Here is a 51,375-nt window from a genome sequence, read left to right on the forward strand (position 1 = left end):
GCTGCCTGGAGGATCCGAGGGCGAGCAGACGGGCATACGGGCTTCAGCAGGGTGTGTGGCCCCCAAGGCCCGCTGGGTGTTGGCTGAGGCCGGGGGTGATGGGGATGTCCCTGTGGCCGGCGTGGCCGCTCCTCGACCTTGGTCTCCTAGACACCCCCACCCCCGCTGCCTTCCACTCCCACCCCTGCAGCAAGGCTGTTCCCGAAGGGCCCAGTGGGAGCTGGAGCACGGCCAGAGCAGATCACTCAGGTGTACTGTGTTCCCAACGATCTCATGACCTGGAGAAGGAACTTACTGTCCCACACAGTCGCCGGGCGAGTGCCTGCTCCTGTGGCCCCGAGACCCTCATGGGTCACCCCGCAGCCATTTCCTCTCTCCTCGGGCCCTTCAAAAGTCCTCAGAGAGTGGGATCTGCCGGGTGGGGTCTGCCGGGTGGGGTCTGCCGGGCGGGCGTTCGGCTGCATGGGCATGGACAGAGGGGAGCTGGCAGGAAATGGTCTATCTGCCCACTCCCGGGACCACGTGCCCAGGAAATAGCTGGAGGTCCGAGGGAGGCCACCCACCACCCACGACATCCACGACAGCCAGCCACGCGGCATTCCTGTGGCCCTGGCTGGTCGGCTGCTCACGCCCCCGGAGCCTCGGGAGGCGGGACACGTGCACCTGGCGGCGACGGTGGGTCAGGCTGTGCGGCTCAGCCTCGGTGATGCCCCACCCATCTGTGTCCCCAGCCTGGGCCTGGCAGATGCGGGGACGTGGAGAAAGAGGGAGACACAGAGACAGAGACGGAGATACGGAGAGAGAGGGGGGGGCTGACCCTTGCAGCGGAGTCTGGGGGCTCCGGGTTCCCATGCTGGTGTGTGTGAGGGAAGGGGCGTCAAAACGTGAGCCTACACTGGACGGAGGAAGAGAGGAGACGTCCCGCCCCAACCGACCCGGGGAAGCCCCCGACGGCAAACAGAAAAGGCAGCGGGTTTTCCCTGCCCACAGTTCCTCATTCCAGGAGTTCCGCCGGGGCTAAAAGCCACCCCCAGCCCTTCGGCCCCTCGACCTTGGCCAAGCTCCCTGCCCCTTTGGCATCTGTCCCGGCAGCCATGGGGTGGTGATGTGACAGGACAGTGGGTGAGAGGCGCTGTGAGCACCCGCCAGGCTCCGCTGACATGGGGCGAAGCCCTCTGTGGTGTCTCCCAGGCCGGGGTGCCCACGAGCGCACGCCGACTGGCTGAGAACAACGTTGTTCTCTCTCGGCTCCGGCAGAGTCCAGGTGTCCTGGGGCCGCACTCCCTCCTGAGGCTCTGGGGCAGTGTCCTCCCTGCCTGTCCCAGCCCCTGGGGCTCCAGGCGTCCCTCCACCTCTGCTCCGTCCTCAAAGGGCCTGTCCCCTTCTCTGGAAGGACAGACCATCAGACGCAGCGCCGCGGACCCCAGGATGGTCTCATCCTGAGGTCCTTCACTTAAGTACGCCTGCAAAGACCTTTTTTCCAAACTGGGTCACATTGACCCCAGATGGGTGTCTTTTGGGGACCCCCACTACCCTCATTTCCCAGTGCTTCCTTACAACAGCTGCTGCATGACTCAGGTCACGTGGTTTTGTGGCCTTCTTGCCACGTACCATTAGCTCATGAGCTCTACCCAGGCCTCACAAAGACGTCTGCGCAGACGTGACTGGGGGCAGGGCTGTGTGACATTTGTCCGTGGGTACGCCGCGGCTCCTTGACCAGGCCCTCGCTACCCCTTTCCCCCTTGTCCCGGGGGAGCGGAGCACCTGGGGTCCTGGGGATGGGAGCGGCTCCTGGAGCAGAGTCGTCACGCAAGAGAAAACCTCTGTCCGTGGGGACCCTGCCTGTCTAGAATGCAGGGACAGTGTGCACCTTGGGACACCACAGGCCCGTGCTGATGTCGCCCCCCAGAGCCGGGGACGAGCTGGGAAGCAGGCCCAGCACAGCGTAGCAACTCACAAGCTTGGGCCCCAGCCTTCCCCTGGGTCTCTCTCCTCTTCCAAACACAAGCCTGGAGAGTGACAGGCTGCTGTGGAGCCCTTGGCATAGGCCTAGAACACATCACACGCTCTGCAAGGGACAGCTGTCACCAGGAGACTTGCTCCCAAGCTGATGTCCCACCTCCCTGGCCTGACCCCTCCTGCCTGGCCTGGAGGTCTGGGCAGAGGCGGGGCCCTTCTCAGGCAGCAAGACGGGGTGGGGGGTGCCCGGGGGGAGGGCTGGGCGTGTCTGGGGCCACCAGAGGCTGAGGGACTGGGTCAGCCTGCTAGCAAGGGGCCTGGAGCCCTGGCTGGAATGAGAGGAATCCCCAGGGCCCTGCGCCCCGCAGGAGGGGCCTCCACCCTCAGTACCCACCTCCCCTCCCCTTCCTCACTCCCCCAGGCTTGGCCCTTGAGTGCTGGGTGCTCACAACACCTGGGAGCTGCGTGTCACATCAGGAGGCTTGGTCCCGTGGGACCCCCTCACTCCCGTGGGGCCCCCCACACGTGCACCTGCATCTGTAGGAGCCAGACTCCAAGGCCCCATCTACCGTCAGGTGTCACAGAAAAAGAACCCCAGTTCCTGCCCTGTCTCTGCCCTCACATGCGGTCACCCCCACCCAGGCCTCGGGTGGCCAGGCAGGCTAGAGGGACATGTTCCAAGGCATGGGGCGGGGAGGGAGGATGGCGGGGTGCTCAGGGGGCCCGTGGCCTGAGCACAGTGAGAACGGGGGCTCAGGGAAGGCAGCGGCCGGCACAGGAAGCTGAGTGGGAAGCTATGGGGGGCACAGGACTTGGGGCCGAGCGAGGACGTGGCCAGCTCCCCGGGGCAACCGGCATAGGAGATCTCGGGAAGCACCCAGTGCCCCTTCCCCGTGTTGACGAGACCTACACCTGGACCTGGTCGCCAGGAAGGCAGCCAAGAGGAACCGCCTGCCTCCGTGGGGTCCCCCCGCAAGGTCTGGCTCTCGGTCCAGCAGCAGAGAGGGGCCTAGGAAAGCAGGAGAAGGGACCACTCCTCTTGCCCGCCCCCACCTGACTGACCCTCACCCTCGCCCACATGGGGTCTGTTCCATGAGCCTCTGCCCTGTAGTTCCCCACAGCTATGGTTGCCATGGAAACCCTGCGTCCTAGAGCCCCTACTCCCACGGTTCTGCCTGAAGCTCAGGCAGGCCTCCTCCTCTCCAGCCCTCTGTGGCCTCGGGGCGGTTCTTCTCAGAGCCCATTCTTCCGTGCTGCCCTGAAGGAAGGACAGCGAGTCCTTTCCCTAATTTCCAAGTCACCGGGCCAGCTCCGTGGGAGAGGGAGGGATGCTGGAGGCACTGGGCCCTGGGTTCCCGTGCACGGCTTTCACTTTCCCCTTGGTGTGGGGCCCCCGCACCAGTGGCCCTAACCCATCTGGGGGGAGCGACTGAAGCACACAGCGGGGGCGGGCGGCTGTCACTTGGTGAAGCACAGCAGGCGTCCACGCGAGGCCCTAGGGAGTCCCCAGACCCCAAAGCCTCTGGAACCCCACCATTCTGGTCCTCCAAACCGCAAGCCTCCTGAGATGGGGGCACGGACATTTCCCAAGGGACTGGCCTGGAACACCCGGGAAGGGAGCAGAAGGAAGGAAGGAGAGACAGGTCTGGCACCTCCCTCCCCAGACACAGGACCCCTGGCTTCCAGGCTCCCTCCTTTCCCTGCAGGACTGGTCAGAGCTCAGAGCCAGGCTGACTGGGCAATTAGGGACCCACTGGGGACAAACCATCCGTGTGCGTTTGCTTTTGGCCCCTTGGAAGCCCCATTAAAATGACCGTAATGAGTTTCTTTGTTAAGTTACAAGCTCATAAAGACACAGAGGACCCAAGAGGGAGGCAAGTAGCTGGGGCCAGCCCTCAGGTGTCATGGGGGGCGGCTGGATTCCAGAGGTGACCCCCCACAGCTGGAGGTTGGGACCAAGGGCCCACCCTGCAGAGGCAGAGAGCCAGGGAATGGGGGTACTTACAGAACCCCTCCCTCTGGCTCCACCCCCCAAGCAGGAGAGTGGAGGGGTCTTCTCAGGGTCTGGCCAGCCCCAAAGGTTTGGAGTGTGCAGCCCGCCGTCCTTCAGAGTGACCGGTTTGACCTTGGCCCCACCTGCTACAGGTCAGTTTCTCCGGACACGGAGGCCAAGGCAGAGTTTGGGGTGCACGACGTGGGTCAGGGGCCTACACCAGGTGGCCAGGCCTGCGGGGCTCTGGCTGAGTGAGACTTGCTCCCACCCCTGGGTCCCCAGACCCCGCTGTCCTTCCTGCTGAGGACGCAGCCCGCAGGGGGATCCTGAGCAAGGCACCCTCCCCTCTTGGAGTCTGGCCCGGGGGCACTCCCGGCTGTGTTCTCCTTGCTGTGGCTGTGTCCCCAGCTGGGGCCGCCACCTCATGCACTCTGATGAAAGTGGGAGCCGTGTCACGGGTCAGACATGCCTACAACCCCAGGGGGTGGTGCCGGCTGAGGCCCCGTGGGCAGAGCAGGCCAACCCATGCCCTGAGACCCCCTCCTTCGAGGAGCCCCTCCTGCCCTTCCGGAACAAGGAGGCCCAAGAGAGTCACCCGGTGGCCAAGCTCTGGGGCCCCGTGCCGCCCCGAGTGCTGGCAGGCTGGGCATTTGGAGGCAGGGAAAGCTGGACTGACTTTGGCCCCTAAGAGCTCACGGAGCTGGGCACACGGGTGGCCTCCGTCCGTCTCTATCAGCATGGCCAGTGCCCCTCAGGCCAGCACCAAGGCAGCTGGTGACCCCAGCCAGCAGGGCAGGGCCGGGTCTAAGTGGCTTCGCACAGCTTCTTGGCAGGTGCTCGCTGATGGGCAGAAAATGGAGGGAGAGAGAGACCAGCGTGCGTTGTACCCGCACCCTGAGCCTCTGCCCAGACCTCCTTTCCTGCACCGTTCACTCCTTTCCTTTTTAGGGTCCGAACCAGCCGGGAGGACACCCGCCACTGCCCTTCCAGCGTCTCTCTTCCACACACGGGGACCAGGTGCAGAGCCCGTCCCCTGGGAGGCCATCCTATCCGCACAGCCTCTGCCCTGTTCCCTCCTGGAAGGAGAGCGCCTTGCTGCCGTACCTGCTCCGGCTTGACTCCCAGGGGCCCACCCAGTGACCAAGCTCGGCACACCCCGCCCCTTCAGCTGCCTGGCTGGGCCGGCGCCCCTCTGCAGCCGGGTGGAGGGAGGGCCAGGCGGAGGGCCAGGCTGAGGGCTGGGTGACACAGCAGAGGGTGCCATGGGGCCCAGACCACGGTTCTGGGTGAGCCTCTTCCGTCCCACGTGGGCTGGGTAGGGCCACTGGGCCTCGTGCGTGGGAGGTCTGGCCAGACTCAGCTCGCGATGGCCATCCTCGGTGCCAGGCCCGGCTGGGCTTGGGGCCCAGCTGCACACTAGACTTACATGCCAGAAGGCATGTGTCTCAGTCTGCTCGGGTTGGGTAATAAAACTCGGCCACCTCAGGCCAGGAGGACTTGCCCTGTTTCTCTGACATCAGTGGAGCAGGGCAACCCCTGTGTGTGCCCATTCTGGCTCCCACTGCCCCGCTCCGGGTGCCAGATGTCTCTGAGGGCTGAGACGGCCCAGCCAGTGTGCAGAGTGCGGTCGGGGCAGCGGGGTCACACCCCTCCTGACCCTCGGGCCCCAGGATGCGGCTGCCTCCAGTGTGGTCTTGCTTGGAAGGCCAAGCTCTGGGCCAAGAGGTCCTGGCCAAGTGCCTCGATTTTCCAGGACAGTGCCCAGCAGCTCCCCAGGCCCGAGGGGCTGCTCCCCCATGCCGCTTCTGGGAAGGGCAGGTGTACCCCCTGAGTAAGAGACCAGGCTGCTCAGAGTTTCTCTGCCCCCAAAGTCGACGTTCCTGAACACTGAGAGAAATCTTTTGGTAAGAGATTTTACTAGAGTCTGTTTGGGAGGGAAAGACCCCCCCATTCTTGGGGGAGGGGGTGGCAGGGACCGGCAGGGTTGGGGGAATCTCCCTGGGGAGCTGGCTTCCCTGGGCGTGACAGAGAGAAGGCACCACGTCAGAGGGTCCGGGGAGGGCCCTGACTTCCATCAGGCAGGCCGCCCGTCCTGGGACTCCTGGGCACCCCTGGAGTGCGAGTTCGGAGCTGGCTGGGCTGTGGGGAGCACGGTTCCCCCGCACACCAACCCACACCCACTGCTGAAAACCTCCCATAAGGGCCGCACGTACGGGCACAGATCTTAGCCAGATGACCAAACCCCAGGACCCACATGCACGTCCAGGCACAGAATGCAATGCTGGGGTCCCCCAAGACCCTCCTGTCCCTCCACTGCCAAGGTGAGTGCCCTGGGGAGCCCTCCCTGAGCCACAAGACTCCAAGGAGGCAGGAGACACTCAGGTTTTGAGTTTGGTCACTGAGCTTCCCAGCGGCTCTGCCTCCTCCCATCTCCCCGCACCGGGCACTTCTGTGCTGTCTGGAAGCCTGACCGGTCTCAGGAGTCCCACCAGCCCCGCGGTGCCTCCAGGACAGGGCTCCTAGATGCCCAGCCGCAGGTGGGGGGGGCTGCTGGAGGTCCCTCGGGGGTAGCGGCGGAGGGCAGAGAGGGAGCGGTCTGGACCACACTAGAGATCCCCCCACACCTGCCTCCTGCCCTGCCCCCACAGCCACAGGGCCCCAGGTGTGTGTCCCCTGCCCAGGTGGGCTGGATCAGCAGGTTAGGCTGTGCTCCACCTGCCCCCCAGATTCCCGGAAGCCAGCCTGGAGGAGGAGCCTGCATGGATAGACTCCGAGGTTTCTCTGGCGACATCAGGGCGGGTCTCCCAGACTCCTCCCCCACCTCCCCACGCACCTGGAGGTACAGGTGCCCGGCTTTGTGTCGTGTCGCGTCTGTGCTCCACCGGCAGGCGGTCGGTGGGCCTTCGAGCCACGGCCGCTGCCCTGCGCCCTCCCTGTAGACAGCTGGTGAGTACCCTGGCAGGGGGCCCTACCTGAGCCCCACCTGGCCTGCCCCAGTGTCTTGGGAGAGGGTGTGGGGGGCACGGGCAGGTTGGGAAGGGGGTTAGCCTTTCCTTCTTGCACGGAGGTGGCTGAGAGCACCGTAGACATCCTTCTCTGTCCTGCCCTCCTGAGGAGGGGTCTCCCTGTCTGGGGCTCCCTCTGAGGCAAAGCCAGGCTGCCCCTGGGAGTGCGATGCCCCCGAGCCCTACCCAGGGGGGCTGCCTGCCTCTGGGGTCAGGTGCTGCTGTAAGGCCCCCGCTAGATTCCCCTGATGACCTGTGCCTCAGTTTCCCCATGTGTACAAGGGGGTGAATACACTCCCGGCCCCCGGTTGGGGCTGATGGGTGTCTGCTTTGGGTCCCCCAGCAAGGCCATCATCTGATGAGGCCAGCCCAGCCTGGGTCCTGTCTAGCTACCTCCCTGGGCACAGGGCCCATCAGGCCATCCTGTCCTGCTGGAAGGTTCCCGTCCAGCAGCGTGAGTTGCTGGTTGAGGCAGAGGTAGAAGAGACCCATGGACCCCGGCTGACTGTTCTGAGCCGTCTGAAGATGGTTTGGGCCCCAGGGTATGTCTGTGTCCACAGGCTCCTTCTCAGAGTCCCTAGGTGCCTGGCCTGCTCCGGTCTGGAGGACGCAGGACCCAGGGCAGGTCTCTGCTCTGTGTTGTGTGACTGTGGGCAAGGTGACAACGCCTTCCTCCTCGCAGGCTTGGGGAGGAGCCCCGGGTCGCCTGGGGAACGCCCCAGGCGCAGGGCGGTGCCCCAAGCAGTCTCCACAAGTGACCCAGCAGCCTGAGGGGGGCATGTGGGGCAGGGGGATGAGGACAGGGGCAGGGCCTGGGGACAGGTGGAGTTCCCTGCTGACTCTATGTGGGCATGGCCGTGAGTCCCTCTTGGCAGGAGTGGACGGTGGCTCCGGGGTCCCCTGGGCCACAGGTTCCATGGACGGTGGCGATACGGGTCTTGGTTGTGTGGCCGCGGACGTTTGCTGGAGCCAAGAGGCCGTGGGGGTGCGGGCAGCCTCCGCTCCACCGCACTCATGCGCGTGGCCCCCTCTGCCTGCCAACCCGGACACTTGAGGCTGGCCAGGATGTTTATCTCTGCCCCACCTCGCCCACCAGGGCTTCCATCTGTTGTCCCTGATGGTGCCCTCCTCCCAACGGCCAACCGTCTTCCCCAGATTGCTGTCTGTGTCACCGCCTCCCCGCCCTCGCATCTGCCGCCCTGGGGGCCCAACCAGCTGCGAGGAGTCCCTCAGCCTCTGTGAGCGGCTGGCGGAGACGCTGTGGCTGTTGTGGCAAAGTGAGTGGCAGAGGTGGGGGGACCCCGCCCTGGCCAGATTCTCGCACGAAGCCTGTGGCAGCCAGGCCAGCCCGCCCTGCCGGCCCCGCTCTGCAGACCCGGGCCGTGTGCATGTGTGTGCGTCTGTGTCCGCTGGGCCCCGGAGGGGAGTGTGTGCTCTTGTGCAAGAGGGCCTAGTAGGACAGACGATTTGTTGCTGCATGTCTCCCCAGACACCACTGGAGCTTGGGTCAGCCTCCCACTGCTTCCTTTTGGCCCTCGCAGCCCCCCCCGCACCCCACCCCACCCCGCCTGGCTGCTGCTGCTGGCAGGGAGCTTGCTGGGGGACATGTGGCTGCTGGAGACTCCAGTCTGGGTACAGGGCCAGCCTGGGCGTGTTCGTTGCAGGGACCGCTGAGTACCGGGGCTGGGTCTGAGCAGGTCACAGCCACGTCCACGCCCATACCAGCTATGGTGGCTGGCAAGATCTCTGTGGTCTCAAACCCTGGGCGTGGTGGGCGCTTCTCCTTCACGCTCCACTGACTCTGTCCCCAAGCCTGCTTGGTCAGCCTGGGGCTTGCTGCCCTGGGGACGAGCAGGTGAGAAGCCACATCCAGCTCCTGGAGGACGGCCCCCACCCCGCCCTACCCCTCCAGCCTGCCTGGGAGCAGCCCAGCAGGGGCCTGGGCCAGAGAGTGGCGTGGTCTGAACTGTGAGGGGCTGTGGGTGCTGTGGGTGGCCCCCCTGACCCCGGGACAAAAGGCAGGAGCCCTGGTGAGTTGCCCCTTTCTGGCGGCACTTGGCAGATACCCCACGGGATGGGCCAGTGGTGGGGACCTGGGCTGGCCATCCAGGCGCTGGGGTGGGCTGGGGAGGGCAGAGGTGTGCGGGCTTTCTTTCTTCAGTCTGCCCCCGCAGGCCGCCCCCCCAGGTGAGCACTGTGTCTCTGACCCTTCCTTTACTGACGAACGAACCACTGGTCTGAGGTCAGGGTCCCCAGGACATTGAGGCACTGGGCAGGGCGTACGGATGCTTATCTTGTTCTCCACAGTAAGCCTCAGGCCAAGAAGCCCACCCTTGTGGCCCTCCCCAGCCCCCCACTTCTGACCCTGCCGCGACCCTGGGCTGTGGGACCGCTCAGGGAGATAAAGTCACACAGGACCTTGCCATGCTGGGGCTCTTGCCGGGACCTGTCCCTGTCGAGTGTCCCCAGTCCCCGTGGGGGGCAGATGAGTGGGTACCAGGACGCAGTGGGGCTGGCATTGGTGGGTCCTGAACCAGGAAGGAGGTGGGAAGGTCAGGATGGGGGTGCCTGCCACAGCCGGGGGACCCTCCAGCTGGGCCTCTCTGCTCAGGGCTGGTGGAGACGTGGGGGCCCCACCCGTGTACGGGTGCCCCCATCCCAGGCTGCGGCTGCTGTGTCCCCACACCACGGCTGGTGGCCCTGGCCGTGGCCCAGCTCACAGAGCTCCTGTCACCCCTGCAGGAGCCAGAGCACTGGGGCCGGGCATGCCACCGCAGGCCAGCGGTGCACGGAGGGTCCTGTGCAGGCAGAGGACTCGGGGGCCTCATGTTGCCCAACGGGGAACCGGCCCAGAAGGGGGGCGCCTGGTGGAGCAGGGGGCGGGGCAGGCACTCTGGGCTGGTCCCAGCTCACGGGGTCGATGCAGTGCTGGGGTCATGTGCACCATCACACTCTCGTTCCTGGATTCTCCTTTTACTGACTCTGGAGCGTGGCCACCGGCGGCCGAGTTCACAACCCCACCGCTTCCCACAGAGGCCACTGCTCCGGACCCACGGTTCTCCTGCTCATGGGAAACCGGGACCACCAGCTGATCTCCAGAGACGTGGACATTGGTTCCTGTCGCCACAGCTCAGGATAACCCTTTCCCACTGCCCTTGAGGGAGCAGGGCTAGGAAATCAGGTGGATGCTGGGGAGGATGCTTACCAGGACATCAGCTGATATAGGCGCCCCAGGGCCAGGCAGGGGCGTGGCCCTCAAGTACAGACCCCAGGGGCCGCAGTGACCGTGGGGTCCATCAGTAGAAGCCGCGGGGGCCGCAGTGACCGTGGGGTCCGTCAGTAGAAGCCGCGGGGGGTTTCTGTCCAGCATGGGGAGACTCTTTGTGAATCAGCGGACGCTGAGCTGTCTCTGGGAGTCTCCTCGGTTGTCCGGCCTCTAAGGGTAGTATAGAGAACACCATGGTCACCCCCTGGTGATGTCCCCTGAGCTTGCCAGCCCCCGTGTAGCAGAAGGTGTTTTGTAGGCACCGTGTATCCCCCACAGTTCTCAGGAACCTGCGTGGGCAACGTGGCTCTCCTGGAAGGGCCTGCTTTCCCAAATCCCCGGGGCAGCCCTCTGTGACACCAGTCCCTCGAAAACATCGTGAAGAAACATGGGGGTGGGACCCATGGCATTTTGGCCTCACCGGGCGATGTCCCCAGTGGAACAGGCCAGCCAGGGCAGGGCAGACTCTTGGCCGGGTGGATGGGGCAGAGGGGATGGTGGTCTCGGGGCCATCGGTGGGGGACCACGTCGTTAGTCTAGGCCACCAGGTGTGGTCAAGGGCCCTGGGGCCAAAGGCTGGCTCTGCGGTCTGAGGCGCACACTTTTCTCCCCTTGTCCCAACTGCAGGAGAAGCTGGCTTTGGAGTAGAAGGGGCGGAACCTCACATTCCGGGCAGGGCCTGTCCCTGGGGCCGCCCCTTTCTTCTGCTGGTGGCTGAACATGGGGCCATGTCCTCTGCGACCAGGGGCCCACTGGGCTCAGAGCCCTGCCCTTTGTCCTGTCCTGGGGGCAACCGTCTCCAGGTATCCCTGCCTCCCCAGTACAGGCTCTTAGAATAAGCATCAAGGAGGCTCTCCATTCTGCCGGGAATTAGGAGGTCTTCTGCGGCAGACCCCCTTTCTCTGGGCATCCTGAAAGTGAAGCGTTCGTGGCCAGCTCAGCCATCCTGCTGCTCATGGATGCGGTCCGCCCTGCTTCGTGCCCTCCTGCTGGCATGAACTCACCAGAAGCTCACAATACCCAGAGGCAGGGCAGGGTGGGGTGTCTGGTCACCCGAGGTTACTCAGCCGGCTGGGGGCAGAGCGGGGATTTGAAGCAGCTCTCCTCCTCGGGGGCCATGCCAAGCTCAGAGCCAGCTGACAACAGCGTCCACGTCTTCCCCACCACACTGCCCTGCCAGGGCCGGCAAGAAGGCGACAGGACGCCCACTTCAGGTGGACCCGCCTGGGGTGCTCCCCTAGGAGGGCAGGGCCAAGGATGCAGGCCTGGGGCTCCTGGGGCTCAGACTTCTTCAGCTAGCATGTCCATGGGCCAAAGGATGCCCTGAGCGTGTGCCAGGGAGAACTGAGAAGCCAGGGCTCGCTCGCCCTGACCAGCCCCAAGGAGCCGAAGGCAGCGGCCTGGGCAGTGGTTCCCAGCGGGCTTTAGGCTGGAGGACTGAGACTCTCGTCCAGCCGCTGGGGCCGTGTCCTGGGCTGGCTCCCCGGGGCCCCCAGGCTGATGTTGCCCGGAACTGGGCTTGAGCCTGGGGTCAAGCCCCACCTCTGCCCCCAGCCCTGCACTGTGGCTAACCCCCGCCTCCCTCTAGCTGAGCCCGCCCCCCAGTCCTGGCCAGTCCACTTGCCACACACACAGCTATAGACTTCTGTGCCCTGGGAGGATAGGGGCGGGCCTGCTCACGGTCCCAGCAGGAGTCGAGGCCTTGCTGTCGCTGAGTGACATGGGGTAATTATGCTGTCACAGGCCACCCAGAATTCTCTCCCACCCTGCTGAGGGACAGCTGGTTAGGAAGGCTCCCCCAGGCCATCACCAGCCTGGGGCCCGCCAGCCCGCCATGCCCACCCAGTTTCCACGACTATCCTGAGGGTTTCCATCGTGGGCCAGGGGACCGGGGTAGGCCAGCCCTCTAGCCCTCAGTGGCCACCCCGTCCTGAGCAGGGATGGACACCAGGCTGCAGGCCAGCCGGCGGCCCTGGGAAAGCACCAGCTGACTCCAGGCAGGTGGCGACTGGAAGCTCACTGGGCTCTGCCCTTGACCTGGCCCGGTGGCCATGGCGACCTTGGTCATGGGGGTGCTGCCTGCCAGCCTAGGAGAAGTGATCCAGCCCCAACCCAAAGATAACCAGAGATGCTGCCCCCTGTCACTCTGGCTCCTCGGGACCCTGGGCCGCCCCGCCACCTGAAGGGCCAGAGCCAAGCCAGGTAGTGTTTGTGCTGATGAGGCGGGAGCCCAGTGAGGGACGGCCTCCTTGCCCAGGAGGGTGGCCGGGTCAGCATGAGGCTGAAGGACTTGGGGAGCCAGTGCGCCCCTGCTGCACACCTTTACTGGACCCTTAGTCTCCCCTTCTGTGAATTGGGTTGATGTTCGTGCCTGCCTCCAAGGCTTGAGGTGGCAATCGGAGAGAAGGTCATGGCACTGCCCTGCCTGGGGGCGTTTTATCGGCCCCCTACCTTTCTCGGTTGTGGGCACCCTGAGACAGGAGAGCGAGGGAGCAGGGCGGGGGCTGGAGGGCCGCAAGGGCTGAGATGCCCTCTGCTCAGCACGGCCGGGTCTCCACACCTGACTCATGGTCTGCTTCTCTGTCCCCAGGGAATCCGGGCTCTGTCCCCCTAAGGCTGAGGATGAGACCATGGCTGCCCTGAGGTGGCCCGGGCCCTCCCAGCAGCCAGGTGACCTGCGGGGAGCTCCCCACATGGCCTGGTCTGACAACATCGAGCAGCCAGGACCCCGGGGGAAGGCCCGCAACCACCCCGTGTGGTCAGAAGGCGAGGAGGCCAAGGATGGGGACAGCTCGGTGTCATCAGGCCGCCTCTCCGGCTCCTCTGGGGGCCACGAGCCCTGCACGTCTCCCCCTGGGCCCTGGAAGGAGAGGCTCCCCCAGGTGCTGGGGCCCCAGCGGCAGCCCAGAGAGAGCAGCCCACGGCTGGAGCTGCTGAGGGACAGGATCCGGGCCCAGGCCCAGGGGCAGGCCAGCTGCGCCTCCCTGGGCACCTCTGCCCCGTCCAGCGCCTCACGCCTCTACAGAGCCTCCAAGCCAGACGCCCGGAGGAAGGCGGGGAGGCTGAAGAAGGCCCCTCCAGCCCCATGGGAGGCCCTCGGGCCCCGGGCTTCCGCCGCAGGTGCTGCTTGGAGGCGGATGAGTGGCTGCTACGAGGGGCCTTGCCCCGCAGGGTCCTCACGGAACCCGCCCTCACGGTGCCCCTCTCGCTCCTCTCCAGGCTTAGGCGTCCCGAGGGCGGCTCCGTGCCGAGTGGAAGACAAGACGATCCCCGGCCCGGGGTGCAAGCCCTCCGGGGTCCCTCAGCGCCAGGCCTCAGGTGAGGGGCTGCATGGCCGTCCGTCCTGGCAGCCCCCATCCCGGGCCCTCTGGCGGCGGTCAGAGCGGACGGATCCGGACCCTGCGGCTTCCCTCTGTCTATGCCACTGTCTCTAGTGTGACCCCGCTCAGACCGCACTAGAGAGACCCCCACCAGAGAAGGGCCAGGCCCAGATTTGGACCGAGCCTCCTGTTTTCTGGAACGTGGCTTCCCGACCTCTGCCTCCCCCTCAGGGCAGGAAGGCGGGCAGGTCCTTCGAGGCGGCCCAGGTGCAAAGGGCAGGGGGTTCCCTGTACAGAATGGGTGACGTCTTTCCCGTGCAGTCACATACCAGCCACAGGGCTGGGCTGAGCCCTCCCCTGGGCCTGGGAGGTGCTGAGTGCTCGGTCGTGGGTAGGCAGGCTTCGTGCCGGTGGGAAGGGACCAGGGGCCAAGGGAAGATTTGGGCTCACTCCTTCACTCAACAGATAGGAGGGGTGAGGTTGGAGAGGCAGACAGGAGCCACGCTTGGAGGCCAGGGGGAGGTACACTTGAAGAGTCTGGAATGCACGTAGATGTCCCAGCTGGACATCTAAGCTGTCAGATGCTGGCTGGGTCCGAGGGTCCTGCCAGTCTGAGCCAAGGGGACAGCGTCCAGCTCTGGCCCAGCCGTGGGCTGCAGCCGCTCCCCATGCCAGGCGCCCCCCATGCCAGGCGCCCAAGCTGGCTGGGGCTCACAGCACCCATCCCACCTTCTCCTCCCCTGCCCACGGGGACCCCAATAGCCTCAGCTCCCCAAGCACCCCCCACCCCCCAGAGGCCACTGGGACCACTCAGCTCAGGTCAGGACTGGCCATGGGTCACTTGGGGCCTCAGCATCTAGTGTCATTGGTCACCACTCTTGACCGTCACGTCTCTTCCTCTGCGTGTTAGAACCCTCTGGAAGCAGGCATAGGGCAGGGCCTAGGTCTTTTCTTTTTAAATTATGCTAAGATACACATAACAAGACTTACCCTCTTCACCACTTTTCAGTGCACAGTCCGGGGATGACAGCGCGTTCACACTGTTGTGCACCATCTCCCTATCCGTCCCCAGGACGTGGTCCTCCGCCCAGACCGAGCTCTGTCCCATCACATGCAGACCTGCCCCTGCCCCCGCCACAGCCCCCTGTCTGTGGGCCTGACTCCTCTAGGGCCCTGTTTCGCTGGACCTACAGAATCAGTGCTTTTCGTGTGGGCTGGCCTGCTGGAGGCGCCTCCTGCCAGCGGTTCTGGGCAGTGAGGACGGAGGAGCCGGCCCAGGCCTGGGGAGTCCTTCGGGCAGTCTCTTCCCGAGCGCTGCTGGCCCCGCTCACACAGCAGTGGCCGATTGTCTTCCTTGTGCCCCCGCAGAGGCAGCCGTACCCCAGCCACGGACAAAGACACTGAGGCCGAACGGCACGGGGAAAGGTGACCACACTGGCCCTCGGGAAGCTGGTCCCCTCCTGCCAGCCTCTGTATTTGTCACAGGACTTGGACTACCTCTACCCCCTTGGGATTTCCATGTCCCCTCCTATCCAGCCAGGTGGACCCCACCACGCAAAGCCCCTGTAGCCCTCGTTCTCACTCCCCTGCCCCGCTGAGCCCCTGTCCAGCCTGGCTGGTCGCCGCTCTGGGACAGCTCACTGAGTCAGAGTAAAGGCTGTAGGTCAGCCTGGGTGGGCAGGGGAGACCCAGCTGGGAGGCCACTCTGTCCTCCTCTTGGCCCAGGCGTGCTGGAATCTGTGACCAATCTGGTTGGGGGTCTCTCCCAGGGTGACCCCATGCAGACCACCGACAGGGGCGGGCAGTCAAGCCTATCCCTCTGGTCCTGCTCTCGGCTGCCGGCTCTGGCACAGGTTCAGGGAGCCGGCCGGACAGGCGAGAAGCAGGGCGGCCTCTGGGAATGTCCCTGCTCACCTTCCCTCCCTCTCTCCTCCCCCGAAGTTTCCCGGGAGAAAGCCAAAAGGCAAAGTAGTTCTTGCAAGAAGGAGAAGACCCCCAGAGCGCCCGTCCCCCGGGGAGCCGCCAGAAACCAAGGTAAGGTTTGCCCGTCAGGGCCGCAACAGGGCCTGGGGGTGAAAGTCTGTGACCCCACTCACCAGGTGGGCACACGGCTTTCTGGTACATGCTTTCTGGTGCCAAGACAGCTGGCCGCCAGCAGAGGCCCGGGCTGCTGTGGGATCGGCAGGGGCCGGGCTTGGCGGGAACGGAGGTGTTCTTCAGGGCATGGGGGAGGGGCAGTCCTGGTGTCCGCATCTCGGGGAACCGCAGACCCTGGCTGTTACCGCAGTGCCAGGGGTCCCACCACGCAAGGGCCACCCCTGGAGATGGAGTGAAAGGGAGCAGTGGGCTGTCCTTGCAACGGACCCAGACTGAGGAGGTCTCCAGGCACACAGAGCCGCTCACCCCCCGTGCTTCACACACACGGATAGCCCGCACGCGTCTGTGTGAGTGGGCAGCTGCGAGGTGTCCAGGGGACAAGGTGTCTGCTCTGCGTCCACAGCATCCCCGGAGCCGCCGTGCCGCGGCCTTCAGCAGCGGACGCCCTGGTGGAGGGAGTGCTTTCCCTCTCCGCCGGGTCTGGGTTTGACTCCGGGCAGCAAGCCCAGAACACCTGCTTTCACCTGAGCCCTTGGTGGCAGGAAAGGCCTGGCATGTCCATGGTCTCTGGGCCCTCTGGGGGACTTGAAGCAGGGGTGCGCGTTGGCCGACCACGTCCCAGGAGAGTCACAGGAAGACGCGGGGATGGTGACAGGCTTGAGGTCCCAAAGGAATTTCTCCTTCAGGCATCTCTCCCCTGGGGCTGGGCTGGGGTGGTGGGGTGGCGGTGTCTGGCAGGGACCCAGCAGTCCAGCCTGGGTAGGCTTGGGGCCGTGCCCTCGGACTGGACCAGGCAGTCCCCAGGAGGGCCCTGTGTGGTGTGTGGGGAATGAGAAAGGCAGTGTCCCTCTGGGCGGTCAGTGCAGAGTGGCCACCCTCCCCGGACAGCAGCTTGGTGACCCTCACAGCCCTCCTCCAACACAGGTGGGCTCCCATTCTGTCGATGGGGACACTGAGGCTCCCAGAGGCCCACGCGGGCGAGCCAGCTCCAGGCCTGTGCCCCTCACCCGAGAGAGCCAGGCGGTGAGCGCTCTGCCCGTGCCCTGCGCCCGTCTCTCTGTTGCGCGCCCTCAGACCCGCACCTCTGCTGGGGACAGTGCTGGCTCCGGCGGGACGCGTGACTTCCTACCTCCTCCATGCTGGCTTCTGGGGCCCTCGAGGGAGGCAGGCGGCCGCCTTCCACTGGGACAAACACATTTATTCAGCAGGGCAGGAGGCGACAGGAGAGGAGGGCAACCCCCCCCTCGAACCTGACAGGGAGGGATGCTGGGAGCCATGCAGAAGGTTCTAGAAGGTTCTGGAAGGCCCACTGAAAAGGCACAAGATATCACAGTTTTCTGCATCGTTGTCTCCTCCTGCCCCTCAGCTTTGTGGTTTGCTTTATTTTAACGGTCTGCTTGACAAATGACCTGCTTTCTGCCTGACATGGGGTCAGAGGGCGTGCCATAGCTGCATCTATCATCATAACCACGTGTCACCCTGACGGACTGGACCATTAGTTGCTGTCAGTGACCAAGTCACAGCTGGGCTAAGGAGAGATGAGCTTGGGGTCAAAGGTCGGAGCCAGAGGACTTGGGAATTGGATGAATTAGGAATTTGCTGTAGTTAACAAAAAATTAAATCGCAATACTTATAAAATATTCATCCATCTGGGCCGAAGGAAAATGAAGCCCAATATTTAATTTCAGATTATAGCCCCTCACTTTGCATTTTTTATCATAGATTAGGTCGGCCCTGGAACTCTGACAGGGCACCTGGGGACTTCATCCATTTCCGCAGATTAAAAATCCTCTTGTAAAAAAATTAATTGCCATTAAACTGCTTGGCAGAAGAAAAAATGTGCCCATCAGGACCCATTTATCGACCTAGACCCTTCTGGTGGGCTAATGGGGAGTGAGCAGCCAGGGATGGAGGGACCTGGGAGGGGCCTGGTCATCGGGCAGCCCCCTTGCCCGGGGCAGGGGTCCCTGCGTGGTGTCCCCACGGATGGAGCCGTGGTGGTGATTTTGCATGGCTCAGTAGTGCCGGGGGCCAGGGCGCAGGAGCCTTGCTGGGGAGCCCCACCCCACTGGTCGCTTCCAAAACCCCGGCTCGCCCTCCCTGGCCAGACCCTGCGGTGAGAGTGACCACTTTCCTGCTTGTGGTCCTGCAGACGGGGAAACCAAGTGAAGTCACTCACCCCAAGGCCCATAGCCTGTCCCGGGCAGAGCTGGAGTCGGACCTTGCTCTCACCTGCGGGTGTCCCAGGGGTCTGTGTGGGAGCATGTGGCCTCAGGGGCCCTCCCTGGAGGGGTGTGGCCTTGGGGACAGGTCCTGGAGGGACGTGGCTTTACAAAGGGCAAGACTGCAAGGTGGTGTAGCCTAGGGTCTTGCCGTGGAGGCCTGGACTTCGGGGCATGGCCGAGGTCCTTTCTCCAGGTGTGGCCTATGAAGGGCATGGCTTGATGTGGCCCCTGCCCCTTTTTGGGACCTGCTGCTCCAGGCCTGTGATTATCTCTGGGTCTAGGTGATGGGGGAGGGATCCTGTTGGTTGCCTGCCCCGGGGGGTCAGTCTCTGCATGGCCTGGGCTATAAGGCACCCTTCCTTGGCAAATATGCCCTGCTTCGTGGGAGGCAGGACAGGTCTTGGCCTGGGAAGTCCAGCTTCCTGCCCAGGGCTGGCTCAGGGGGAGATGCAGTGTGCGTGTGTGTGTGCATGTATGTGAGCATGTGTCTGTGCGTGCGAACACATGTGTCTCCATCTGTGTGTCTGCGAGTCGGTATGTATATGTGTGCATGGATGCATGTGTCTGCATGTGCATGTCTGTGTTTGTGTGTGTGTGTGTGTGTGCGTGTCTGTGTGACTGTGTGCACGTGTGTATGTCTGGGTGTATGCGTGTGTGTCTGTGTCTGTGTGTATGTGTGCCTATGTGTGTGAGTGTGTGCTTTCTGTGCACACACATGTGCGTGTCTGTGTGCATGTGCATGTCTCTGTGGGAGTGTGAACACACATGTGCATGTCTGCATGTGTGTGTGCATGTCTGTGCACACGCACATGTGCATGTCTCTGCGTGTGTGTCTCCGTGAGTGTGAACACATGCGTGCATGTCTGTGTGTGAGTGTAAACACGTGTGTGCACATCTGTGCATGTGTGCCTGTCTGTGTGTGTGTGCATGTCTCTGTGTGAGTGTGAACACGTGTGTGCACATCGGGGGGGTAGCTAAGGCTTGGCCGCTGCTCTGGCCTCTGCCAGCAGCCTGGTCCGTAGTGGTGGGGGGGCTGATGCTGGCAGTGCTGTGTAATGTGGGATTATGAAGTAGGGCTTTCATAAATGATGCTTCTTATGTGACAGCATTTGCTGCGGAAAGCTCATTCATGCTTCAGAGGCGGTGGGCGTCTGTGTCCCTGCTCCCTGGGACCCCTCATCCCATGGCCGGGACACGCTTGTAGGTGGAGCCTCACAGCAAAGACCGTGTGTGGTCCGATCAGGGCCGAGGTCAGCCGTAGAACAGACTTGCACTCGCGCCGCCTCCCGACTCTGGCCCTTGCTGGGATGGGCCGGTGTTGACCCAGGATGTGCAGGGCACCTGGGCCCATGGCCTTGGTTTTACTTGGCTTTACAGGCAAAGCCGTGGGGAGTGGGTTTTATTATCCCACTGACCGAGTGTCAAAGAAGTCAGGTCACCATCCAGAGTCACCCTGGGACTCGGCCGGGCCTCTTGCTGGCTAGTGGCTGAGGCTCACCCCAGCTCCTCTGAAAGCGTGTGACCTGTCTCCAGGGGCTGCCTGGGGCCGAAGACCTCCTCGTGTGGGCCGCCTTCGAAAGGGCCCAGCCACTCCGCTGTGTGTACGTTTTCTCTGTTTAAGATGCTGAGTTGGTTGGTGTGCACGCCTGGAGGAAAGGACCAGCCCTGGCAAGGGCCCTCCTCGGGCCCGCTCCTGCCCTCCCCAGGCTCCAGAACAAGGCTCCCTCCAGAGACCAGTCCCCCACCGTGGACTTAGGTAGCTGGTACCTCTCCGCCTGGGCCCCTCCCTGCTCTGCTGGGACGTCTGGGGAGGGTGGGCTCGGAACAGGGAGGAGGTGGCCTTGGGTGCTGCAGCAGCCTTTCCCCAGCGGCCTGTCGAGCGCCTGCCAACCCACCATCAGGACTTGGAAAAATCCTTATGTTTAAAAGCCAAGGAAAGGCTCCCAGGAGGCAGGCCCCAGCCGTCTAGAGTTTCCTGCCACAGGGAGTGCAGGATGAGAGCGTCAGTGGTTCCTCTAGCAAACACATCAACCCCCACTCATGCTGTTTTCGCCAAGTCTAGAGTGGGTGTCTCTGTGCCTGGTGCTGGGCAGAGCCTCAAGTCACACACACGTAGCACCTGAGCCCACGATGTGTGTGAGGGCCTAGGGGCGAGCTCCCTGGGAGCAGGGCGGAGAGTGCCTGGGTGGGGAGCTCGCTCTGCTCCTTCTGGGGCCCCACAGCTCCGGGCACCTGTGACCACCTCTCTTTGCAGGAGATAGCAGGAAAGTCGGAGCGGCCGAGAGCTCCCCTGTCTGCCCCCGGATGCCCAGCCCAGCCTCTGTCCGCCATGACCCGCCACTGTCTGCCAACACACCCCACCTGGCTTCCTGCGATCAGCCTGTGACCATCCAAAATGCTTTGACTATCCTTAGAGACCTCCGCCAGCAGATCCAGGCTGGGCTGGAGCTGGCCCGGCATCGCCACCCCAGCAGAGGGCTAGAGCTAGGACGGTCAAACCTGTGGCTGCAGGACCCGGCAGGGAGGAGGCAGTGGGGCCCCTGGAGCACCCCAGATGTGCGGGGCTCCTTCTCGAAGAGTCCTCAAGCAGGGAAGAAAGGGAGGCACTCCTCCCCAGACCGTGCCGGCAGCTTCCCCACTGGACATCACTGGAGCACCCTGGCTGGACGGGAGTCCTATCCCCAGCCAACTGGAGCGGCCCAAGGGTGGAACCCCTCTTTCCAGGGGCCCGGGAGCCCCCCTGAGAGGCTGACCTCCTTGCCTCACCGGCCCTGGAGTGCCTTGGCCCAGCAGGCCTCCAGGACCCAGCGGACTGGAACACACCAAGGATGGAACCCCTCCTTCCAGAGGCCCGGGGGCCCCCCTGAGAGCCTGACCTCCTTGCCCCAACAGCCTGGAAGCGCCTCAGCCGGGCAGGCCTCCAGGTCCCAGCGGACCTGGGCCACTTATGCAGACTGGGAGACCCCTGTCCGAACACCGTGGAGCCCTTGTGGCCCACGGTCCTGGAGCGCCTCCTTCCCGCAAGGCGCCAGCACCCTGTGCAAGGCCAGAGGCTCGCACCTGCCACCCTCGGAGACGGAGCACAGCTGGCTGAGGCCTGCCAGGGGTGCACCTGAGAGGGAGAAGGAGGGGCGGGTGCCGCCGCCCTGCCCGAAGCCCCGGGGGGCCCTGGGCCACCCCTATAGTGCTGAGACGCTGCGGGAGTTCATGCGCCAGAAGACTCAGGCCCGGCGGCGGCAGGCCTTGGAGGAGAAGGCCTCGGCCGTGCGCGCCCTGGAGCTGAGGAACCAGCGGCTACAGGACGTGTACAGGAAGCAGCGGGAGGCCGTCCTCGGCAAGGCCGTCCCTATGGTCTCCCAGACAACCCCCGGCATCGTGACCTTCTTCCCGCACTGTGCACAGTCCAGGGTAGGTGCTGGGGGTGGTGAGGGTGCGGGGCTGGCCAGCTCGGCCTCCGAGCTCCCAGCAGATCCAGAGGCTGCCTCCCCAGGCCATGTAGGGGAGGGACCCACTGCTTCTGCCTCTGCCCTGGAGGGGGAGCCCCATGGGGTCCAGCCTGAGCCCCTCCAGAGGTCAGGGCTCGTTGTGGGGCTGAGACACAGGGCCTCGGGGTCTTCTGGCCTGGCCGGGGCTCTGACTATGCTCCCTTCTGCTCTAGGGCCTGGAAGCTCCCGGGAGCCTGGGGTCGCCTGTGCTGGAATGGAGCAAGGTGACCTCTGGCATGGTGCTGGGGGACCAGGAGGCCCCGGGCAGGTGGGTAGATGAGCTGCCGTGGCTGGGTGGGGCACCCTCTGCGCAGAGCCGGTGATCATGGGGGACCCCAGACCTCACGGCCCATTCACGGAGCACGAGGCAGGGGCATCGAGCCATCCCCCCGCCGCCGCCGTGTCGGGGGACCACGCCCTCTCCCTGCTCACAGAACGTTTCAGCACCCACCCAACCCACAGCACCTGGTTGTTGGGGTCTGGCTTCTTCCTTGGAACATGTCTTCTGGGTTCACCTGCTGTAGCGTGCCGTGGGCCTTCGTTCCTTCTCTACGGCCAAATAAGATTACCCGGCGCGACCTGCCGCACACGGCGTGGCCGTCGGCCGGCTGGGGGGCGGTTGGGCTGCCTCCCCCTTTGGTGGCAGCGGATGAGTTGTTGGGCTGCCCGTTTTGTGTCACGCTGCGGACCTGGGAATGACATCGCGGGCGCCTCTCTGGGGGAAGTGTGTGTTCCACTCCTGGGGAGCCGGCCGGGGGCTTTCCTCACTGGCTGTGCCATTCTGCACCCGCCTCCCCAGCATGGGGGGGTCCCGCTTCTTCTGTGTTCCGCCAGCCTCCTTTTCTGTTTTTTCCCTTCCGTTTTTGCTTTGTTTTCACTATGCGTACTTTTTTTTTTAAGACTGTATTTATTTGAGAGAGAGAGAGCAAGAGCAGGGGAGAGGGGCGGGGGTGGGGGAGCAGGCTCCCCGCTGAGCAGGGAGACCGACACAAGACTCGATCCCAGGACCCCGGGATCATGATCTGAGCCGAAGGCAGACGCCCAAACGAAGGAGCCCCAGGCGCCCCGACTATTGTGTTTACTAACGGAGCCTGGGCAGCTGCTCCGAAGGCCCTTCCCTGGGCAGCCTCTGGAGGGGTCAGGAGCCCGTCCCCCATGTTGCTCAGGCCACCCCTGCAGGGCCCAGGTCCACAGAGCAGCCCAGGAGGCTGCGTGGTTTTTACCGGTTTAAACTTGATGTCTGGTCAGTGCAGCTCAGTGAGCGCTTACAGGCTCCTGCCCCTGGCCAGAGCGACCCGCACCCACAGGCAGCCCCTTCCTCTGTAGACAGGCCAGCAGGGGGGGCTCCTGGCCGCTCTGACCTGATGCCCCCCGGGGTCCTCCCCGACAGGCAAGGCTGTGGATCCTTCGTCTTCCTCCTTGTGTTCTTTTTTCCCTCCACATTTTAGAAAAATTGTAGGGAAATACACGTAACGTGGATTTACTGTCTTCACCGCTTTTACGTGCATAGTCTGGGGGCGTTGGCGCACTCACACTGCTGGGCACTGTCCCCACCGTCCGTCCCCAGGACGTGGTCGTCTGCCAACACAGGACTCTGTCCCGTGAAAACCTGTTCCCAGCCCCCGGCGCCCCACGCCCCCTCCCTGCATCTGTGGTCTTGACTCCTCTGGGCTCTCCTGGGAGCGGATCCTTTGGGGTCGGTCCCTCTGTGCACCGTAGACCTCGCTGGGGACCACGTCCTCCTCGTTCATCCGCGGTGTGGCTGGTGTCGGGATTCCTTCCTTTTTATGGAAAAGTGATGTTTTTGTTATTGTTGAGTTGTAGGTGTTCCTCATACATCTGGGCATTGACCTTATGAGATATGGGGCTTGTGATAACGCCCCCCTCCCAGGCGCTGCGGTCTTGGCTGCCGATTGTCCACGCGCACACGCTGTGCATCCGAGACACTTTGCTTAATCTATTTCTTGTCGCCCAGGCTTTCAGTGTGAAACCCCAGAACTTGATCTTTCTCAGGCCCTGTGCGGCCGGCTCTTGTCTAGAGACCCCGTAGCCACACCTCCAGCCGCAGACAGTCGCTGTCATCAGACGCGCTCCTTCCCAGAAGCTGTGCCAGGCTCACCCCTGCAGGCCTGTGCTTCCAACGCGCCGCAGCCTGACCCCCTGCACCCTCTCTCCCTGCAGCTTCTGCCTGTGTTTGAACAGAGCCTTGAACCGCTCTGAGACTCTAGAGATGGGCGGCCCCCGGGACGGCTGGGAAGGTGCCCCCATGCTGATATCCTCCCGCTCCTCCCCGGGCCCCCTGAAGCTCCAGGACCTGACCACCCGCCCCCCGCGCCCAGGCGTGTGCATCTACCTGGACCCTGAGGAGAGCGAGCGCCTGGGCACCCCGGGGCCCCTGCACTTCCGCTATAAGCAGGCCCGGCTGCAGGCACTGGAGACCATGGCCAATGTCCTAAAGCAGCGAATCGACATCCTCACAGCCAAGCTGCACAGGCCGGAGACACCAGGTGCTCTCGGGGACCCGGTGTCAGACCCCGGCACTGTGCCTGCCGCCCCCGTCTGCTCGGGGGCCCTGGTGCCCGACGAGAGTGAAGGGGGCCCCTGGGACTGGGCTGACGAGCCGGCCGGGACGCTGGTCTCTCCCACCTGCTTCCTGGACCACAGGCCGCTGCCGTGGAGCCCCGACTGGGAGAGGCGGCAGAGCGTGAGCCCGAGAGGCCACCACTACAGGGAGTCCCAAGGTAGAGCTGCTGCCCGGGCCACGAGCGGCCCCCAGCCCCACCAAAGGCCAAGGGGACCCCACTTTCTCCCTGCCCCTCAGCTTCCTCTCCCTAAAAGGGGGATAATGATGACGATACCATAGCAGATGTCCGGGCCACCTGGGGGGCCGCTGGGGACAGTCCTGGCAGAGCCCGGACATGCGCTGAGCTTTCCATCAGCTACAGACTATGTCAACACCTTGGCCCTGGCGGGAGGAGGGGTGAGACCAGGCCCCGAGGCTTATGTGCCTGCCACCTCCCTGCCCTGCCTCCGAAGAGGGGCGAGAAAGTGGACACAGCCCTCCAGGCTCCTCCTGTGCTGGGGGTGGGGGTGCCCCTCCCTCCATCCCCACCGCCCCCCCAGCGGTTCCTTCCTGTCTGCCAGTTGATGGTGTCCATCTCCCCAAAGGTTTCATTGAGGACGGGCGTTTGGAGCTGGATAAAAGGCTGGCAAGAAATACGGCTTCCTTCCAGACACTTGGTCCCTTCATCGGGAGGTGAGCCTACGTGTCCCCCACACGCCCCCACACCACGAGCCGCTGGCAGGGCACAGCGGGTGCACGGGGGTGCACAGGGGTCTGGGTGCAGCCGGCCTGCTGGGGGAGGGACCCAGCTCCTGACCCGACCATGAGAAGCCCCCACACCAAAGGTCCGGCCCCGCTGGCTCTGTCTGGCGCTGCCACACGGTGGCTCAGGGACTCCACTCTGGCTGGGTTGTGGGCAGTGGGCTCCCGACCCCAGCCAGACACTGCTGGCCGCACCTTCCTGGGCCCCGTGTCCCATGTCTTAAGTGCTCAGGACCACCCACCCAGGAGCCCTGCACCTTCCTGTGGCTTTCCTCCCCAGCACAGCCTGAGGCCTTTGGGGATCCCTTGGTGGAACAGAACACTTTCCGCCAGCAGGGGGCAGCATTGGGCTGGGCGTCAGGCTCTCCGCCACCAGCACCCCAGCCCCAGTGGAGAGGTCAGGGAGGGGAGAATCCCCAGAGGCTGCCCTGGGGCCTGAGCTCCGGGCCGACCCCCCACATCTGCATGTCCCTCTGCTGCATGGCGGGCAGAGGGCCCAGCAGCTCACACCGCCACGGGTTCCCACCTAGGGTCCCGCACACCCAGGCGCTGCATCCTCCCCATCCCCCACCCCGTCCCCCCGGCCCCGACCAGGCTGTGCAGGGTCGTGCCCTGGATGGTCGAGCAGCCTTCCTGGGCAGGGGTCAGGGCACAGGGACTTGAGGGGCCCTCAGCGTGTCCAGAAAAGCTGCCTGTCCTGTCCCTTGCCCTTTGCTGCTCACAGCTCTGTGGCCTCTGGTCGCCTCCCTCACTGCCTGGGTCTGAGGATGAAGGTCAAAGTCTCCTTGTTCAGCTTGTGGCCCTCCCTCTGCTGCCCCAGGCTGGTGCCCCCAACTTCTCCAGACCCAGGGCCTGGTCCATCCTGCTGCCTCTCAGGCCAGCTTCTGAGTTGGGGTAGGGCCATGCCCCACACTGTCCCTTCCCTGCTGGGACCATGGGGCTGTCTGGCTGGGCACCCAGCCTGTCCGCAGCACAGCACGGTGAGGATGCCGGCCCCCGCTCTCCAAGGGCCCATCCACCCCAGCGTCTCTGGAAGGAAGTGTGGGGGAGGGCACACCCCAGCTGTGTGAGGCCCCCCACAGGCCTTCCTGCACCTTGGGACTGTGCTGTCAGACCCCTGTGAGATGTGTTCTCATTCCCATTTTATAGACAGCAACACTGAGGCCCAGAGAGACCCAGTGACATGGCCGGGATCCCACAGCTCATGGGAGGCTGGACCCCAGCGCCCACGGTTCTCCCACTGCGCCCATTCCCGAGTCTGGACTCAGACTGGGCCCTGAGAGCTCGTCAGACATGCAGAGTCCCTGGCCCACCCTGCCCCCACCCCCTGGCCCTCCTGAACCTGGTGCACGAGTCCTGCAAAGGATCGTCTGAGAACCCCAGTCCTGAAAAGTCTAGGCCCGAGGTCAATGAGGCCCGCGGGCCCCTGGCTGTCTGTGGGTAAAGCCCTATGGGCAGCCAGCCATGGTCAGCGCCAGGCTCATCAACACGCATCGGGGCTGGGTCATGTCCCCAGAGGCAGGGACTATGTGGCCAGCAAAGCCCACGTGTTTGCTGTGTTTCCCTTTATGGGGCATGTTTGCTGACCCTAGCTGATCAGCCGATGGCCTCATGGGCATCCCCTTCAAGGAGAGCCGTTGGGTAGCCCTGCAGGGACGTGTCCCCTCTTGTCCCCTCCTGTCCCCTCCTATGCCCTCCTGTCCCCTCATGGTCACACGCTCCTGCAGCAGCCCCATCCTGGGGTCTTCCTGGATTCAGCCCCCTGCTCTTCCCATCGCCTCCCCTGGGCTGCTCCCTCTTGCCAGGACCCTCTTCCCAGCCGTCTCCCCTGCAAGGCCATGGGCTGCAGGGGCGGGGGCCATGGGAGGAGGGCCATGCCCGCCACCCCCACCGGTCTCCAGCGGTCTCGAGTCGCTGTGTGCCTGGGGGAGAAACATGACATGAGGCAGGGCTGTGTGCACTGCAGATGCCGGCACCCTGTTCCCACAGTCATTTCGGGACACGGCGGTTCTCCTGGCCTACCGCTGTCTCAGGAAAAGCCCCTCTCACACCTCCCTCCTAATCCTGTTAGTGACATGTGCTGGCCAGCCTCAGGGTAGGGGGTTAGGGTGGCCTGCGCAGGGGCCGGTCTCCGAGTCCAGCTGGCCCGGTGTGACCCCTGTGTCCTCGGACACCTGGCTGGCTCAGGCTCCCTCTGTGGGATGCGGCAGCATTTCGGGCCATGAGCAGGGAGTGATGAGGGTTAGGGCTGGTGTGTCTGCCCTGCTCTTCTCTGGGCCTGGAGGACAATGCCCCTGCAGATGGTAGAAGGGATGACAGAGACAAAGAACGTGCCCTGTGCCCCTCATCCCCCAAGTGGCTGTCTCCCCACAAAGGGCGTGGCATGGAAGCAGACCCAGAGCAGGCCCGGGCTTCCAGGCAGAGGGCACTCCGGTCCAGCACAGTGCCTAGCAGTGACAGTGGAAGCCGGGCTTCCCAGGGTCCCAGTGCCCCCTGCTGTGCCCCCTGCTGCTGCTCACAGATGACGCCCCCCCCCAGCTGGGGGACACTGCTGGCATCAGCATTTAAGGGTGTCACCTGCTCACTGATGCCCTCCCAGTCCTCTGGTCACAGGCCCATTCCCCTTAGGCTTCAGCTCTGGACACCGTGGGTCTGAGAGCTGCTTTGTTTAGGCCGAGGGAACCCGGGTCACTGCCCCCCAGCCCCCCAGCTGCCTCGTACCGTGTGGGTGTTCCCTCCCGACTCTGCTCACGTGCATGTCTGTGTGCTCCCAGCTCCCTTGGGGTGCCAGCAGTGCTGGACCCCACCTGCGGCTCCCTGCGGCTGGAGGACGTGCCGGCGGCCAGAGGGGCAGGCTTGCTCACGCCCTGGACCGTGCGAGGCTGCGGTAAGGGCGAGCCCGCGGACAGGCCCTGGGCTGGCTGGTCGGGTGGCCGGGGAGGTCCGCTGGGGACCCCCTCCACTGCCTGATGCTCTGGTGCGTTCCTATGGGTTAGAGAGATCCTTTTCTACGTGGAGAGCGTCCACGCATCAGTATTAAAGTTTTCTGGAGGCTTTCGGGACCCAGCTGCGTGCCGTGTGCTCTTGCCACGCTTCTGTCGTGACCAACACCTGCTTCGTCGAGGGTCCACTAAGGGCCCCGCTCCCGGGCCGCCGCCTCTGAGCATCCGCGGGCCCAGGTTTCTCTGCCTTTCCTTTTGCTTCTGAAGGGTGTTGTCCTGGGTTTCAGATGAGGAGACTGGCTGGGGACCATGGGGCTGGTGCAGAGCCGGGGTGCAGGGTGCGTGGGGCGGTGCCCTGCCTGGAGCGCTGAGTGGCCTGGGTGGGCTGGGGGGTGCTCCTGGCACAGCAGCTGGGGATGCATGTAGAAAGCAGCCTGTTGGGGGAGGAGGGGTCCGTGCCATTCCCATCTCGTGGTCAGTCTCTCCCACCACCCCTGCCCGGGAGACTCCCAGCCCATGGAGTTGGCGCTGGGGAACCTCACGCCCGGCCCTTCATCTCCCCATCTCCTGAGGCCCCAGTAGCCTTCGCAGCCCACTAATTCACTTGTTTGTTCCTCCCTCTGCTCTTCCAACTTGTGCCACTGAGCACCTGCTGTGCCCGACACCAGCCTGAGATCTGGCCCTGCCCTGGAGGCACCTGCTTTTAGTGGGGACGTGCGTCAGGAGACGCTCAAGTGAGGGCACACAGCATGGCAGGTTCTGAGCAATAAGTGACAAGGATGAGTGACCGGCTTCCCCGCAGAGATTTCCATCCTGTTTCCAGTCCTAGAAAGTGTGGCCCAGAGAGGGGCAGTGAGGGGTCCAGGGACACCCAGGGAGGAGCCGGCATTAGGGTTTGGACGCAGGTGTCAGCACACCGCCCACCCTTGCTGCCCGTCTGGAAGGTTGGCTAAGCGGGAGGGTGGCTGGCTGTTGTGAGGGTCAAGGGTGATTCCTAGTGACCTGGGGCTGACTGCCTCCTGGCCAAGATCCTGCAAGGGGGTCAGGCTCTGGCGTTCCCTCCGGGGGGCAGCCCACTCCTTCACCCCCAGCCCCGTCCACCATGCCCGCAGGGCCAAGCAGCAGGAGTGGCTTCTTCCTCTTGGGAGGGGCATCCACGGTGGGGGCCGCGGTCCCCAGAGACCCCCTGAGAGCCCCCGGCAGGAACGAGCTCTACAGTCCCTGCACCGAGGTTGGGGTGAGGACCCAGGAGGCTCTGGCTTCGGTGGCTTCAGGGGACAGTGGGGACGGCCCCCGGGCCTGACCGCACCTCCACACCTGGGCCCTGGCTGCCAGGAACCTGGCGCAGCTGTGTGTTCCTGAAAGCTGGGGGGGCACAGGTGGCCCTTTCTCTCGACTGTCAAATGGGGTGACGAGTAGCTCAGAGTCGAGGCAGAAAGCCCGTGACCCTGAGGACGGCCGCTGCGGGGCTCTGAACTTCCACTGCCACCGGTTGGCAGCGCCCCGTCCCCCCGGCCCTTCTGAGGGTACCCCCCGACTCGCGCTCCCTGTGCGGTGTCTGCCTGAGTGGGGGGTCAGCATCGGCGGGGGGCAGGCAGCCCTGCCTGGAGCCATGGGGAGGGGCGTGAGAGCAGAGAAGGGGACCCTCTTCGCATCCCAGTGGGAAAACCATCCGGCACCGGCTGCAAGGACTCCCACCACCAAGGTGTGAGCTTCCCCACGGACTCTTTCGGGGGCAGCGGTCAGGGGCTCGCCTGGACTCCCGGGCAAGGACAGGCCTTCCTTCAGAGCAGCCCCTCTCCGCAGGCGCCCCTCCACTAGGCGAGGGGCCAGGCTGAGTTAGAGGGCCCGGGGCCACCTGCCATGGGGCCTCGGGGTCCCCAGGTCTCCCACCCACACCTGCCGTGCCTTCCAGAGAAAGGAGACAGGCAGAGCTGTCCCTGCTCCGGGACACGTCTGTGAACAGCCCTCCTGGAGCCTCTGAGTCTGGTCTGGGAGGAGCTGTCAGCCAGGGGCCCTGGCAGCTTCCACCAGCGGAACCCAGGCTGTCCAGAAAAGCCTGCTCCTCTCCCTGGTCCCACCTCCAGGCTGCCTCTCCAGGAGGCAGGGAGCAGGAGGGAAGACAGGTGGAGGCTCACCCCAACTTCTCGCTCCCTCCCATGTCGCTCCTTACACTGACCGTGGTGCAGGCCTGTTTCTCTGTGCACAGACTGAAATTCTCCCGCAGGATCTCTTTACCCTGAGGCTACAGGCTGCCCCCAAGACTCATTTGAAATCTGAGCTGCCTGCATCTGGAGCGGCTGAGAGCCGGATCTCAGGTAGCCGGAGACCAAGCAGTGAGCACACGAGCACACCAGAGCGCATGTGCCGGGCTTGCGGGGCACCTCCTCCAGGAAGCCTCCCAGACAACACTTGGGCTGCGCCAGGTCCTACTGCGCCCCCAGTCGTAGCTTGTGGGCCGTTACACTTGATGGCCTGAGACCACGTTATCTGGTGGAAACCTCTGGAAGGAGGAGAGTGTTCTCGGTTCTGAGAGATCCAGTATGGTAGCCATCGGCCACATTGGCTGTCTAGCCGGGATACGGGGCCAGTGTGGCCGAAGCATGGCATGTTGGGTTTTAGTTCCTTTCCACTTAAGTGTAAATGGCACATGTGGTGGCCGGTGGCCTGGGCCGGAGACTGGGAGACGTCAGCTCCCGGGCCAGTGGTGCTCCCTCCCAGGGCATGGTGTCCTGTCAGCTCCCTTCCGGCTTCGGGCCTGATTCCCCGAGCCGAGCCTCACAACTGGGGACACGCTTGTCGTGACACACCTGCTGTGGGGACAACCCGCTTTCTCCCGGGTCACGGCTCAGAGCTCAGGGCCACGGAGCCCGTGTCTGCCTGGTGACCAGGGGGTGCTGACGCAATGTGGCCCTCCCTGGAACTGCGAGCCTGCTGGGTGCCTGCAGGATGGTCGGGCCTGGGGGTCCCGAGCACCTTCTCTGCCTCCAGCTTCTCCCAGTGGCCACAAAACAAAAGCAAGAGAGGATATTTCCTTCTTGAGGGAACTTGAGCTCAGAAGAGACCTCAAGCCGTTCTCCCCAGCAGGTCTCCATTCCCCGTGGAGGCCAGCAGGGAGGGAAGGGGGACCCCACGCTCAGCACACATTAGATGGCCTGAGCCCCTGCTTCTCCCCTGCTTCGTGCTTCCGAGTTTTCTCGATGCTGTGCAAATGCCCTGGGGCTGGTTTCGCTGCAGTCCACAGCCACTGCATCCATGGAAAGCTGGGCCACTCTGCTCTCTCTGGAGCAGGAGAACAGTCTGGGGGACGACTTTCTCTCTGTACCCTGGCCAGTGATGGCAATGGTCATCCAAGAGGCACCGGGAGAGCCTAAGCCCTGGGAGGGACCCCACACGCCCTCCTCTGCCCGCTCCCACCAGGCACAGGCCCAGAAGACAGAAGGTGGGCCGAGGAGGGAGCAGTGGCCACCCCTCTGACCATGGAGTCGCCCTAGAGTCGGCCACCCAGGAGCCAGGAACACCAACGTGTGCAGAGCCAGAGCCGGAGCCCCCCACTGCCCTCAGGGACCGCCTGCCCTGGGCGGGGAGGTGGAGGTTCCCGTGCTCATTCTCCAGAGCAAGCCCAGACATCTCGGGGACGCCTGGGGACCGACCAGCTGAGACCCCGATTACAGCAGCAGCGGCTGCCCTCCACCCCACACATGCTCGGTCATCTCGCTGCTGGGGAGGCCAGCGTGTTCCCGCCGAGGCGCTGAAGTGCTGGCAATGTGTCCCAGGTTCCCCAGGGCAGGCGGGATGAGCCAAGGTCTGTGTGCGTGGCTCCCGCTCTCTGCAGACTCGGGCATGCGTCCCGGGAGAGTGTGGCTGAGGTTCAGGCAGCAGGAGCCCCAAGCAGAGGCGGAGTCGTCTCAGCAGCCAGCCGCCTCCCCCTGCCCCAGGCTGCAGGGGCAGTCCCCGGGGCCGTGCTGGGAGTCGGGCGCCTGCCCTCCTGCGGGCCGAGGGCTGAGGCCGCTCAGCTGCCCCTTCTCTGTGGCTCCCGCAGGTCGGCGCTCCGGGCACCTTGCCAACATTCCCTGGAAGTCCCCGAGCTCTCTCAAGTCCCTGCAGGTGTGTCCTGCCCCCACCCTGTCAGGCTGATGACAGCTGTGTCCCCGGTAGTCCCGCCTGGGTGGGGCTGGGAGTTACCCTCGCCCCCCTGAGGCTGAGCAGAGAGGCGGAGTGGGGGGCTTCTGGGGGCGTCCCTCAGGGAAGTGTGGCACAACCTGCCCTTTGGGTCTCAGGGCTTTGGGGCAGCCATGGGGGCAGCACTGTGGGGCCCCCCCCCAGGAATCGAGCCTCAGGCCTTCCCTGCAGCTGAACCAGGAGAAGCCGGAGCAGGGGCTGGCGCTTCTGCGGCAGCAGGCGGAGCTGGAGGTCTGGGAGACGCAGAAGGCCCTGGACCAGCTGCTCTTCAAGCACCAGCTGGAGGTCAGTTGGCCCGAGGGCTCGAGGGGTCTCCATGGGCATGCCCCACTCCCTGCCAGGGGGCAGTGCCACCCCGCTTGCCCCCGCCCCGAGCCCGGGGCCCCCCCAGATGGATTTGGCTCTGTGGCTGCGTGCGGGCCACCTGCCTTTGAGGAAGGGCAAGCAGGGGAGGGTGTAGCCACAGTGTCACCTGAACCGCAGGCCCACAATGCCTGGAAGAGGACAGCATGGCTGCCTGCCAGAGGCCAGCTCCGTGGGCCACACACAGACGCTCAGTTTAAAGCAGAAACAGGATGTTTCGGCCCACTACTAACCCAGGGGCTCCTGGCTGAGGGCACTGATGACTGCCTGAGCCACTGTCCCGGGCGTGTTGGCACCCACCCGAGTCTTGGGCCCTCTGCTGAGGGCCTCGTGAGCTGATGATGTGTGCAGGACACACAGCCCTGTCAGGTCTGCGGGAGGGCCAGGGGCCCCACATCTCCAAACCACCTCTGCCCAGCCCCCTGTGCTCGCTGGTCCAGGTGGTACAGATGCCCCCCCCCACCCCGCGCCATGGGAGTGACATCCGGGATCTCCTTGGATGTGACCAACCTTCTCTGTGGCTTTGGTTGGGGACTATTGGGATGTACTCACAGTACAGTTGGGGAGGCGTTCCCAAGAGGGTACCCGAGCCCGGGGGAATGTGTGCAAACACGTACACGCATGTGCCTATGTGTGCGGGTACCATACACACGCACCCCCGGGTGCCAGCTCTCTCCTTCCCCTGGCTGCAGCTGGGGCACAGGGCTGTGGCTCCCCGGCTATCTGAGCCCCAGCTCTGGCCTTACCCTGTGTCTGCTCGGCACCTGCTGCCTTCCCCCAGCCTGCCACGTCCAGCCCTGTCTGGAGGGAAGGGGGGTGCGTGTCAGCCCCACGTGGAGGCAGGAAGGAGCCTCTGAGGTCGGGGCCTCCACGACACACTCTGCCTTCCTACTCTTGCAGCATCTGATGGGGAAACACTCCGCCCAGGTCAGACCAGACTCGGCTTTGGCTTCTGCTTCGGAGCAGGCGCGGCCACGGCTGTGTCAAGTCCTGGAGCCCACAACCTCTCCGAGCACCGAGACCGCCAGCCCCAGGTGGGGCCCCGGATGGAGCTGGCCACAGCCTCCCGACGTAGCAGAGGTCGGGCCGGCTGGGTGGGACGGGCGCAGGCGGCTGGCGCCGTCTGCAGCGCTTTCCCCCCACAGATCACAACCAGCCAGGGGCAGAGACGCTGCCACACCCTCCCAGGGTCCGCAGGAAGGACAGCAGAGTCAGGAGGAAAAGTCTGCTTCTGCAGGTGAGAGTCCTCGAGACATGCACGCAGCAGGTGCCTGACCCCGAGCCCGGGGCAGGCAGAGGGGCCAGTTTCAGACATGCTTCCCCTCCGCCCGTCGGAGGGCTCTTCCGGGGCTTCCCCTTCCCTTTCCCGGGCGACACCTGCCTTAGACAGTTCAGGACCTCCACGAGTCTCCTTTACTGTTGGAAACACTCTGTCCCCTCCGAAGGTGTCTGCACACGCCCATTTCCCATGCTGGCTCTGGCTGGTGTAGACGGGATTCTGTCTGGCTTCACTCTGCCTGGACGTCCGTTCGCATGGACTGTGCCGGTGACACAGTCCCTTTGCTTTCGTAAAGCCTAAGGACAAACTCCTTTCATCTTTGCCGAACGTAGACGTCCGGGTGGATGTTTTTCCTCCCGGCTGACACGCTGCCCGGTCCTCCAGTTGCCCTGTCGGCAACGAGAAAGCTGGGGTCAGGCTCTTCTCCTACGCAGGAGGCGCCTTTCACCTCCGGCTGCCTCTCCCGCTTTCTCTTCATTACGGGCTATGACGGGTTCGGGTGAAGCTTCTCTGTCTCTTGTGCTTGGGGCGTGTTGTGAACTTGTACCTGCAGGCGTGCTGTACTCATTTTGTTTCGGAGTGTCCGGTCACACTCACTCCCGTGTCCTCACCTCGCCTCCACTCACCTAGGTGTTTCGCCACCTTCGGTTCTTTCTATGTGCTTGCTTTTTTCTTTTTTTTTCTTCTGTGCTTCCTTCCGGAGAGTTCCGACTGCTGTGCCTTCAAGTTCATCCCTCCTTTCCTCTGCGGCATCCAATCTGTCACTAATCTCACTCAGCGTCTTTTTCTTCTCATGCATTTGGGCTTTGTCTCTAAAAGTTCCATCTGGACACTTTTTTATATCATTCCTGATTCTACTTGACTCTTTAAACATAGGGAATGCAGTTATAAATGCTTCTAAAGTCCTTCTCTGGCTCATTCCACCATCTAGCTCGGTCTCAGCTGATGGAGCACTCTCGTTATGGGCCGTGCTTTCTTGCTTCTTCACGTGCCTGCTGGACACTTTGCATTTTACCCTGTTGGGAGCTACAGTGTGCGCTGCCACACACGGTTGTGAGCTTTGTTCAGGAATGCAGTCTCTTGGACGCTGTCGGATCCTTCCAGGTGTTGCCATGATAATTGCCAGGAGGCTGTGAGGCAGGGCTCAGTCTGCGACCAAGGCAGAACCTTCCGAGAACTCTGCCCTAAGACCCCTGGATCATGAGGTTCTCCAGTCTGGCCAGTGAAGACATGTGCGATCTAGGCCTTCTGCTCCTTCCCGAGCTTCTCTCCCCAGCATGGGTAACTTCCTCATATGGTTCCCACCGAAAGCTCGTGGGAAACACTCCAAATCTCCAGGTTCTCCCTGTGTGGCTCTCTCCTCTCTGGTCCTTCTTTCATGAGTTTTAGCTGCCTGGGTCTCTCCAGATTTCCAGCTCCATCTCCTCTCCTCGTGAGGTCTGCAAGGCTCTGCCTCAGTTTCCCCTCCATACACTGCAGCCTAGAAACATTCTCAAGGCAGTAAGCTGTGACAGTCAGGGGTCTCACCCGTTTTCTGTCTCTCAGGGATCACTCGTGCTTTATTGCCTGATGTCCAGTGTCTGGAAAATTGTTCTTTCGTATGTGTGTGTGAACATGTACGTATGTGTACGTGCATATACTTATGTCACTTTTTTATTTTATTGCATTTTAAAGTATATTTAGTGGGACAATAGATCACAATCCAATCCCTTTTGCGCTCTTGGTGGGAAACACAAGTCCTCAAACGAACATTTTAAAACTATAGAGTCCTTTCTGCATCCCAGCCAGCACCGAGGGACAGCGAGCAGTGCTCGGGGCCAAGAGCCGCTCAGGCTCAGATTTGGGCTCTGTCACCCCACCTGCTTGGTGCTGGATCTCAGATGGGTCACTCTGTCTTGGGGCCCAGTGTCTCCCTCTGTGGAAGTGAAGCTGCAGGACTAAGTCCTCCCTGAGGCTCCTCTACCTTGGGGCCGGTCTTTTGTACATCAGTGGGTTCACACACTGCCTCACATTGGGACAAAGAGATGGTTAAATTCTCCTGGTGTGAAGCTGTGTGTGTGTGGGGGGGTACTAAACTACCCCAGACATCCTACTTGAGAGGCCCTCCTGGAGAAAAGGGCCCTGGAACCCCTGCATGACCCAAACACCCTGTGTTTTCGGTCCTCAGAGCCCAGACAGGAAGTGAGAGCAGACCAAGCTCCCTCCCAGCGGCCCCTGGCCAGGCCCGACCCTCGGGTCAGCCCCACCCACAAGGTACAGGAAGCCGCGTGCTGGGGGGGCGGTTCAGGGGAGGTACTGGCAGCAGCTTTTTTTTTTTTTTTTTCTGAAAGAGAAAGTGGGAGAGAGCATGCGCAAGCGGGGGTGGGGTGGGGCAGGGGGGAGAGGAGCAGAGGGGGAGGGAGAAACAGGCTCCTTGCTGAGCAAGGAGCCCCATGTGGGGCTGGACCCCAGGATGCTGGGATCACGACCTGGGATCACGATCCCAGCCGAGGGCAGATGCTTCAGTAAGCCCCCCAGGGGCCCCTGGCAGCAGCTTGTAGACTCAGATCCTCCCGCTGACTGCCTGGAGCCATTAGGCGCTGAGGCCCACCTCACCTAGAGCCTGCACCCAGGGTGTCTCCTCTGCAGATTCTGGGCTGGGGGAGGCAGCCCCCGGCAACCAGCAGCACCCACCCTCCCAAATGACATCCACCCAGGCCCCGTCCTCGTGCCTGCGGCGGTAGGTGAGAGCAGGCATTTCGACAAAGTGCTTCAGGCAGGGCTGGTCCCCACTTTCAGGCAGCACATTTCAGGGCAGGTGGCCCAGTCTTTCCCTGACCCTCTTGGGCACAAAGAGTGCTCAGCCTGGATCAGGGCTGGGGATGAGCCCAAGACGATGAGGACCCCGCCCTGCCCTTGGGCGCTCACAGTCGGGAAGGGGTTACTCCGCTTCAGGAAAGGAGGCACGATAGGGCGCGGGAGGTTGGGGGTTGGTGGGAGTTGGGAGGAGTGAGGCGGCAGTCCGGGAGGGCTTCTTGGAGGCGGTGCCCTCCCCTGGGCGGGGCAACGCTCCCACCCGGCGAGGCTGGTCCCGGAGTGGCCTGCTCGGTCTGCCCCACCACAGTGGAGCCTGGCGGGGCCCTGGAAAGCCAACGTCGCGGGAGGCCCCGGCCACTTCACGCTCCAGATGCTCGAGCTGAGCCTGCGGGAGGAGGAGCTGAGAGCGCAGCACCAGACCGCGCTGCTGCGCCTGCGCGAGAAAGCGCTGGAGGAAAGGATGCGCGCTGAGCTGGCCTGGTTGGAGCAGCAGCGAGGGTGAGCGCATGCGCAGTCCCTCCCCCACCCGCTCGGGCCCGCCCCCCGACGCCGGGCCCCGCCCCCGAGTCGGGGGCGGACCGCGCGGCTGGGGTGCAGACTGCGCCAGTCCCAGTCGTGAGGGTGTTCGCGGGAGGTTAGTGAAGCCGGTGAGGCACCGGGAACAAACGCCCGAACCCGCGTGCGGTGCCGCCTTCCCCGGGAGCCGCGGCCGGTCCTGCCGTCTAGTCGAGCGGCGCTCGCGGCTGCTGACGGCGTTCGGACACGCGGCCCGTCCGGAGAAACTGCGCCCCCCCTACGTAGCCGCCCGCAGGGGCGCGCCCGGCTCCGCACACCCCTGCAGCCGGCGGCCGGCCCTCGAGCCGCCTCCCGCCGTGCGCCCTCACCGCACCCCGAGCTGGCAGGGAGACGCCCGCAGAGTAGATGCCTGCGGGTGGGCCGTGTCCATGAGGACGGACGCCCCGGTACCGTGTCCGTGAGGACGGATGCTCTGAATCCGCTGTCCGCTGGCCAGGCCATGTCCGTGACGACGGACGCCCCAATGCCGCCGTCCGTGAGGACGGACGCACCGATACCGACGCATGTTACCTCTCTGGCTTCCGAAAAGTACACCCCAGTGAAGGGCTTCCCAGGCTGTGGGTCCATGACGTGCCCCTCCCCAAAGGACCTTCTAAGCGGCTGGAGCTCCAGAGTGCAAGGCATTGCCCTCCCTGCATCCGTTAAGCCTGAAAGTGGTCATGAAGCATAGGTGGGAAGAGTGACAGCCTGGGCTGGGCCCCCAGGTGTCCTGGGTTCCCCCAGCCTGTCAGAGCCATGGGCAGGGGCCATCCCGGGTCCACCTGGCTGGCCAGGGCTGGCCGTGTCTGCAGTTTTCCACATCTGCTTGCTGGATGTGAGGTGGGGAGCTCAAGGTGGGCAGCAGGTCCTGGGTCCTCCCTCAGGTGTCTGGGCCGCGAGGGGAGCGCCGCGGTGCTGGCAGTCTTGGCAGAGAGGCAGAAGCAGGCCCTCAGCAGCCTTGAGCAGGAGCAGGTAAGGGCCAGCTCAGCCCCCAGGGGTGGGTGGGCAGCCGGCACCAACTCGGTCCTGCCACCCTCCGGGCTGGCTCGTGAGCACTCTGCACCACCCGGGATAGTTCCCCGCCATCAGTACCCTCCGGGGAGCTCTGGACCCTGTGGTGTGAGGGGAACATCCAGGCCCCAGAGGGGGCAGCGTGGCCTCCGTCCTGCCTCCTGTGGCCTCCTGCAGCCTCGCCAATGGGAGAATGACAGCTGTGTCTGCTGCGGGGGCTACAGGGGCCTTAGCACGGCCGGCACCACCCAGGGGGGATTGTGCACGACTGCAGAGGGGCTCACTAGCTGCTCCGAGCCCAGTGTCCCGGGGCCACTCTGTGGTGGGACCAGTGTTAGCCCCCCTTATGCAGATGGAGAAACTGAGGCTCAGTGTAGGGGGCTTGCCTTGCTCGGGGACCTGCAGAGGGGCAGTGAGGGGTGATGCTAGGTTGACAGAAACCCTCCCCCCAGATAGCCTGTAAGGGCCAGAATCCAGGCAGAGGGGCCAACGGGAGGAGACCTAGACAGATAAATGCAGGGCACAGACACCATGACCGTGAGCTGTGAAGGCAGCTTAGAAGGGGCTCGAGTTAGGACATGGCAATGCAGTAAACCAGGCAGTCTGAGCCCCTGACCACTGGGGCTTGAGCAAGGGGCCCAGCTCTTGGGAACCTTGAGAAGGAACATAGCTCTTCTAACCTATAAAAGCTGCCACCACCTGGGGAGGGTGCGCAGAGACCAAGCACGTGCTCTGGGCAAGGTGGCTCTGCCGAACGGTGTCCCTCCACCTGTGGACAGTGTAATGAAGGGACAAGTCCAGGGGGCAGGGGCAGCGCCCAGAACCTGGAGAGAGGGAGGGCTATGTGGAGGAGGGCAGAAGTGCAGCCAGCCTGTCCCGACCGATGTTGGGGGGCCCAGGGAACAACACCCTACCTTTCCTCCTGCCTCCTGCCAAGCCTCCTGTTTGCCAAACCCAAGGGTGGCCAACATGCTGAGCAGGATGAGGAACGCACCTGGAGGGGCTCAGGGAAGGCCCCTCTGGAGCCGGGATGCCCCCCAGACTCCCCCTTCCCCGCTCATCAGTCTAATCCTGTGGGTCTCTGCGCGGCTGGGGTTTTGCTGACTTCTCCTCTGGCTGGTTCAGAGAGAAATCCGGTGCCTGCAGAACGCTCACCGGTTCTCGCACAAGGAGAGGAAGCTGCTTCTGCAGCACCAGAAGGACATCCTGTCCCTGTGGACGGCTGTGGCACAGCTGCAGGGGGAGCTCGAGGCCCAGACCAGGCTGCCTCAGGTGGGCGCACTCCCCGGGCTGGAGGCTCATCACCTGCCACCCGGTTGCTCTGTGGGACAGTGCAGGAGCCCGGTCAATATGCCTCGACCCAGAGCGGGGAGGGCCTGGGAGAGGTCTAATGGGACAGCAGGAGGCAGTCACCTCCTGGGGGGACCAAGGAGGTTTCCTGGATACCACAGCCCTGGTCAGGCTCTCCAGGGGGAGCCAGACTCCCCCACCCCCTGCCACCATAGTAGGGGAAGGTACTCCAGGCTCAGGGGTGGGGGTGAGAAGCCCAGTGGGAAGGAGGGGGTTAGACTAGAGCTGGGGATAGGACTGGGGCTGGTGGCGGCTGAGGCAAGAAGGAAGGGTGGCCTGGGCTCCTACGGGGACAGCCCCTTGGGGAATGCCAAGCAGCAAAGGTGTCCTTGCTCCAACTCCCCGTCCCCACCAGCTGTCACATGGAGGGGGTCGTGTGGACACTAAGCGGGGTGGCCGTCCCCAGCCTCAATGTATCCTCCGTTGAGATGGGGGATGCTGACGGCCTCACCTGGCAGGGTTCTGCGGGATGAGCAGCGGGTGGTGTGTGCCCTGCCCTAGGCCGGCCTGCAGGACAGGTGATCCGGGACTGCGCGTTGCCAGAGCGTGGCCTTGAGTGTGGGTACGGTGACCCGGGGCAGCCTCGGAATCCCAAGATTCCCAGGAATCCCAGCCCTGGGCTTTACGTGTGCACTTGCCTGGGGGCAGTTGGCTCCGACATGGGCTGCTGGGAGGTTAGAGCCGCCTGTCTCCGCTGGCGAGAGCACCAGCTTCAGCACCGCAGCGCGGGCAGCCAGCGGCCCTGCACACGCAGCCTGCCCCCTGCATTGCCTGAGAGCAGGTGACACAAGTGTGTTTCACACCACTCTCCGGTGCTGTTTCTCAGAGGTCTGGCCCCGAAGTCAAGACCGCTCAGATGGAGGGGCCGGCACAGAGCTCCCTGTGCCCGTCAACACCACGTGGGCCTGGCGACCCCACCAGCCCCAGCCCCTGGAGAAGCTCCGAGAGCCCACGCGCCCAACCGTGAGTTGTCAGCGGCACTCCTGGTCTCCGCGCTCACCATTAAAGGCTTTCCTGTGCCGAGTGGCCCCGGTGCTCATGGCTGCTGGGCCCTGCACGTCTCAGCCTTGCTGGTTGGGGAGGGGGTGGCCCTGGGGACCCCGAGGGGACCCTGCTCCAGCTGGCTGGCCCATGGGGATGTGGGCAGAGGCCAGCGCGGCCCTGGGGTCCAGTGGGAGGAACACAGCAGAGGAGCACAGCGCTGGCTCACTCCTAGCTGGGCTGCTGGCTAGAGTGTGGCCCTGGGGTGCCCTCCCTTCTCTGAGCCTGTCTCCTCATCTGTGAAAGGGGACAGGGCTGCCACTATCCCTTGGCTACGTGGGGTGCAGGGAGACAAAACAACTAGACAGGCTTTGCTGGGGGCAGCAGGTGGCCCCTGTGTGCCCCTCTAGCAGCCAGGAGCCTCCTCCAAGGCTGGCTCAGGGCTTTCCTACCAGCTGTGACGGCTGGGCCTTCTCTCACAGGACTGGCCACGTGGCTGCTGGCCTCGTTTTGCAGCAAAAGGGCCTCTCCTGGCCGATGAGAGGGGCGCTGCCCTGAGAGGGTGGGGGGGGTCCGATGACCAGGACCCCGACACAGAGCCCTGTGGGAGAGAGCGAGCTGCTTTTCCCATCACGACTGTCCTACATCCCTTCCCTTCTGCCTTAATAAAATGGCCCCAGGGCTGTCGGCCCACCAGCCAGACTCTAATCCCAGCAAGCTGGGGGAGAGGACACAGGAGGCAGCCCCTACCCCGGGAAGGGCTCGCCACCCCCACCAGGAGCGGCCTTCACAGGGACCCCCGCCTGCCTGCCTCCAGCGGCCCTCTGCCCACGTGGCAGGACCCTTTGCCTGCCTCTTCCACGCAAGGGGGTCCTGGCCCACTCAGCTGCCTGGCCACAAGCCCCGCTTGCCTTCCCCGTGAGGGCTTTGCAAATAAATCTCAGCATGGACTGATCTACCCTTCACGTTGCCTTCGATGGCCAGGCCCGGGGATCTCGAAAGACGCTTCCAGGCCCACTGTACCCTCTGGGTCCCAGGGAGCCGGGTTGGGAAGGCTGGGTGGGTGGGGCCGTGTGCACAGGCTGTGGGTAGGCCTGGGTACTGCGGGGACCAGCCCTCCTCCGAGGGGGCGAGGCCTCGCTTGATTTCTCATGACACCAGCGAGGCACTAGTCCCCATCGGAAAGTTAGGGAACAGAAAAGCTGTGTACACAGAAGGAAAAATCTCAAATTTCTCATAACCACTTCCTCCCTCACTAAGAAAGACCTTTGATTTTTTGCGGGAGGTCAGGCCACGCAGAGAACAGGAACCTGTTTTCTTGGCTCCAGCAAGAGGAGCTCAAGCAGGGCTGGGGCTGGGTGAGGGCCCAGGTGCACCCTTGAGCTAGGGCCCCACCCCCCGGCTCCTGGCCTGAGACCCTGGGTGTGGCGAGGGGGTGGACAGGATGATAAGCCTTTAAAGGACGAGGGGGCTCCCATTCCAGGTTATTTAGCCGGTCCTGTCCCCAAGGCAGTGCTGAGGGGTGGGTGATGGGCTCAGGCGCAGCCCCCTTGCTCTGTGCTCAGCGTCCTTGCTCCTGGGGCCAGGCAGGGGCCTACGTCCGGGACACCCCAGAGTGGACAGCTGCCTCCCAGGCCTTGTCCCAGAGAAGGCAGAGCTCCAGTCCCTGAGTGGTCCCCTCCTTCAAGGCCCAAGATTACAGGCTTTAGGATGGCCCTGGGACCCCACTCCCTGTTCACATCCCCGATGTGGGTGTGACCCCACTGCGGGGAGACTCCGGCCAGGGGAGGGCAGCAAGCTGTACCTGGTTGTAGTGTGCGCCTCGGGAGAGAGGGAGGAGAAACAAGGCAGGCCGAGCCTGAGAGAGAGGCAGCTGTGGCCCAGCCGGGCTCCCCACCAGCACTGACCTTCACGCCAGGCCCTTGCCCCCAGCCGCCTCCTTGAGGCTGTGACGATGGGGGAGGGGGGCTCTTGATGTCCGTCCATGTGCCCCGAGCACGGCAGCGGGTCTGAATGTGTGGCATCTGGGCCTCCCAGAGCACAGGGGAGCCCAGTGGCCGGTCTCCCCTGTGCTGGGGACAGATGCCTCCCTCCCATCACGCCGCAGAACCATGCCTATGCCCTGTTAGGCCCCAGCCATGGCCCCATCTGGGGGCAACGGCCTGGTGGGCAGGGCCCAGGCCCTGTCTTCCCTCACCCGTGTGCTGACCACTCAGCCACTGTCCACAACTGTGCCCTGTGTCCACAACACATGCTGTCCTGCTTGTGGAGTGTCCCGGTCAGGACTCGTCGCCTGGGGAGGGCACAGCCCTGACAGGCAGTCACAGACCCTCTGCACTCACTGCCTTGTAGCCTTCCCACTGGGCAGGAGGACAGGACACACCCCGAGGCCACTTCAGCTGCGAACAGTCACCGACCGCCTCCAAGACCTGTGTGGGGAGAGGACATGCCTGTGGCCAGTGGTTGGCCTGACGCTGGGGGCCGGCTGGTAGAGAGCCAGATCCCTGTGGACCAAGGTAACCAGATAAGGCAGCAGTGGCCGAGGACTGACGGTCACTCTGTCCAGGGGGCCCTGGCCACTTGGGGCAGCACCAGACAGACCTGCATCCTGGCGAGCCTCGCCCGAGCTGTGCGACAGGGCCGTCCTCCACCACTCCCTCCATGTCTGGGTGCAGGGGGCCTGCCGGCAGGAGGGTCCCCTACACACACCTCCACCACCATTTCCGGGCAGGGGGGTGGGCGAGGGCTGCTTCTCCCTGTCCTCAGTCTCCCCCTCTATAGGACGGGAGGCCAGGTCAAGGGTGGGCCCATTTTCTGAGGCTGATTGTTCCACGTGGCTTCAGAATTCCTGGACACCGTGCCGTCCACTCCCTGCCTTCTGCGCCCATCAGTGCTCACGGTCCCTTTGCTCACAGGAGACCCCCCGGCCAACCCCCGCCCTTTGTCGTCGATGGAGAGAACACAGCCTCTGACGGAACGCCGTGGGCAGAAACCCCAGGGCCAGCACTCCCTGGGCGGAAGGAGTCCCTGCAGCCCCCCAGAAGCCGGCGTGAGTCGAGGCTTGGCCCTGCACCCTCTGTGGGCAGGGTGGGGGCCTGGCCTTGCTTGGTCGGGCTCTACTGTGTGGCTTTGGATGGGACGGGTCACCCTGTCCACCAGATGAGGGCGTGGATGTTTGGGGCCTGTTTGGCCCTTCCCAGGTGGATTCGTCCATTGAGGGGGTGTTTGGAGCCCGGGGGGTATCTGGTAAGTGGGGGTCTCCAGGGTCATCTTTAAGGGGACGGTCTTTGTTCATTCCCTTAGTCACAGGAGCATGCTGGGGGGGATCCACCGCTAAGGGGCCAGCACCGATGCCATGCCCTGGGGGCGGTCTCTCTCCAACATGCTCCCAGCAGGCGGCTGAAGGCAGCATAAGCCCAGCAGGGTCGGCACCAGAGCTGGATTTTGCCGACAGCCCCAAGGAGGAGCCCCACCAGATGGAAAGCCGGGCGTCAGGGGGACAGAGGTGTGCGGTTTGCAGGGCTGCCTTGGGCCGGCGGGACTCTCAGGCAGGAGTCGGGACCCGGGGCATGGAGATGCCTGTCCTCTCCTCCAGAGAACCTCATTCCCTCCGGGCACCCCTCGTCCTGGCCTGGGCCCCCTGGGCACCCCCAGCCCTCCCCGTGCTGTCCGGAGCCTGACCCCCTCTGTGGAAACAAAGACGTCCGCTGGCGAATCAGCCCCAGGTCCGGTGGTAGGGGCGGTAGGAGGGGCCCTTCTGGGGAACACGTGCCTCTGAGCTTCTCAGATGGCAACCCCCCAGAGACCTGACGCTGCAGGGACAGGCCAGAACCCGTAAACACAGGGCCCCTTGCCCCCACCCGGGGAGTGCCCAATAGGAAGGGGGCAGATGCCTGGCAGGCCGGCTGTCAAGCTCATGGGGTAGTTGAAGGTCCCGCAGAGGCCCTGAGCCTTGAGGAGGAGGCTGGCGGGATGGGACCTTCTCCGGGGAGCCCCCGGGACACCCCCAAAACTGTGCCTGCAGGATGGAGGCCTGTTGGCAGGAGGACCCCCACGACCCCTTCTCTCGGCCGGAAGCCGCCCCGTGGACTGCTGCTCCAGGTGACCCCCCCACAAAGGCCCCACCCTGCACAAGGGACAAGGAATCCCCACTTCGGGGTCGTCCAAGACCAGCTTCTCAGTCAGAGCCAGGTTTCTCCCAGAGCCCCACAAGGGAGCCCTGCCTGCCCCCACCCTCTGGACACGGGCCCTTGTAGGGCAGGCGAGGGAGACCCCTGTCCAGAGCGTCCGGGCCTCAAGGAAGCCGGCCAGCGCGGGTGCAGCCTCCCCGCCTCGCACACAGCAGCTCCCAGGCCAGACCCGCCCAGACGTGACTCCCTCCCACGTGGGTGGGCGGAGAGTGGGGGGCTCAGCCACGCGGGCGCTGTGGACATTTCTTCTGCCTGTCAGGGCGTTTCTGGTTTTGGGCCACTGGCTTGGGGCCCGTGGCTTGTGGGCTGCGGCCCGCCTGTGCCCCACAGGGGTGACACAGCATAAGGACTGTGGGCCTCACCCCCAAACGCCCCTCTCTCTGCAGCTCCTGCGCCCTCCAGCCCGTGTGCGGGCAGCCCCCTGGGGCTGGGCCCCGAGTCTGAGTCTGAGTCAGCTCCCCGGACCTGTGCTGGGTCCCGTGCCACCTCCTCCCTGAGCGGGCTGTCCTGCTGTTCTCTCCAGGAGTTTCAGAAGGCGTCCGCCATGCTGGTGCAGCTTTCTGAGAGCTCCGTCTCCCTCTCGGACTGGGAAACTGGGGACCCCACTGATGCAGACCCTGGCTGGTCTAGGGAGCTCTCACCTCAAGACTCCTGCGGGGTCCACCGGGGCGGGGAGCGGGTGGCCTGGGAGAGGCTGGAGGGCAGCAGGACCGGTCCCCAGGGTGGCTCCCCCATGGACGCAGGGGGTGCAGAGCCCAGGGGAGGCCTCGTGCAGGCGGGTCAGCTGCTGCCTCTCCCGGATGCCCCTTCTGAGAGGTCAGGGTCAGAGCTGTCAGAGGCATCCAGCGAGGTCTGGGATGAGGAGAACCTGCTGGGGCCAGGCCCTGGTGCTGACCCAGGCTCAGGGCGCCACTCCCCTGCAGGAGGCTCAGCTCACCTGGAAGGTGGCAGGGCGCCCTGCTTTGTACCTCCTTCCCTGGGCCCTGGGGAGGGGCAGGAAGCTTCCAGAACCAGCGGGAGCCTGATCAGTGGATTAAATACAGAAAGAGGCAAACAGGAGTCACCGGAGGCTGCCTTCCCACCACTCCCATCCACAGCCTCTCCCTCCCGTGACTTAGACCTGCCCCATTCCTCTCCCTCTGGGTCCCTGGCATCCGAAGGGGTGGAGTTTGGTGAAGGGGGAGACACTGGGGCTCTACAAGCCTCGGCTGGCTGCCCAGAGGGGCCTGGGGACACTGACCTGAGTCTGTCCAACCACAGGAAACCTCAACAGGCCTGGTCTGAGCCTGAGGTCCCCGTGAGTCCGCAGGCTCCTCCTGGGGACCCTGGTGGTCTGGTAGCCCAGACACCCGAGGGCTGGGCACCTGGGCATAGGGGGAGGGGACACTCCCCTGCCCCAGAGGAAGCCTGCCCTACCCTGGCCAGCGGGGTCTTGCCCGAGATCCTGTCCCCCGTGGACGATGTGCTGTCCTATGGCAGTGCTGACTTTCCGTCCTCCACCCACAGGGACACCAGCCTCCCTCCTTGGCCTCCCACCCTCCCAGCAGAGCGTGAGGGCGACAGCCTGCACTCGGGAGACTTCCCTCCCCCACCTGAAGACGCCATGTCTCCTGGGGGCTTGCCGGGCACCCCCGGGGAGGATGCCTCCATTAGAACTGGGGAGTTGCCCTCCTTGTCTGAGGAGGTCCTGCCTGAGCCACTGTTCCCGGGGCCCCAAGAGTCAGGGCTCCGCCTGGGGGCGGGCAGACAGGGTGAAAGCCTTGGGGAAAAATTGGGTGAATTGTGTTCTGATGGGGGAGCTGAGGCTGTGGGCAGCCTGTGGTCTGAGCCAGCTTGCTGCCTAGGGTCCCCCTTGTGGGGGGGGGATGGTGGTGCTGTGGGGGAGCTACCAAGCCTGCCAGCGCAGCCCCCAACCCCATCCAGAGTGGTCTTCATGGTCAGGGAGGGTCTGCCCATGTTGTTGTCAGCCGGAGGTACGGGGCGGTCTGGCACCAGGAACAGTGACCTGGATCCTGCTTTGGGCGCGGGCTCCTATGCAGATGTACCTGGTGGGGAGAGAGCCGAGGTGGTGGACTTGGTGTCCAGCCAGCTCACCAGAAGGATCCTGTGCGACACGCTTGCTGTGCTCTCGGAGCTGGCCCAGCCGGCCGACCTCTGACGGAGAAGCAGCTGTGTCCCCACGGCTGACCCGGCATGTCCCCAAGACTGATGAGACTCCTGAGGAGACAGGGCAGGGCCCGTGGTGACACACACCTGTGACATTGCTGTGTCATTGTGCCCATGCGTGCCCGTGTGTGTGGGAGGCTCCGGAAGCCTGGACCACTGAGGGCAGAGCCGCCGTTCAGAATAGCCTCCTGCCGTCGGCCGTGCAGGTGGTCCTCTGACGCTGGGCGGGGGACCGGGCACTGGCGTGACATCCCGTGCAGTGGGCTCTGTTCTTCCGGGCTTTGGGTCCACGGCTTCCATCAGGCCCCCAAAAGGGTCACTGCTGCGCAGTTCAAGAGGCGGGAAGCTGAAAGGTTGTGCGGGGCGTGTCCGAAGGCTGGCTGGCCCAGGACAGGTGCGGAAGTCACGGATTCGAGAGAGAACATTCTGGAGGAGCCGGGAAGGGGAGCAGCTCTGAGGCGGAACCAGGCGCCAGCCCAAGTTGACCGCCCGCCAGCACGGAGAGCCTTCCGCAAAGGCCACGGGAGAGAGCACCGTTCTGGGGATGTGGGAAGCCCGGGTGGAGGTGGGCAGGGGGCACGTCTGTGCGGGCTCACACCCTCAGCTCTGTGGCCCTGGGAGGCCCAGACCTGCATGTAGGCCAGCCCAGCTGTGCGGATTAGAGAAGTAGCCCACTCAAGGGCCAAAGGTCACAGGCCAAAGTTTGGCCTGTCCTCTGGGGGTAGGTGGGCCCAGGCCTACCTGAGCGCTCAGGACACCTTCTGGAAGACACAAGAGCCCGTTCCCTGGTGGCCGTCCCCCATGGAATGAGTCCTTGGGGACACCAGCAGTCTTCGGGGTGAGGGCGGGGTGCTGACCCCTCAGGCCTTGGCTCCTTCCATCCAGGGCCTCACACTTCCCAGCTTTCGGAGAGGAACTCATCCCCTCGACAGCATTTATGGACCCCTGGGAAGACCCAGACCTTCGTGACTTGTAGTTTAGGTAGGACACGTCTCCATGCCTGGCAGAGCCCCAAGGTCGGCCTGTGCCCTCCACCTTCTGGCTCTGGCAAGCTGCTTCCTCCAGGCAGCCCTCCACCAGGCCCCAGCTCGGGCAGCCGCGTGTCTGGGCCGGCTGCTGGCCAGACCCCTCTTTGTCACAGGCTGGCTCGTCCTGGCTCGGGGCTCGGGGAGGCACAGCTAAGACACCTCACGCGCTCCTGCTTTCTCCCAGGAGAGGCTTGGACCGGGGTGGGGGTGTTCACGCTCTGTAGACACATTTCCAAACGGCTTCTGAGCTACAGCTTTTTTATTGATTTCCTTCTAGTTTTCTGAACAAATTAGGCTGTAATTTTTTATTTTTCTCTATTTATTGCTGACCCTTTTGGATTTACGAGGCTGTGTGAGAGGAATTATGTATCTTACACACACACGTTTGGCTACCATGGTAATAAATCTCCTGCGTCAAAAGCCTGCAGATTTGCCCCCTTTCTGGCGGCCGTGGGTGGGGTGGCTGCGCTCCCAGCCGGACCCTCCTGAGCGACCTTCCCCGGTGCCGGCGGCCCCGCTCCCACGACAGCCCTGTGCTCTGCGGGAACTTTGTCCAGCTCAGCCCCGGGGAAGGTTTCTGACGCCCTCAGTCTCCCCCGGCCCGACGAATGCAGGGCACGGCTCTGGCGTTCGGGTCCATGGAGCCGGCAAAATTCCACACCGAGACTGCGGCCGCCAGGGCCTCACGCCTTGGCTCCAATCCCTGACAATCTCTTGGGCCGATAAATCCTGATACCGGCCTCCAGAGAAGTCATTTTCTTTCATAGAAAATGATTATTTCTCAGTTAAAGCCCACATTTAATTTTCCAGTGATCTGTCTCTCTCAGCTGTCCTGCTTTGCCGTCCCCTTCTGCATAAAATGCCCCCGGAGGCACCTTCAGCGCTTCAAACCCCAAATCACCAGACCAGCTTTATAGGGCCTTTTGATCCCTTACCCTGAGTGGCCGACACAGCCATTCCTATAAAACACAGCCGGGAGGGGCGCCTGGGTGGCTCAGTGGGTTAGGCCTCTGCCTTTGGCTCAGGTCATGATTCCAGGGTCCGGGGATCGAGTCCCGCATCGGGCTCTCTGCTCAGCGGGGAGCCTGCTTCCCGCCCCCTCTGCCTACTTGTGATCTCTGTCTGTCAAATAAATAAATAATATCTTAAAAAAAAAAACAAAAACCACCACTGAAGGCCAGGAGGGCAGGTATGGGGCAGCAGCAGCTATGCACCCCCAGGGGAACACAGCATTGCCCATCTGGATGGTGATGTCCTGTGCCCAGGGCACGTAGCCCCCCAGGGTCTGCCTGGGCCACGTTCTCCAACTGTCGGCTGAGCGCCCGAGCAAATCCAGCTGAGATCAGACCTGTCCGTGCCCAGTCCCCAGGCAGCATCTGGGCCCCAGAAGAAGGTCTGCAAGTCCCCATGGCCTACCCTCTGCCAGGCATCGATGCCAAGCTGCTCCCCACCATTTGTCCCCTAGCACAGGCCCTCCCATGTCTCCGTGAGCACAGCTGGGAGCAGGTGGTAGAGTTTGCAAACTGTGCCGACAGGTTTGGCACACAAGGACAGGATCATGGGCACAGGTGCAGCTCCCCTGCACCCGTGGCCCTCCCTCCAGCGGCCGCATCCACCCAGGCCGTAAGATGACCCAGCGGGGCTGCTGTGACGCTCAGAGCCTGTCCTAAATGCTGCTCTCCACCTCTTCCTGGAGGTGTGGCAGGGACCCTGTCCCCACACGTCCACCGTCCAGGCCCTCTTCAAGGTATCCTTGTGAGGACACACGGTACTGAACCCGCCCGCCCCCCCGCCCCAGCCAGGCTCTGTTCCTGGCATGTGGCATTGGTCTGGAATAGTCGTCCTTCTAGAAGGTTTCTGAGGAATGGATGGTGTTCCCGAGCAGCTCCGTGGGGACACCAAGCACCAGCTGGATGGCAGGGCCCGCTCTGGAGCCCGGGCTGCAGCTGGATCCCTCCCTCGGCCCCATGCAGAGCCTGCCCTGTCTGTGGGGCACAGAAAAGGCTCAGCGGCTCTGCCCTCCGGGGCTCGTGCCCATCCAGCCGCACAGGCTAGCGTGGCTCAGCCCTGGGAGCAGGGAAGGAGCTGCGCCTTTGCCGGCCCCTCCTGAGCCTCAGGGTGCCCAGGTTGGAGACCGCACCGTCGAATTTGTGCCATGTGCCCTGAACTACAGTACCTGGGCCCCCGAGCCTCAGTTTTCCCCTCTGTAAACAGAAACACCATCCCTCACTGTATCCGCTCCACAGTGCGGGCGTCCCCACCGTTGGATGCCTGTGGTCGCAGCGCGTCGTCCTGTCGGAGGGTCAGACAATCACCCTGGGCTGCGCATGTTCCTTCCTTAGCAGCACAGTCGCGGGGGCCCGCGCTCCTGTGTAGGGCAGCGCCTCTCTCGGGGCAGGGCGGTGCCAGGGTGGGGGCGTGGGGGCGTGGGGCTTGGAGCAGGGCCTGGAAGGCCAACAGGAGCAGCAATGCTGCCGGTTTCTTGGATTCTAAGATGCACCCCCCACACCTCGTTTCAGTGCTTCTGAGCTTGGCTACACTCCACACTCAACGTGTGCGTTTCCAGGTGCAGCGTCTCCGTGCTGGGCGAAGCGGGTGCCACAGCTGGCTCGATGTCACCCAGCCCGTTTGGGGTGAAGTGTCACCTGCCCATGCGGACTGGCCGCCAGCGGGGCTCACGAGGTCAGCGGCATGAGCCTGCCTTGTCCCCGCGTGGCAGGTGACCCCCTGCCCCCTGCCTGATGAGATCTGAGGGAAAGGAATCCCCACAGTAGGAAGGGGGGTTTGGCCAGTTCTCTCTGGGACTGGGGCTGGTGGAGCAGGTGCTGGCCGCCTGCCGGCCAAGGAGGGAACAGGAGAACCCCAAGGCTGTTCGGTGAGGCCAGCACGTACCCCACTGCCCCAGAGTGCTGCCCCAGAGCACCCCACTCTGGCTCCCTCGCCACCTGGATGGGGACACGCAGGTCCCGGGGTAGAGCAGTGACAGTGGGATTTGCACCTGCGGAAGAGAGAGGCACCGTCCCTCCAGGCGGCTCTCGGTGTCTCCCCAGAATTCCTATGTTGAACATTAACCTCCCAGTGTGCTGGTGCTGGGAAGCAGCTTCTGGAGGTGGTGGGGGTTTGATGGGGTTGTGCAGCCGGGGCCCTGTGAGAAGAGGCCCCAGAGAGCTCTCTCTCCCTCCGTTCACAGGGGCACCCAGAGGAAAGGCTCCGGGGGGACGCGGCAGGAAGGCGGCCAGCAGTTCGCAAACCCAGGAGTGGGCCTCACTGGAAGCTGACCCGAGGACCCCTATCTGGAATGTCCAGCCTCCTGAACTGTGGGAAACGAATGTCTGTCGTTCAGGAAATGCCTGGTCTGAACGGGCCAAGACAGCATCCTAGGTCAAATTCCTCCTGGGAGTGGGGTGCAGGCGTGCATGGCGGCCTGCAGGAGCCCGGCCAGCCTGTCTTTGCCAGCCCGATGACCAGCCTGCTGGTCTGTTTCTGCCACTGTCGTCTTGTGGCTTAGTGGCCGTGCCTCCCAGGTGAAGGTCTAACTGGTCATAGGTGAACAGGGCAGAGGCAGGGGGCATGGGAGGCCCAGAGGAGGCTGAGCTCCACCCCGAGGGCAGCAGGGGCTCCCATGGGCCCCAGCAGAGGAGGAGGGACCCATGGAAGCACAAGAGGCAGACAGGGGCTCCCTTAGGACGTCGGTGCAGCCCCCTCTGTGGAGAGGGGCTGAGCTGGGGAGATTCGGGGGTGTAGGGACTGGGTGCCTCAGTGGCTGGCTTTCGCCTTCCCTTTCCCTCCCTGGGTTCCACTAAGCCCACCCTGGCTCTCCCCAACCTGTTCCCTACTGGGAGGGGCTCTCCCTCCTGC

At 64.0% G+C, this 51,375-nt stretch overlaps 1 protein-coding gene across 1 annotated transcript; it reads left to right on the top strand.

Annotated features, from left to right (window-relative positions):
• Positions 1-12,583: 12,583 nt before the first annotated feature.
• CCDC187 (coiled-coil domain containing 187) lies at positions 12,584-47,302 on the top strand. The gene is given in 25 exon segments (XM_032866211.1): positions 12,584-12,684; positions 12,813-13,342; positions 13,442-13,540; positions 15,484-15,576; positions 19,486-19,620; positions 20,119-21,272; positions 21,523-21,617; positions 23,531-24,090; positions 24,494-24,605; positions 27,449-27,561; positions 31,659-31,723; positions 31,970-32,083; positions 33,062-33,195; positions 33,307-33,398; positions 35,608-35,693; positions 36,544-36,734; positions 37,676-37,763; positions 38,928-39,074; positions 39,979-40,115; positions 42,486-42,649; positions 43,049-43,182; positions 43,437-43,481; positions 43,484-43,638; positions 44,158-44,234; positions 44,710-47,302. Coding segments are annotated over 25 exon segments (6,393 nt in total). The 3' UTR covers positions 46,482-47,302.
• Positions 47,303-51,375: the final 4,073 nt, after the last annotated feature.

This window comes from Lontra canadensis, unplaced genomic scaffold (genome assembly GCF_010015895.1).
Source record: "Lontra canadensis isolate GAN:19392208 unplaced genomic scaffold, GSC_riverotter_1.0 scaffold30, whole genome shotgun sequence".
Lineage (NCBI taxonomy): Eukaryota > Metazoa > Chordata > Mammalia > Carnivora > Mustelidae > Lontra > Lontra canadensis.